Raw genomic sequence first — 62576 nt, 5'->3', positions numbered from 1 at the left:
CCAAATTTAGAAAGGGGTTATTCTTTTTTTAACGGACCAAAAAGGAAATAGGTTTACATAAACGGGAACAAAAGGAGTATATTTTTTGTTTATATATATATTTTGTATGTTATATACAAAAATTATATAATTTTTATACTTTTTTTCGGCTACCGAATGTAAATAGTTTCTGATGCAAGCTAAAAGTGGTAATACCCTTTATTATTGTTGTTGTATTAAGTCTTTGATGTTTACTAGCTTAATAATTCAAATTTTAGCGAAGTAGACCTATTAAAAGGGTAAAACGCTCCCCGTTGAAAGGTTGCGTTACTGGAACTTGAACATAAGAGTCTGAAATTCAGTACAGAGAACTTACTTTCAGCGTAAGTCATCCATTATATATGCTCCTGTCTAAAGTGATGCTATGTTGCTTCACAAATGTGCGGTTTGCTCAACCACACGATAAACATGTTTTAAGCTAACTGCATGTCGAGCGCTTGAGCGAAATTTGTGGTCACTCTTTTCAAAAGAGCTTTAGATTGGATTCAATACTACGTACAATATTTCATCCGAGTAAATTAAAGTATTCAAATTGTTTTATCACATACTTCGATTTACAACACTTCACTAAAGTTTATTGTCCGTCCTATGTTGACACTTGGTAAAAATTGTGTGGGTAGCCACTTTTTAAAGTGGTATTAACTTTTTATCCAGCATTTTTAATGCTTAGCAATAGTAGCCACTAGTCTATAAAATTAATATGAAAAGACAGTGTTACCCTTCTAAGTTTTTATGATCGACGGGATTTTCCTTACTTCTGGGCTTGCTATCGTCTTCATTGTCATGGCTATGATTCGCGTAAGACAAATTTGGCCTCCAAATGAGATTCCTCCGAAGAAAACGTTGCTATTGTTTTACTTTCTCAAGAAGCTATTATGCTTCTGCCATTTCTCTTGTGGCAGAATCGGTGTGCTGATTATTTTTCTTTCTAGTGAGTCTAATGTAATAGGGTTTATTTGCTCTTAGCTCCTTGAATTTATTTTTAGATCTAGAAGTTGTGAAAATAAGAAAAAGAGTGATGAGTAAACAGGAAATGCAATTCCTTCCCAGAAGTTAAGGACATGTAGTCCTGAAGTCCTAAAATTAAATTCAAAAGTTAAGGACATAGTCCTGAACTTAGAGTTTCAAGTTCAAAAGTTAAGGAAATGTAGTCTTGAAGTCCTAAAGTTAAGTTCAATAGTTAAGACACAAGTTCAAAAGTTAAGGACAGGCAGTCCTTAACTTACAGTTACAAGTTCTAAAGTTAAAGACAGGCAGTCCTTAACTTACAGTTACAAGTTCAAAAGTTAAGGACAATAGGTCCTTAACTTTGATTTCCAAGTTCAAAAGTTAAGGACAGGCAGTCCTTAACTTACAGTTACATGTTCAAGAGTTAAGGACAAGCAGTCCTTAACTTACAGTTACAAGTTCAAAAGTTAAGGACAATAGGTCATTAACTTTGACTTACAAGTTCAAAAGTTAAGGACGTTTGGTCTTGAAGTTTGAGTTCCAAGTTCAAAAGTTAAGGACATGTAGCCTTGAAGTCCTGAACTTAGAGTTCCAAGTTCAAAAGTTAAGGACATGTAGTCCTGAAGTCCTGAACTTAGAGTTACAAGTTCAAAAGTTAAGGACATGTAGTCCTGAACTTAGAGTTCCATGTTCAAAAGTTAAAGACATGTAGTCCTGAAGTTAAGTACAAAAGTTAAGGACATGAGCAGAAGGGTATTTTCGTCCGGGCAGTTAAAGTTTATTAAAGCAGTGGCTAAAGACTAAAGACATTTTAAGTAGTGGCTAAACACTAAAGATATTTTAAACGATGGCTTAAAAGTAAATACATGTGTTATTAGTAGCCAACCGTGCACTTCCCCACAAACTTGCCAACAAAACCATGTTTTTTAATCTTGTAGTAATAATTAAAATATTAATAATTCACTATAGCAGGATTTTTATGAAATATAAAAAGCTTGGATTAATACAATTGGTTTTTAGCTATTCCTCAATCTCAGAACAATTGTTTTCTTTTTAATCCCAACTTGATATGATGATCTGTACCTTTATTTATGTGCAATATCTAACTTTTATCTTTCATCCGATGAAAATTGTATAATAACTAATTAAAATAGTAGTCCAATTTGTCCATATGAAATAGAATTTTAACTAACCCATTTGAGAGGAATTTCTAATAAGGTAATTAAGCTTAAATAAAATGGGATCAATGATAAAAAAAATATAATATATAATAAATAGAGAATTTTAGATCGATATATGAACACTTTAATATAAAGACAAGAAATGTCTTGCCATGGGAGTTTTGTCTCCCAATAATTAGGGGGTTTTGGATGAGAACAAAACAAAGGATTACGACAACACCTTGCATATCTTTCTTTAAAGTTTATCTACAAAACATAATTAGTAGTAATAAAAAGTAAATTGTAGAGACATAAATGCTCAACGTGGATAGTATATATTGCAATATGAAGCAGTCATTTTGTGGTCCACTGCATTTGAAAAACAAAGAAAAAGCAACGTGTTTGACTAGAGGTTTCGTTTCTAGGGTTAATTTGCAAATCAAGAAACCTATCTCTCTCATCTCTTTTTCTACTTGTGGTGGGCTTGTGAATGGTGGAAAAAACGAAAAATAAGAGTGAAAAATGCTTTTGGTTGGTCTAAAGCTTTAGTAATCAAAAATAAAGTTACAACTAATTGGTTGCGACCGGCTAGAGTTTTATTGGGATGATTGAGATCGCTTCATTCTTAATCAAAATGTTTCGCGTTCGTACTTTGAGAATGAAGAATTTGTTGGTACATAACACTTTACTTCTTTAATTGGCTTACCCACCTTCCCCCTTCCCCCCCCCCCCCAACACACACAAAAAAAAATTGAATTAGTTGAGCCAATAGATTTAAATTACTAGTCTTAATTAGTCATTTTGATCAACATGACCAAGGGGCTTGCATGTTTTCTTCTTTAATTATTTTTGTTAATACCATCGTTATAATAAATAATTGAGGAATTTCATTCATTTCCTTGTGAAAACTTTGTCAAAAAACTAACTTTTTCTAGTTTTAGCTTTAGGGGTTGGTTGAAGTTTATCTAGCAATTAAAAAATTGGCTTGATTAGGTGTGCAAGTTTGTCATGGATGATGCCATTGTATTTTAGTGGCTCAAAGCATTCATACCCATTACTAATGAGGACCTACAGAATATACCCTCCTAATGTTAAAAAATTAATTAATCAAGCCAATAGAATAAGAAAATTTGGATAAGTGGTGTTTATCATGCTGGATTATTATAGAGTATGACTTGACCTATGAGCCGCCATACCGATAAGCTTGGCCTTTGTGTCCCTTTAAAGCACTCTAATGACTTGATATCAACTTGGACGTTTCCCTTGCACTGAGTGTTATTGTGAGCGTTATCAGCCTATGTGCAAACACATATTGTACATCTATCGATATAATGTAAACACTCATTGCGAGTAGGTCTTTACCCCATATTTCTTCTTAATAACACTATTCTATTTTGGACCTTTGAATAGAGCCCAAAAGATGAGAAGTTGAAACCGATGTCAAAATTTTCAGGACAAAATAGCACGGTATAGCCAGTTTTCGAACTGATTATTCAAAAATAGTCAGCGTTTACGAAGTCAATAAAAAATAGTCACTATTTTGCTGCAACAGAGATCGGTCCAACATTATTATACTGGAGTTCGGTGCACCTGTGTATGAACTCCAGCATATTATGCTGGAGCGATATACTTTGCTGACTCCAATATAATATACTGAAGACGGGAGCACCGATGCTCCAAACTCCAGTATATTATACTGCACAATTATACTTGCTGGAACTCCATCATATTATGCTGGAATTCTAGTGTACTTATGTTGGAACTCCATCATATTATGCTGGAGTTCCAGCATACTTATCCTGGAACTCCAGTATAATATGCTGGAGTTCAAGCATACTTATGTTGGAACTCCAGTATAATGTACTGGCGTATTTTTCGGGTTTTGAACAGTGTTTTCGCTTAAATTTATCTTTACATGAAAAATGGCTAAATTTCGATTACTTTTAAAATTGGGTTATTTTTGAACGACCAATTGTAAATCTGACTATTTTTTAATATCTCCCAATTTTCAGCCTTGACTTCTTGCCTTTGGATGGCCAATTGGGCCTTTCAGATAATGTGCAGTGTTTAATAGTTGGCATTCTTAAGTAAAAGCGAAATTCATGTGCAGAAAAATACTATACAGTCAAACTTTTTTATAATAGCGCTTCACTATAACGATCAACTTTTCTTTATTACTAATTTCTCATGTTATGTTAAAATATAGTATGTTCTTTATAACAGTATTTCGTTATAACAGCCAAAAACTATCGGTTCAAACGAGACTGTTATAAAGAGATCTGATTGTATTATCAAATTAAGTACGCACCCATTGTCACAGTTGTAGATATAAGAATATTAAGAATACATCTTAACGACCAATGAAAGCAATACATCTTAACGACCAATGAAAGCTGGCGGGTAAGACTCACTTAAGCCTCGCTTCTTCTAAAGATTGTTTATTTGGAACTCCTTTCCTCTATTTTATTTTTTTGCTTATAAGTAAGCATTGGTAAGAACACCTCAACTTCTAAAATAGCTAGAATTGGACAAGAATGAATTTCAACTTATTTCTACAAGCACATCCTCCATAACTTTTTGTAAAATGAAAAATAAAAAGCTGGAATTTAAATAAATAAAAAAGAACTAATCGTGAGATACATTTTGAACTTAAAAATAAAAAAATAACTCAACTTGATTAATCTTGAAAATAGGCTATCAGTAATAGCCCTTTTGCAATTAGTTGCCAAGCTGAAATAATATAGTCCTCAATGTTTGTTTCTTCATTACTTTCCCATACAATCCTCTTCCCAATTTCATTGCTTTTTCCATCTCTAAAATTCCATTACCACCATTTCCCTTTCTCTTCAATCCTCTCATCAACACCTTCACAATTCTCTCATCACTTCCTACTGCATCCACAACACTATCAACCACACTTTCCATAATTGGAATCTTGCTTCCCCATTTCCTTATTAACCTTTCTGACTCATAAACTTCAGAATACACTTTCCAAAATGATGCTCTCAAATACCCTTTACCTTTTCCTCTCACCATCCATCTCCTCATACCTTCTTCTAATCTATAAACTACACCTCCCATATCTACTCCTTTCCCAACAAACATCTCAAATTCCATCATTTCTTGCTTTGAACCAACACCATTTTCAAGTTTACACCTTTTGCATTTACAAATAAAGCCCCAATTTTTCGCCTTCTCTTCGCGACTCCTATAGGGCGAAAACACATCAAAATAGGCCAATGTGAGCTCTTCACCTGCTTTTATGTCTCTAGAAGCATGGATCAACATGTGATCGCCAACGTGGGATCGCCTCACGTTGGGATCACAAGAATGGTTTATCAAAGAAGCCAAAAGCCAAAGACCAATGCCATGTACATCACTGTTTTTCCCATCAACTTTTGATGAAACCAACTCCTCAACAAGAGAGTTCACATCAAGTATGTTTAGCAACTTTTTCATGTCAATATTCTTATCATAAAACTTACAATCCTCGGCCTCAGGCCTAAATAAATCAATGTCAGGAACCTCAAAATCATCCTCATTTTCACCAGCTGATAACTTAAAAATCAAATCGCGCGTTCGATTACATTTTTTAGCAGATTTCACAATTTTTTCAATAAAACTTTTCCACATATCTAACTGAGCTTGTTCCTTAGAATCTTGGAAAATGGATTCAGGTACTATAGCCCTTTCAATAGCAACAGCTTTAGTAACTAAAATCAAACTCCCACAATCAACATTCTTTGTTACAAACAATCCACGCCCACTAATTTCAGACTTTTTGATCTCTATTGGACCAATGTATTCTGCTAACTCAGGGGATTTTCCTTGGAATTTATTGAGTACCCAATCTGATATATCAAAAGCACCAGTTCTTGATAAAAATTCAAGCTTTTTACACTTTTCTAAATACCCATTAAGAGTTTCAGAATTTTCAAACTCATTGGGATCAAGACTTGCTTGTTTAAAACAGTCTAAGGCTAATCCATATTGATTTAGACTGAGCAAAATCTTACCTTTACAAAGGAGAGTCTTGAAATGGGTGTTTTCGATTTCGGATGCTTCGTTACAATCTTTTAAAGCTTGAGGAAATTCTTGAAGATTTAAATGGGCTTCGGCGCGATTACAGAGAGCTAAACAGAGGGATTTTTTGAGTTTTGAGAGGTTATTTGAATCAAGATTTTTGTGGGTGTTTGAGATTTGGTTGTGGCAAAGGGAGATGTATTCAGTGTAGGTTTTTATGGAGTCTTTAAATTCTTTTCTGAGTAGAAGTTCTGTGGCTTTGGATCTGAGATTTTGCATTCTCTCTTCTTCTTCCTCCATTTTTTCTGCAACCAACTCTCTGTGTGTGACAGTGTGTGTGTGTTTTGGTTCTCTTGTTGGAACTATTTGAATGAGATGGAAATGTAACGGTCGTATTTACTCACTCACGGGACAGGTGCTAACGGCTACGTTGTTTTTACTTTTTTACCAAACTATTCCTTTTTATGATTAATACAAAAAAGGTCATAGGCCGGGCATCCGAATATATCTAATATAAACAAAGAAGGGAAATGTATAATTTTAACCGTTCCAAAAATAATAGCAAATAAAATATTTAATTTTTGTATATATGTATATTATACACATTTTATATACTTTTTAGCTCGAAAACGTAATTAGTTTCAGCTGACCAGCCAATTGTATTTTTTGTCCAAGAATGAAGAATCATCCTCAGGATTCCAAAGTGATTAAAATTTCTTTAGATCCTAGTTAAAATGAGATTTTAGATTTTATCTAATGACAATGATAACAAGGCTTATACCCTATAGTATATTGTAACCAACTCCACAAATTCACAAATTCCTATTTTAAATTTTTTTTTCTCCTTCTAACTTTTTAATTCTTTCCTCGATTTTAGTTCACCATCAAAGTTATCAGCTAGTTTCACGCCCATTTTATCAGGAAGCCGTTTTAAAGTTATTTTTGGATAAAGCTGAGATAAAGGACGATAAGATATGAACTTAAAGCACCAAAAAGGCCACATCTTCTACTATAGAGAAACATCTTTTGCTTCTTGGATTCTACAAGGGAATGAAAATAAACTGAACCGAGATTAATTAAGTACAACATATATCGACTGAGATTCTGAAAAGTAGCTCACTGGCGAGAGGAACCTGGCTCACTTATAAGCCACATTCCCTCCAACCTATGAGTCTATAGTTTGAGTCACATTAAGAGTAAATGAAAAACCACAAGTTGATACCTCTGTATTGAGAGGAAAAAAGAAAAAAGAAAAAATAAGAACTTGCTAATTCTGAAAAACCATGAGAAAATTAAACGGTAAAACATATGGTTTTAGATAACAATGGTACTCCCTTTCCTTTTGAATCGAAAAGGCAATATATGCAGTTTACATCATATACACCAAATAAACAATGGAACTCCCTTTCTTTTCAAATCAGAAGGGCATCAATTTGGTTTACATCACATACAGCAAATAAGTAAACTGTTAAGGGCAAAATACTCGATGTTTGGTTTAGGCGCACATCACGGACTCGAACTGTCACAGACAAAAGCTTGATATTTATGTGGAGAATGATAGAGGGGCAAACCCATTACCCACCGAATTTCGAACCATATGCCACTGCCCTTATGAAATTTCTTGGTTATATAAAAAAAAATCTAACCAGCGCCAGATGTCAACATCTTCTCTTGGCTGCTTTATCTCTTGACCTCGCGAAGGACTAATAACTATTAACAACACTCTTGCACAATGAGACATTCTAACCCACAGGAACCATCTTAATTTGCAGTTACCCTCAGCTTGGTTAAATAGCACAACAAATGATTGAATGCAAGGAGTTTACACGTAACTTGCACCTGAAACGAGAAGAGAAAAGGAGATCTCCCTGTAGCCAAATGTTGTTATTTCCTTCTTAACTCAGTATTGCATTTCATCGGTGTGAGAAAAGTGGCGATAAGATGTATGCCACCAAGACCACATGGATGGAATTGATCACTTTCTCAAAATGTACACTCCCTCTCTTAGTTCTAACTTCTCCTCAGCAACTAGACCAGATAAGAAGCTTTGCAGTTGTTGCAGCGATTTGTCATAAGGAGGATCAGCAATGCAAAACATCTGCAGCAATAATTTAGTACTACTAATTCTTTGGTATTTCATTGCCTCGTGCCACAACATAGTTTCCAATTACTGATAATTATTCACAAGTTATAAAACTAATAATTACCTTGAGAGTATTATGAATACGGTCCAATGCCATGCTGCCAAAATTGGTAAGCATCCCAGTGATAAATTTCTGCAGCCAATACAAGCACCTTGTTTAGAAAAGAAAGAAAACCACTAGTGTTTTCTTTTCTGTTATTTTGTCCTTAGTTATTTGCGAGATGGTTTCTGTCCTTAGAACAATGAACTACCTAGCGCTGCCCAATTTACAATTTGTTAATAAAATATTAAACACATTTTGGACTTGAACAATAGACATCCAATTGGTGGTAGATTTGATAATGATGAGATAAACAAAGCCACACAAGAGGCTACCATCTCTGTGTCCTGCCTTGCAAAAAGGTTCACATGGAGTTTCCTGTCAACTGATGTTTAAGCTTCTGAAACCCATGGGTAATTATTTTCCATATCACTAAGGGAATTATGCACAATATTTCAAACACCTAGGTACCTCACTAGCAAAGAGAAGATTGCAGGCTTACTTTATCGTGATGTTAATGCAACTTAATAGTTTGAAAACCAGAGCTACCATGATCATAAGAATACACCAAAAACAGCTTTTAAGAAAAGAAAAGCTTTGTGTATTTACATGTTGACCACTGATAAGAGAGTGTATCAGAAACAGATACATACGAGATCCATTTATATGCAAAAGAAAGAAAAAGGAACTCAAATGGTATACCTCATAGACGGTCATCTCTTTTCGCAATTGATCTTCAACAGAGGCCACAGACTGTTCTCCGTCCTCATCACCTGCCAATAGCTCCTCACAGCCTCCATCAATAGTTCCACTTTTACCTGTATCGTTAATGGTTTCCACCAGAGTAAAAACATGATCAGCAGAGTCTGCCCCAGTTGACTCCACCAGAACTCCCTAGTCAACCAAGTGAAAGAAAAAAGATCAAATAAATATTTTCACCAGAGAACCATATACTGATGAAATTAAAGTTGCAGGAACTAACCTTGCTTATCCAAAAATTTATTCTCCTATTCAACACATCAACAGCTACTCCAACTGCAGCTGCAAGGTTCTTAGATGTCCATCTGCAACATGAGGTGTACATACCCTTTACAGCACTGACAAGAAGTTCTCGGAAACAATGCATTAAATGAAACTACAAAGATGTTCCCCAAAGTTACCTTTTCTGATCTTGAAACTGCATAATAATTGAAGCATGCAAAGGAGTAACATTGAACTGCATTGCTCTATCTTCAAACTGGAGCTCCAACTACCAATAAAATAGCAGTAAAAACACAGTCAGTCATTTGGGCATAGCAAAGGATGCAGGGAACAGAGAGCTCAGACCTAGAGATTTAAATCAGCTGTTCGTGTAGACTATTTTGAAAGACAACACAAGTCCCAAATACACTGTACAGTGACTAACCTTTACACTGCCCAGATTTTTCTTCCACATTAGCTTACGTGGTGTCTTAATTTCAGTATACCTTTTAGCATAATCAGTCAGGAGTTGCTCGACAGGCTCTGGTAAGTTGACTGCCTCATCCTACCATCAAATCACCAGACTTTTGTTACTTGACCAGCAAAAACAAATAAAAACAAAACAAAGAAAGCTATGCAAAAGGCAAACAATTGACACTACTAAACGAAGGCCTATCCCAAGGATGATTGGGGTTTGGATGGGGGAGGGACCCACGAGAAAACAACAATCATTTCTCTGTCATCAAAATTTAAAAAGGATGTTCTAAAATCTAATTTCCTTTCTCGGTTTTTTTCTTTTCTCCAAGTGAAGTGCAGAGGGGGTTAATCCCCAGACCTACAAAGGCATCTCTTCATAATTTACATCAACTCATACATAACATCTGCAATCTCCATGAAAGAAAAATAGCTAGTCATCTGTGGACACCATGCTACAGATACAACAGCTTCTTAAATCTTTGTAGGACGTCCAAAGGCAGAGGCAATGACAATAGGAAATCATAAAGGAAAGATTTGTGAACACATCAAGGATATCAAAGGGGACATTCAGAATAAGACCATGAATTGTGAGTGTCAAGGATTCAGAACTTTTTTCATTTATGATTATATTGGAAGAAAGAAACCACAATTAATATCGCAGAAAATAAAAATAAAGCAGTTCAGTTTGAAATATTCTTGCACAGTTAATTTTTTATTTTTTCACATTTAACTTCTGTAGGGTAAAAGATTACTAGCCCAAATTGGCTCAAGATGCTCCACTAGATAACTAAAAGATTTTACCAACATAGCTGGTAAACAAATGATTATATCAGTAAATGGAAGAATAAAAACATACCTGAATAGGAGGCCAGAAATTTGAAGATATGATGGTAGCATTAAGATTGTCCAAAGATACCTCGAGGTCTCTTCGCTCTGTATTTGAATAAAACCAGTAAAAATTGAGACTACATAAAAGAATGGGAAGCTCAAGAACAGGACAAATGAGTTGCAAACATTACCTGGCTGTGGTTGATGCTTGATAGTGGCCTTTATATTTGCATTTGTCCTCTTTGAGTCAATCAAATCATTAAGCATTATTTCACATTTCTGCATGCTGCTTTCTCCAAAATGAATCTGCAAATGATAGTAAAGTCAAGCTGACAATGTAAATGAAGATGAAATCATATAGCAGAAAAGGTGTCTGTTTTCAAATACATCATGTGACAGATTTGAAACGATAGAGCATTGGTTTGACCCGTTACCTTGAGAAGTTCTAGAGTACGTATTTCCGCATCAATGTCATAATCAGATTTGTTCAAAAGCTTTTCAGCGAGCATTACACGATATTCACTAACCAGCTGATCTTTGGAACCAATTATGCCAACTACCATACCAAGTATGTCAACCTTTCTTCGGTATCTGCTTCCCTTGGATGGATCTGCCTCTACAGGGTCAGGCTCCCAGCTTAAAGATTTCGGATCATAAAAGATATATACATAAGATATAAATACAATATAAGTATGTCCTCCAATCATTTCCAAAACAGTAGTGACAAAGATGGCGTACTTTTGTGCATTAATCCATGCTTGCTTGTCGTCGGAGTTAATATCATCATCCACAATAGTGTTTTCTTGACTCTCTTCATCTCTATTCAATTCTTCCAGCAGGCTATCTCCAGAACTGCCAGGTCCGTTGGTATTTCCACCAGTTCCATCAGTAAGCATGGTCACAATGCATTTAATTGTATCTTTTCTCCCCCTTAGGTATTCCCTTATTGGTTCACCAACAGCTTCAAGAAAAATACCTGCAGGATCTATAGTTCGAAGTGCTTTGATTGTTGAAACATACTGGTGCAATATATCATTGGTCGAGGCACCAGCTGTTAGTAATCTATATCTCAATGATGAGATAAAAGAATCTACCAGCTTCGAATGTTGCCCGGTATACTCGAGACACTGTTTCAAGTCTTCAATAGCAGGAGCGCTGTCAAATTCTAACAGTCATCAACTCACAAGTTGGAATATTTGAGATCTCATATGAATAAAGTAGTTACTATGTCAGTAATTGATAAGTCAAGAAAACATGATGAATTGGTACTAGAAAGCCTAAATGATAGAGAAAAAACCAGAGAGTGCTGCAACAAGTTTTACTCGTAAGATGAAAGAAAACAAGGCTCAACATATTAAACTAGTCACAGGGAAGAAACATAGGTAAAAAGTAAAGATCAGACATTATGAACACAAATCCATACTCTATGCCATAACCAAAAAGGGCTCAATAAAATATTAGTCACGGGGAATAAACATAGGTAAAAGTAAAATCAGGACATTATAAATACAACCCGTATCCTATGTATGTTATATTCACTTTCGAAAAATAAGTGAGTGAAGAATATTGCTGTACATAGGTGAAAATTCATCTCGGTCTCTATCATTCAGGTATGCATACAACAAAGAACTTTCTTTAAGTCTAACATTATAAGACATAGCATAAGTCAAACTTGGACACAGGGTCTCATGTTTTGTGCCAAGTCTTCTGTTTCTTCCCAATTCTAAAACTTGGACACAAAGTCTCATGTTTTGCAACAAGTCCCCTTTTTCTTCCCTACTTCGGGCCATAGGAGGCTACATCAATGAACCATTCCCTTTGCTTCATACTCTTGTGCAAGCACGGGGAGTATCCTTAAAAATTAGGTAATTACATAATATTAATTATTGTTCAAATGAGTGCCACAAATTCAAGGATTCTTACTTCCTGGTGCATCACAACGACGAGAGTGCATGTTATTTATTGGAGAAAAAAGAAAGGAAAAGTACTAGTGCATGTTAATTTTTACACTAAAGCTACCGTAGAATCCTTAAGAAGTATAGTAAAAGGCTCCATTGTACAACTTAACTCGAGATGACCCTAAATTAAAAAGTTAGACAAACAACCTTTGCAGAAACGAAGACCATCACCAGTGGTCCATATTAATCTTTTTGTCCAAAAGAAGACAGATTAAGAAAACCTAGACCACAAGAATAGTTGGCAAGAAACAGTAATTTATGGATCTTTTGGATGGAGGGGAAGGGAGAGAAAGGAAAAGAGAAAAAAGGGGTGAGTTTAGTTAATTGGTTTTAGAATGACTTTTTGGGAGAGAAGGAGAGGGATAAGGTTATGCACACAATGTTAAGTTTCAGTTCCATCCAAAAGTGGGCGGAAACAGAGGGAAAGACACTTTCTAGTAGAACTTTTTAATGCCCAAAAAGAGACTAGATGTGTTAACAAGAGAAATACTTTGCTAAGGGTAGCAGAGTCAAATCTCTTCCTCTCTAATCCAAAAACAGAATATTATCACTCTTCTCCTCTATTTTCTTTTACACGGTCTTCATTCTTCTTTTTCTTTCAAATCTTTCATTCCAAATATCTGACTTTTATCACTTACGGACCAGCTACTATATATGCTCATGGGCAGAGAGTGCCCCCCCCCCCCCCCAAAAAAAAAACAAAAAAAAAACAAAAAAAGGGAAAAAAGAAAAGAATGAATAGTAAGTCACCTGTCTGGATAATCTACAATGATTTCAAAAAGTTTGGCTATTCTTAAATCCTGCAAGGTCTCATAAGCATAATACTCTAAGCGCAATTGCCATCTAACAAGCCCCTCAGATGGAATTCCAGTTCCAGAATAGCACAAGGACGGGTGGGATGCTAGGGGCGACTTCAGGCCAGAGGAAGGGTCATTGCAGCTAGTAAAATCACCAAGGTACTCAAGAAGTGCACGCAAGAACTGAAGGGGCACAGCCTGCACAAATTGGTTCCAAATGTTAACAAATCGGATCCAGTAGTCCAAACATTAACGTTATCCATGTTCTTCAAGTTTGAGACAAAAATTCATGAGGAATTGATGTTTTTTTTTAGAGAGAGAGAGAGGCATGGGGAATTGATATTCGAAATCATATAACCTTTCACAAAGTTATTGTGTCATTTTCGCAGTGTCTTCCAAGCTAATCTATACGCAGATCACATGAGTGAAAGCATCATTGACAATAAATTGGTAAAAAGCATAACAAAATCCATTAGATCTATCCGGTATTATCAAAGGCGCGCTTAAGCCCCGAAACGAGGCTCAAAACATGTTGAGTGTTTCGCCTCGCTTAGTGGGCGCTTCAGTGTTGTCATCAAGGCTCTAAGGTATATTTTTCCTTACTAATGAGCACGATCCTAAAGAGGCGACACTAAACGATTGATATTTACTTTATCGCAAATTTTCTTCAATTTCTTTGTCCATATATTTGGTATTCATGCTTATAGATGTTATTCTTGGACTACGCATACAGATTTGTAGTTTTTCTCCATTTGTGCCTTTCTTCATTAAAACCCATGCTTTATTTGCGCTTTACGCTTAAAGCCCCAACAGATCTTAGAGCTTTTTTGCGCTTTTCGCCTTTGATAACACTGGATCTATCTGACTCAAAACGTATGACTATTTGCAGAATATCAATGGAATCGAAACTAGTGCACTAGGCAAGGAAAAGATGTTTCATTACAGGATGCACACTATAGTCGCTCAATATCCTAAGTGAGTCAAATGACCACCACACAAGAAGTCATTGCAAATCTAAGAGTGCTGAAGAAGATAACTTTCAAATGAGCTCGAATTGCAACTCTAAAATAGAACTCTGAAAGGGTCTTTGCACTACTACTTCGAGACGTGAAATTGGGATCATGCAGATGAGACCAACCTGTATCCATGCTTTGATGGACTCCAAAACAGAGCTCCTATAGTCATCACCAGCCAAATCATGTACTTTGTCCTATCACCCGCATTCAAAAGAATAATTGAGTACAAGATTAAATGAATGGAAACTTCATATAATTTAAATCGAAAGATAAATCTAACTTTTTGGTCAAATTAACAAAATCGAGAATGCTGACAAATCACCATAACATGATTAATGTTAACTGAAAATGCTGATAGATCGACTGAATCTTCATCACCAATGACCATATACCTTAAGAAGAAAAAATATGGCAGAAGCGTATGCATCTTCCGCCATAGATGTAAAGCCAATATTTCTTAGATCACGAACAACCATACCAATGTTTTTCACCAACTTATTGTTCCCTGAAAATCTTGCATATTCATGGTTTCTATCACTATCCTTATTACCACATTTGTCGGGCAGTTTGCTTTTCTCATCTAAATCCATTTTATCATCCATGCCTAACTCATCATCATCCTCAGAGTTTGCACCTGCAATTGTACTTAGCTCTTCCAGTCTTCCTTTGAAGTACCAGTGTAGTATCCCTAAAATAATTAGTAAGGGAAAGGACAAGAAAGAATTAGAATGTACACCTCATAGATAATAGCCATAGAAACGTCTTAATGTGAAGCTTCTCTTAATCACTCTTCCTCTTCCAAAAAGTGAACAGGAAGAATAAATATACAAGAATCTCAAACTTCTTCCTTTCCAAAATATATGTGTGTGTGTGTGTTTATTGTAAAGACATCTTCTAACTTGTAGATTCAGAAACCAAAGCAGTAAGATTAGTGACTAAAGAAGTATAATTCTTGTGTTGCAGTTGGCAACCCTGGGCAATAGTATCAACGGAAAAGGGTCAAAACTACCCCTATCATTTGCTAAATGGTTTATAAATACCCTCCGTCCATCTATCCGTCCAAAAAAACACACGACGTTAATTCTATTAACAAAAATACCCCCGCGACCAACAGCAGTATTGGTGGGTCTTTCATTTAATGATGTGGCGATTTTTAACCGGGCCACGTGGCAATCTTTAACCAAAAATAAAATATGGGTCTTATTTTTACCCATTTACCTGGTTCGAACCATTTACACAAATGGGTGGTATCTATCACACCCATTCTCACTCATCTGACCTCCCCTTTCTTCTTCTTCAATCATAAACCCCATCTTTAGGAAATGAACATGCTAAGAACTACTGCAGCAGTGAAGGACACGGGACTTTGGTCTTTAGGCAGGATGCACATATGGTGATGAAGTTAATTCACAAACATACAGAGAACATATTTAGGAAATGAACATGCCAAGAACTTCTTTACTTTTTCAATTCACAAACACACAGAGAACATATTTTTCTTTGCAAAATTTGCCGGTAACAATCTCCCAGAAATTGTGAAACTTTATCCTTGTCTCTTGGATGAACAAAGAAATATATGTCTAAAAAAAATCAAAGAAGATATCGGAAATGATAGACCCTCCATCTTCAGCCATTATCCATGTTTTCTCTCACCATTTGAGTCAAAATCACATAGACAGAGATAGCATAAGCATAAAAAATGGCAGTATTGACAAAAATGGCTTAAATCCAGAAGCTTAAATCCAAACTCAAAATGTAACCACACGCTCGTCTCAACAATCCGAACAAACCCCAGAAACCAATTTGAACAATCGCCCACAGAATCGAAGGAACCCAATTCGTCTTCTTCGTCGATAATCCGTTTGAAAATTTTCAACTCAAAACCCTAGAAAATCACTCAAATCGATCCTAATCCTTCATATTCGGCTTCAAAAATGATGTTTCCAACTAGAATCATGGACATCCAATCGAATTCGAAGCCCTAATTTTCTAATTTCAAACGAAACTTAGCTTCTTCGTTGAACTCGGCACAGACGGGTTTCAATTGTGGCCTTAAATTCAATCAAACTTCTTCGAATTGAAGCTCCAAATAAGTAGTTCAAACTTAGATAATGAATAAATCACAAAATTTAGAACCAAAATCGAATGGAGAACAAGGAATTGAACTTTTAGGAACAAATAGTGAAAAGCAATAGATACGATTTCCTCTTTAGGACACTGATGAACTTTAATTTTGCTAAGCCCAGCACGTAAAAATGGGTAAATGGGTCGGACCAGGTAAATGGATAAAAATAAGACCCATATTTGATTCTTGTTTAAAGATTGCCACGTAGCCCAGTTAAAAATCGCCACATCATTAAATGAAAAATCCACCAATTCTGCCGTTAGTCGCGGGGGTATTTTTGTTAATAGAATTAACGTTGTGTGTTTTTTTGGACGGATAGATGGACGGAGGGTATTTATAAACCATTTAGCAAACGGTAAGGGTAGTTTAGGCCCTTTTCCGTAGTATCAAACATTTGGTACTTTGCTGCATGATTGGTCCAAGAAAAGAACTGATTTAAACAAAAAACAGAGAAAAGAGAATGGTTTAACTTCAAATAGGACAAAACAAACAATCTCAAGACCTCAGAAAGCTACCATATCCATGACGAGACTGTAGTTTACCTTCATTTATTTGACCTGTTCGAGAGGTAATTTGAACTGGTTTTGATATGAAGCAAACAGGTCAATAACAAAAGAGAGTCCCAAATGGGTGTCTTTCCATCAATGAGTACAAATTAATACAACAGCATTTGAGCTTGAATACACTTAGGTTGTTGCCACCATTTTATTCCCAAGATACACGCTTGTGTATTATAAGCTGGTCAAGACTTTTCACGTAAATTGTCAATTTGTACTAAACTACAAAAAACAATGAACAATGAAGTATAGGAACTATATTATGTTCATCAAAAAAAAAATTACACCCTTTTTTCACACTCTTACAATCTCAGTTTAACCATGCCTTGAAGATCATAAAAAAACAAAATGTTCTATAAAGCTGGTCAGTAGCACACTTTATAGCCATTAGCTCAAGTAATACCACCAATTAGCCATTTGAGAAAGCAGTCAAATGAACAGAATTCTACTATCAAGAAAGCAACTACCTTTATCGGCATTGCATAAAAGGAAAAGGAGAAAGAGATTGGGAAGCAGGGAAAACATTTAAAAAGCACAACTAAGCAAAATTCAGCATGTACTATCATTCTATGAAGTAATCCACATACCAGGAAAATGGCGAGGAAAACTAGCCAAAAGAACTGAAGACACAATTAGTTGATATTTTGAGAACAGATAAACTCGAGTAGAATCTGGGTTCACTTGTCCTTGTGACTTGTTTTCTTCATAGGACTGTAAAGCATGAGCCAACAATAGTAGGCACTTCTCCTGATACTGCTTTTCAGATGATATCTCTTCCAAAGCTTTACGTATTACTTGCTGAATCTCTTCTTCTAGAATCTGTATCAATAACAATCAAGTATGTCCATATAAAGTTGCTAAGCCCTAAAACCAAGTCATAGCCTGAGCAAGATTAAAATTGCTAAGATGGCAAATCGAATCAGCAGCAAAAGTGAGAATATAACCATGCACATCCGCTAGCTAGACAAGATATTATTGACAAACAACATGTGTTTTCCATGTAAATTACTTCCCCTAATAAGAAATGCAGTTAACCATAAGGAAGCTAAGATTCATAATTATAAGCCTCTAACACAGACAATGTTTAACAAACTTGTAGCAATGGAAGCAAGAATTGAAGACCAAGAAAACTATGGCATAAAACATCATAGCTAAAACCATAAAGAAGAGCTTACACTACTACTCAAAAAAGGTGTGTAAATGGGGTTGTTAGGTCGTGTAACATACACATTTTCTACGTTAAAGTAAGACAGGATTAGGAACATAATAGAAAACTTTACACTAAGTAACAAAAATCCAAAAATTGTGACAAGCATAGAGAATCCTCATTAACAGTAATCCTGCATTTGCACACACAGACAAGTTCACGGTGAAAATCAAAGTAGTGATCCATTCTTGTAGTTCCATAGTATTGCCTTATCCTTAATATAGAACAGTATATCACATGTCAAAGGGACCGTATGCACATACTGGATCCTTATTAGTTTCAAGTGGAGCAACATTGCTGTAAGGTTCAAAATAACTCCAGAACCTTCTTGCTCCATTTCTCTCGAAAGTTTCCTGTTCCAACACAACATTTTCACTATGAGTTCAATAAATATACCTATTAGAGTCATAGCCACACTGGCTTTAAAAATGCAAAAACTAAGTTACAAATCATAATGTACATGGTGTAGCTGAAAACTGCGAAAATGAAATCATTTCAAAATATTTGAATATTTTCCTTGTAGAAAACATTTCAAATACAGGGTATTCAAATAGTAGAAAATGATTTCATTAACCAAGATACTGTCAGTGAAAACATTCCAATACTTGAATCCCTTGAATTGTGGAAAATGTTTTCTCCAAGGGCGATATCCGAGAAAGAGAAGAAAATCACTCCAGTCACTTTAGTGCGGAATTTGTTTACGATTGTTCTCCTTATGTCCAATATACTATACCTTGTATAATTACCATATATTACCTATTGTTACTTTTTATCAGGATATCACCTACTATTATACCCAATCAAACACAGGAGACAACGATCCAGGTTACAATTTTCCAATGTAAAACATTCTCCTCCAAACAAAACCAAACCAAACCACCCCAATGGAAAAACCTTTACTTATAGGTAATAAAATTGAGTAGCCATGTTTTTTAAGTATTTTAATTTACTTTCGAATTACTCAAAGTCCTATGCTTTCTGGGAGTTGTTTTGCCTTTCAGCAATTTACACATGTATCTTAAAAAAAAAAGAGCTTCTACTACTTTTTATTACGTATAATATTAGCCTGAGTTGAGTTTAAATGGAGTAACACGGTCAGTGAGGAGTCATACAACCGACTCTAACTTATCTGGGACTGAGGTCAACTATTGAAATATGTGTTAAAAAAAAAAAAGACCATATAAGTAAAACTTTTGAAATATGTAAATTTTATTCAAATATTGCTAGGATAGATGAGAATTCACACTATACTTTACTTGTACGTAATGAAATTGAGTAGTTATGTTTTTTCAGCATTTTAATTTATACTTTCAAATTACTTTACGTCCTATGCTTTTCTGGGAGTTAGTAATATAATACTTCTTTTTATATTAAGAGATGAGTTTAAATGGAGTAACATGGTCAGTGATGATTCATAAAGCCGGCTCCAAATATGTAAAATTTATTTAAAAAACATCATGACAGTTAAAATTTGAGCAGACCTGAACGCAGCGAAGGAAGTGTTGTTCAACTAGAGACGTTAGGCCATGTTCGCAGAGATTCTTAACTTGCGTTATGAACTCGGCGCTGAATGACAAATCACCGCTGCCTTTAAGAAGAGCTTCTGAAGTGGAGCAAAAGCCGTTCCAGTTTTCCGATATTTCTGCTATAGAATCGACATTCAGTGAGTCCAATATCCCCAAATTGCACGTCATTGTGCAGCTCTTACAAGGTTTCTCTCTTTCGCCGTCACTGATGATTTAGAAATTTAATTTTCCGGCAGACAAAACCCTAATTGACTAAGTAAGAATAAAATCATGCGCATTAGATTTGTAATTGAGTTAAAAGGTGGGAAAGGGAGACTTGGAGAGATAAGGAGTGGGGCTTTGGGAAGAGATGGTGATCTGCTGCTCTCTTCAATGGTGTGAAGAAGAGGAGAATCCAGCTACTGCATTTACCGCCATTTTCCTGTTTTGAGTACCTGTTGACTGAGCAGCCCATGTTCATACCCGACCCGAATGGATTAAACCACAAAACCTCCCTTGAATAATGTGTATATTAACCACCTGAAAAATATTGATGTGCCCCTTTTAAATGTGCCCCAAAAACTTACGCACATCGGTATTTACGTCAGGCCAATAAAAAAATTGATATTTGCTATTTAATCTAACTATAATTATTCGTGCTCAATCATGGTGTGAATAGTTAATTTTTGACCATATTTTAATTTATTTTCATTTTTTCCGCTCACTTTTTACTTCCACACTTTCTTCATTCACTACTCACTTTCTCCACTCACTACCCACTATCCCCACTTTCCCCACTCATATTTCTCACTCTCCCTACTTCCCCCCTCATGTTCCCCGCTCTCTCCAAAAATATTTTCTCCACCCACTCCTTCATCATTCTCTCTACATATAACACACACACAAAACAAAAGGATGGGGGATCTGAAGAAGAAAGGGAGGGGAAAATGCATAGGAATAAGCAGCTGAAAATTGGCTCTCTTTGATCGGCTTTGCTCCCTCGTAACAACAGCTCAAAAAAATTCTAGGGGAGAACTAGTAAAATCCTTGCTCCAAAATTATCCCAACCTCAGCTGAAAAACAGCCACTCAAAACCAGCAAAACATCTGCGAAAATAAGTCCAAAAAATACAGTCAAGCCCAGCTATAAAACTGTTGAAAAACCAGTCATAAATCTCCATCGAAACAGCCATCAACTTTAGCAAAAAAGAGCTGTATTTTCATTCCAAAAATCAGCCATGAAATAGTCGTTGAGGTTAGTGGCGAAGGTACTGTCCGAGGTTCACGGCTCAAGGTTCAGTCCCTGTTTTCGTTTTCCGATCAGATTCGATTCACCGGAGTTTGTTGTAACCAAGCTCACCTTTAATACAAAAGATTCAATTGTTGAGGTTCAGTTTTCTTCTATATCTTTATCTCTAATATCAAGTGAAATAAAATAGATAAATTGTTCCATGACTTTGATACTATTTTTCGTTATATGCCTGTAGACGTTAATATCATTTTTTTTGTTATTTTTCTTGATATTTGTTGTGCTTTTATTTTAATAGACTATTTCTGAAATTAATGTCTTATTGTGACTAGAATGCTAAGCATGCTTTTGTTCAATTGTTATCATGATTTAGCATGTTATAATTTAGACAATATTTTAATGTAAGTTGATAAATTAATTAATGAAAAGCAAGGTTTTGATTAGATTTGAGCGAATTTAATTTTTGTTGGTTTGGACTTTCAGTTGGATTGTGGATTTTGGCTAATATGTTCATAGGATATTCATTTAAAGTGACCTTACTTGAATTGGTTGGATTTAAATAATTTCAAATTGCCAAGCTCAACACAATATAAACTAGTGAATAAATTTGGTCCGTTTTTCCTTAGTTAATTAGTTTCGCTTCTTCCACAAATAAATTTCATAAATTTGGAATATTCATGAACACCGTAGTTTGCTTTAGGCACGCAATTAAATTATTACAACTACGGGTACGGTTCCCGTGGCGTGGTTGTGATACCTAATTTCAAATTAAGATTAAAAATAGGAGCACCTTTAGTTTGCCTTTTAAAATATATAAACCTTTTCTTAAAATAATTTGAGGCGTGTCATGCCATATAAAACCCCTAAGCTCATGGCCCTCACAAAACTAGCTAGCTTTAATAGACAATTTGAGGTGTGCCATTTTCATTAAGTAACCCATGGCCCTCTTGTAATTAACACTAACTCTTTTAAAATCGGGGTATGCCATCAATTGAATTTACCATGGCCCTCGTAAACTTTGTTATTAATTTGAAATTTCGTAGTTGCTTTAGGCGCGTTCTTTAAATTGATTTTCTCTTATTTATTAAATTCGGGTGTGAATTTCATGTGACCCAATTTCAATTCTTAACAACGTTAAATAGAACGTGTCGTGAACCGCGGGTGCATTTCATGTGGCATGGTTCAAAGCATGTTTTAAATAACGTTGAATCTTCCTGAAATAATTAAAAGCGGATTAATAAGCTAAAAGTGCACCATAGGTTTAAAACGTGTATTAAAATCAGATAATAGGCCAATTATAATAGTTTGAGCGACCGTGCTAGAACAACGGAACTCGAAAATGCCTAACACCTTCTCCCAGGTTAACAGAATTCCTTACTTAGAATTTCTGGTTCGCAGACTTCAAAAGGAAAGTCGAATTTTCTCGATTTGGAATATAAAAATAAATCGGTGACTTGGGACACCAATTAAAATATTCCAAGTGGCGACTCTAAAAATTAAATAAATAATCTCATTTCGAATAATGTCACTTAAATTGGAAAAACTCCCCCCGGCTCGAGCTGTCCGCTCGGGTAAGCCAGGTCTAGAACAATACACCTAAGTTTTTAAACCTAGAATAACACAGCCTCATGCCGGATCCCTAGTAGGAACGTTTGTTTGCATCACGTGCATTTGACTTTGGGGACTCAACACAGGGGTTGGGTCCGTCTAGGATAGGTGTACGCAAATTAAAAAGACCATCCTGATGCATCTTACGTGCTACTTGCGCATCTGTTTGTTTCGGCTTGCATGTTGACCAACTTTTAGAATAGGGAAAGAAAATCAAAAAAAAAAAAAATCAAAAATCAAAAATAGTAGTGAGAGGTAGGTATTTAGAAAATTCTGAAACTCTGCCGAATTTTGAAAAAAAAAGTCATTTCAAAATGAGCCAAAATTTTCAAGTGCCATATTTCCCCTGTTCCGTCAAAACTGACCGAAATACGCGGGTCTGATTCTCACCGGATGTGAGATACGTAGGCAAACCTTATCGGTTCCGACCCCAATTTTTAAAAATCCAAAAATATTTTCCTTTAGTTCCTTCTTTAGAAATCTTTCATTAAAAATTCAAAAAAAAAAAAAGAAGTTTTTTTAAAACTCAAAAAAAAAGAAAAAAAAAAGAAAAATCAATAAAATCAAAATCCAAAATACGAGTTTCCTTTATTTTGAAATATTTATTTTTTCAAAAAAAAATCAAAAAAATCAGGAAAAAAAAAAGAATTAAAAAAAATCTTTTCCTTGTTTAAAAGTCTTTCTTTCGTAAATGTCAAAAAGAATTGTTGAAAAATTGAAGTCCAAAAATATTTTTGCTTTTCTTTAGAAGCACTTTTGTAAATAAATAAAAAGCTCAGAAATTCAAAACATGTTTCTTAAAAAATCCCTCTTTCGAAAATTAAGAGGCAATATCCAAAATCCAAAAATATTTTCTTTCTTCTGTAGAAAAAGAGAAAACAAATGAAAATTCAAACAAAAATATTTTCCTTTTACTTTTGAAATTCCCAAAGTTCCAATCAAAAGAAAGGAATTTTTAGAAGTCTTTCTTTCAAAAATAAAAGAAAATCAAAATCAAAAATCCAAAAAAAAAAAAGTATTTCCTTTCTTCTTTTAGAAGCATTTTTTTTAGAAAAATCCAAAAGAAAGAAAAAATCATTAGAAAAAAAATTCAAAAAATCAAAAATATTTTTCGTTTGCCTTAAAGCTTTCATGGTGTGAGTTTTATAAAAAGTAAAAAAAGGTTAGTTTACTTATTTCATTTCCGATCTTCCCGAACTACGCAAGATCTGATTCATGCGACGTCATGATACGTAGGCAATTCCCATGGATTTGATCATGGCCATAAAATCAGTTGAGTAAAAAATAAATTGAGAAAAAAAGAGTGAAAAAAAAAAATGAAGAAAAAAGAGAGAGAGAGAGACCAAAAAAAAAAGTGTGACAAACAAAAGAGAAAAAGAGAGTGCAAAAAATAAAAGAGCGACAGAAACGAAATGAAAAAAATCAAGAGTGATTAAAGAGAGGCAGAAATAAAAGAGGTGCATACTGAAAGAGTTAGTTAAGGCCAGGATGAAACATGCAATCGTTCAAACACATGATAGAAGCGTTTAACTGTTAGGTGCATTGCATCCCAACGTGCGATTTCCTATATGTTAAATGTTTCAAAACTAACAAGGTTGTTGGGTGTGCAAATTAGCCAGGTTTTGGTGGTTGGTTTTGTTGGTAGTCTAGCATCCCCTCCTTCACAATATCCAAAGGCACAGATGGCCTCTGCAAGCAATCTCCAAATCATCGGTCCTAAGGATAGCCCGACATCGACTATTCTGCAGCTAGAATTAGCAGTTGCTGAAGAGAATAAGATGTTGCGTCTCTGCATATTGAAAATGTGGGATGCCGGTCTAATGGTAGTGAACCGCCAAGTGCAATCTCTGGGTTCCCTGAGTTAATCCCCAAGTCAAGTAATGTTACCAACGCTCATGTGCCCAATCCACTCATCCCATGCGGGCACCCTCCAATACCGTTCAGTGATCCTGGCATGCCTTTTATAGTTTTTCCCCAGGTGCCAGTTTTCTGGGTACCTCCAATATTGTTCTCTACAGCACCAGTCTACACAAGAACACAACCAACTTTACCACGGCCATATGTTGAGCCTCCGATGTTCACCTTTCAGAGCCCACAGTTTCAATAAGAAATAACATATGTGACCCCATACTCTTTCACTCAATCTCAGCAATGTGATCTCTCGGGGAAGCAAGAAAGGGTTGTTAAAAATTCCGAGCAAGAAGAAATGGCTCGGAAGATGAAGAGCCTGGAACAAATCTTGAAAAACATGCAAGGTCTGAGTGGTCAAAAGAGTGTCTCATACTTTGACCTCTGTATGTTTCCCCATGTCCACTTGTCAGTTGGCTTCAAGATGCCAAAATTTGAAAAGTACAACGGGCATAGAGACCCGGTCGCTTATCTGAAACGATATTGTAACCAGTTAAGGGGTGCTGGTGGAAAAGAGGAGCTGCTAATGGCCTATTTTGGGGAAAGCCTCATCGGAATCGTTTCTGAGTGGTATACAAATCAAGAAATTACTCATTGGCATGTGTGGGACGATATGGCTCAAGATTTTATCCGTCAATTTCAATATATTGTGGACATCACTCCCGACATAAACTCCTTGTCTAATTTGAAAAAGAAAACCGCGGAAAGCTTCCGCGAATATGCTATCAAATGGCGTAAGCAAGCTGCCAGGGTAAAGCCTCCAATGGATGAACTTGAAATGGTCACGATCTTTCTACAGGCCCAAGAGGCGAACTACTTCCAGAACATGATGTCCACTATGGGAAAGCCGTTCGCGGAGGCTATTAAAATTGGGGAAATAGTTGAAAACGGTGTAAAAATAGGTCGAATCTTGAGTTATGCTGCTTTTAAGGCCACATCATAGTCTACTTAGAATAGTTCGGAGGGTTTGAAGAAATGAGAGTGAAGAGGTAGCCATGATGGTTTCAAGCTTGAGGGGGCCCGCAGGTCATTCAGCCATTCATATGTGCCTCCTATCGCCCCAACACACCACTATCCCCTTTAAGGTGATGCTTATGTCGTGGCACCGCCTCCTTGTGCGGTGATGAGCGCACAATCTTACACCCAGCCAAAACATTATACACAAAACCGAGCTCCACCTCCCAGAAATGCCCATCCTTACCAAGCTTCATATAATCCTTAACCAAATGTTCCCCAATACAGTTCTCGCCCAAGATAGCCTTTCAGAAAGAATCAGTTTACCCATATTGGTGAATCGTATTCAAGCTTGTTCCAAAAGCTAATCATGTTAAATCTATTGCAGCCAGTGGCCCCAAACCAGCCGAACCCCGAGTCCCCCTTGCACCGAGCTGATGCTATATGTGAATACCACTCTGGAGCAGTGGGACACAGTACAAAGGACTGTTGGATCCTCAAAAGGGCAGTTGAAGATCTGATTGAAGCTGAAAGAATCATTTTTTTGGGATGAAGAAGCTCCTGATGTGACGAACAATCTATTGCATGCCCACAACATCGAGCCAATAGTCGGAATGATTTGTGAAGCTGAGGAATTTGATCCGACACTGAAGGCCATTTCAGCCATTGCCGAGACGGAAGAAAAGCAAAAAAATGGTAGCCAAGCCTGAAAGTTCCCCATCATACGGGAGTCCCGGTAGTCAGTCTTGCTATCCTTTTTGCGTCCGGATTATCTTAGGTTGCGATCCGGATGTTTTACTTTATTGTCTTACTTTCCGATGTAATCCCTTCTATCTTCAAAAATTGAAAAAATCAAAAAAAATCAAATGAAATTAATATTTCATTGTCCAAGAATGTCTCTTTTCTTAATCTCGTCATTTTGCTCATTCTCTTTTTAGTTCTATTAAATGCAGATTTCAATAACATGACATGCTTGCGGACTTCATGCCCGGATCTTAAAACGCTGTCAGACCTCGAAATAATGAATCAAGAATTAGATCGCAATGAAGATTAACTTAAGGAAATAAAATAAAGAGTTGGAACAGCTGAAGAAAAATTGGTTCCAGATTGAAAAGGTCCATACATAGTAACAAGAGTACTGTCGAAAAAGTGCGTTGTACTTGGGACACATTGAAGGAAATGTCTCTGAAATAACTGTCAATACAAATGCAGTAAAAAGGTACTATGTTGTATCCTCTATATAGAATTAATGTTCTCCGGCTGGGATGAAAAAGACTTTCTTTCTCACTATCCAAATACTCAACCCTTTGCAAACCCTTTGAGCCGGTCACTCTTCCTTGATTACCCTTTTTGGAACCTGAAAGTGTTATTGAAAAATGAAATGAAAAATTAAAAAAATGAAAAGAAAAGGAAAAGAAAAATACAGAAAAAGGGGGGAAAAGGGCAAAAAGAAAAAGAAATGAAAAGGAGAGGAAAAGAAAGATACAAGAAAAAGGGGGAAGAAAAGAGAAAAAAAAACGAAAAAGAGAAAAAGAGAAAAAAAAGGAAAGGAAAAGAAAGATAAAACAAAGCAGAAGAAAAACAAAAAAGAATAAAAAACAAAGTTTCCTGAACTACGTTCGACTTGAGTCCGAAAGGATGCCTAGGCAGCCTCTCTCTGGGGTTCAGTCACACCAAAACAAAAATCTAATTTTCCCCGAAAAGTGAAACTGGGGAAGATGTTATAATGGTTCGGCGATGATTCCGCCTGAATGGTTCTAAAGTTGTAATTCGATCCAAGTTCTTTTTACCCAAACATTGCTCAAGTCCTTCCGATCAATCGGTGAAAGGTGTTCAAAATCAGAGAACGCAGTTGTTTGAATTCGATGCAATCAAGATGAGAGAAATAAAATGAGAGAGTCTTATTGGTGAAAACCTACGAGCACCGTAAGGCAATGGTGAGCATAGAAACTGAAAAACGAGAGAGTTTTGTTAGTGAAAACTCGTAAAGAGCACTATAATGCAACAATGAGAAGAGAAATGAGAGAGGTTGATTGGTGAAAACCTACAAAGGGTGCCGTTGATCGAAAAGAAGAAACCCCTCACCACCATTAGTACTGAAAGATTCATGGCAAGGTTTCTTGGTTTTAAAACACGGGTTGCAATGGGTTTATGAGAAGTTGGATAGTTGTTGCAGATCAAGTATCCAGTCCAAGAAACATGTCATGTCTATTGAAGTCTGCATGCGCTCCAGATAAGTCCTTCTTTCCTCCCTGAAAGGGACACTTCTCCTTAAATTCACTTTCTTGTCCTTTGTTTTATTTTCTTTGAATCCTTTTCGGTCTAACTCTGTTCCGAAACTAATACAAAGAAAAGGTGGCAAGATTGGTTTTACAGGGTTCTGCTTAACAAAAGCCAAGTCCAAAGAAAAGTACCCAGCCTCAGCGGGTGCATCAGGTCGATCCCGACTGGCCATGATGGCCGATGCTTTGAAATCAAAGTCATTGAAAATGAAAAGAAATCCAAAGTCAAAAGCACATAGAGGTAGAATAAGGTGAAAAGACCAAAGCCCCACGTGGTTGAACCGTCATCTGGAAAGTTTGGAAATTTTAGTTCCTCGGTTTTAGGAGAGATATCAATCTTCAGAAAAGTCAGCAAACAGTAGAGGTTCTCACCAAAAGAGTTGGGCCGAGATCAAATGATCAAAAACAATCAAGGCAACAAAACCAACCACCGTTTCAAACTAGCAGTTGTTCTTTGTTTGAAAAAATTGAAACAGGTACAATCCAAAGCAACCGTGCAAGAAGCAGGTGCAACCAAAACGGAAAAGAAATGCACAAGTGCTAAAAACAGCTTTGCAGCAATAATCAATCAAAAAGGAAAGTCTCCTCCAAATTCTTTCCTGCATTTTTACTAAAAAAAATGAGAAAATGAAATGAAATGAAAAAAAAAGAGATAAGAAGAAAATTCAAACAAAAATGGTAGTTTATAATCCCCAATCTCAATCATTTACGCTTTTGCCAACGTAGGGTCTCCAAACCCTAGTTGAGATTTTTTAGACATAGGGTCTCCATCCCTAGTCGCATTTTACCAACACAGGGCTCCAATCCCTAGTTGAGATTTTAGACATAGGGCCTCCATTCCCTAGTCGCCTTTTGCCAACATAGGGCTTCAATCCCTAGTTGAAATTTTTAGACATAAGGCCTCCATTCCCTAGTCGCATTTTGCCAACATAGGGCTCTCCAATCCCTAGTTGAGATTTTTTAGACATAGGGTCTCCATCCCCTAGTCGCCTTTTGCCAACATCTCCAATCCCTAGTTGGGATTTTAGACATAGGGCCTTCATTCCCTAGTCTCTTTTTGTCAACATAGGGCTCCAATCCCTAGTTGAGATTTTTAGACATAGGGCCTCCATTCACTAGTTGCCTTTTGCCAACATAGGGCTCCAATCCCTAGTTGAGAATTTTTTAGACATAAGGTCTTCATCCCCTAGTCGCCTTTTGCCAACATAGGGTCTCCAACCCCTAGTTGAGATTTTAGACATAGTGCCTCCATTCCCTAGTCTCTTTTTGCCTACATAGTGCTCCAATCCCTAGTTGAGATTTTTAGATATAGGATCTCCATCCTCTAGTCGCCTTTTGCCAACATAGGGCTCCAATCCCTAGTTGAGATTTTAGACATAGGTCCTCCATTCCCTAGTCGCCTTTTGCCAACATAGAGTCTCCAACCCCTAACTGGGATTTTAGACATAAGGTCTTCATTCCCTAGTCGCCTTTTGCCAACATAGGGTTCCAATCCCTAGTTGAGATTTTTAGACATAGGGCCTCCATTCCCTAGTCGTCTTTTGCCAACATAGGGCTCCAATCCCTAGTTGAGATTTTTTAGACATAGGGTCTCCATCCCTTAGTCGCCTTTTGCTAACATAGGGTCTTCAACCCCTAGTTGAGATTTTAGACATAGGGCCTCCACTCCCTAGTCGTCTTTTGCCAACATAGGGTCTCCACTCCCTAGTTGACTTTTAGTATAGATATAGGGCTCCACTCTCCAATACCTTTCCCAAGGATACACTATCCTGATTTTATTGCTTTCAATAAAGAGGTAGTTTAGATTTTGTTAACTCCCGAAATTTTCCTAGTGAAAATTGGGGCAGAAAAATTTCGTTAGTTTGTTTGCTTTGGTGCCTGAACAAGTTTTCACCGTGAGGAACAAAGTTTTAGATGACCAAAAGAAGAATTCTCAACCCGAACAAAAAGAAAAAGAAAAAAAAAAGTTGAACTCAAAGTGCAGAAGCGGAGAAAAGATGTGGACTGCTCAAGACATAGTCACAAGCTCTGCATGTCCCGTCTTGATCCGAAAAGCTGGAGAAGAATGAACCAGCGGTTGCAGCTAACCAACATCAAGATTCATATCAGAGTCTGCAGGAAGAACCATCCAAGACTCAAGATCAAACTTCAGAAGAATCATAGATAGGAATCTTGTAAATCATAGCTGATAGACTTGTTTAGTTTATTTTTTTTATTTTTGATGTAATAACAGGGTCGCGGACCGGAACCTCAATCGAACCTCATTCGACTCTCGAACTAATCATTCCATCATTCTTCTTGAACTACACGCGACCTGATTCCCTTATGACCCGGGATATATAGGTTGTCCAAAATCAGGACTCGGTTGCACACTTTCCTTTGCTTATTTTTCCTTTTGAAAAAAATAAAAAAATAAAAAAGGATTTGTTCAAAAATTAGTCACATGGCTCACCTTATCTTTGCTTGAAAACTCTTCATGTCTCTAAGCAAAGAGGGGCAACTGTGAGCAACTAATTTTTGACTATATTTGAATTTATTCCCACTTTTTTCACTCACTTCCTACTTTTCTCACTTTCTCCACTCACTACCCACTTTCTCAATTTTCCCCACTCATGTTCCCCACTCTCCCCAAAAATATTTCCTCCACCCACTCCTTCATCATTCTCTCTACATATAACACACACACACACAACAAAAGGAGGGGGGATCTGCACAAGAAAGGGAGGGGAAAATGCATAGGAATGAGCAGCTGAAAATTGGATCTCTTTGATTGGCTTTGCTCCCTCGTAACAACAGCTAAAAAAAATTCTAGGGGAGAACTAGTAAAATTCTTGCTCCAAAATTACCCCAACCTCAGCTGAAAAACAACCACTCAAAACCAGCAAAACACCTGCGAAAATAAGTCCAAAAAACATAGTCAAACCCAACTACAAAACTGTTGAAAAACCAGTCATAAATCTCCATCGAGCCCTCAACTTTAGCGAAAAAGAGTTGTATTTTCATTCCAAAAATCAGCCATGAAATAGTCGCTGAGGTTTGTGGCGAAGATACTGTCCGAGGTTCACGACTCAAGGTTCAGTCCCTATTTTTGTTTTTCGGTCAGATTCGATTCACCGGAGTTTGCTGTAACCAAGCTCACCTTTAATACAAAGGATTCAATTGTTGAGATTCAGTTTTCTTCTATATATTTATCTCTTATATCAAGTGAAATGAAATAGATAAATTGTTCCATGACTTTGATACTATTTTTCGTTGTATGCCTGTAGATGTTAATATCATATTTTTTTTGTTATTTTCCTTGATATTTGTTATGCTTTTATTTTAATGGACTATTTATGAAATTAATGTCTTATTGTGACTGGAATGCTAAGCATGCTTTTGCTCAATTGTTATCATGATTTAGCATGTTATAATTTAGATAATATTTTAATATAAATTGATAAATTAATGGATGAAAAGCTAGGTTTTGGTTAGATTTGAGCGAATTTAGTTTTTGGTGGTTTGGACTTTCGGATGGATTGTGGATTTTGGCTAATATGGTCATAGGATATTTATTTAAAGTGACCCTACTTGAATTGGTTGAGTTTAAATAATTTCAAATTGCCAAGCCCAACACAATATAAACTAGTGAATAAATTTGGTCCGTCTTTCCTTAGTTAATTAGTTTCGCTTCTTCCACAAATAAATTTCATAACTTTGGAATATTCATGAACACCGTAGTTTACTTTAGGCACGCAATTAAATTATTACAACTACGGGTACGGTTCCCGTGGCGTGGTTGTGATACCTAATTTCAAATTAAGATTAAAAATAGGAGCACCTTTAGTTTGCCTTTTAAAATATATAAACCTTTTCTTAAAATAATTTGAGGCGTGTCATGCCAAATGAATCCCTAAGCCCATGGCCTTCACAAAACTAGCTAGCTTTTATAGACAATTTGAGGCGTGCCATTTTCATTAAGTAACCCATGGCCCTCATGTAATTAACACTAACTCTTTTAAAATCGGGGTGTGCCATCAATTGAATTTTCCATGGCCCTCGTAAACTTTTGTTATTAGTTTGAAATTTCGTAGTTGCTTTAGGCGCGTTCTTTAAATTGATTTTCTCTTATTTATTAAATTCGGGTGTGCATTTCATGTGACCCAATTTTAATTCTTAACAACGTTAAATAGAACGTGTCGTGGACCGCGTGTGCATTTCATGTGGCGTGGTTCAAGGCATGTTTTAAATAAAGTTGAATCTTCTTAAAATAATTAAAAGCGGATTAATAAGCTAAAAATGCATCATAGGTTTAAAACGTGTTTTAATATCAGATAATAGGCCAATTATAATAGTTTGAGCGACCGTGCTAGAACCACGGAACTCAGGAATGCCTAACACCTTCTCCCGGGTTAACAGAATTCCTTACTTAGAATTTCTGGTTCGCAGACTTCAAAAAGAAAGTCGAATTTCCTCGATTTGAGATTTAAAAATAAATCGATTACTTGTGACACAAATTAAAATATTCCAAGTGGCGACTCTAAAAAATTAAATAATAATCTCATTTCGAATAATGTCACTTAAATTGGAAAAACTCCCTATATATACCCTCGGGTGTGTAAAAAGGAGGTGTGACACATAGTTAACTTTTATTTTTTTACATGATCTAAAATAATATTTAAATATACTTAGTAATCTAATTGGTTATTCCGTTACGCTCCTAACTTTAAGTAAATCTGAACAAAAATATATTACTGTGAGAGAGCAAATATGAAATCTAAAACGGTGAGGCACGAACTTTCCTTCTTTCTTATAGTCTCATCTTGACCTAACAGTGTAAAATAGTATTTTATGTATAATAATGATTAGTCAATATTGCTAAGACTATTTTCAAGAATTAAAAAATTTCAACTTATGATTTTTACACTTTTTGTCTTTATTCGTATAACTATGTTTGGAAGAAGAAGACAAGATTCTTCATAAATATTTGACGAAGAAATAAGATTAGAACATAAAAAAAGTTAGTGTGGACTATGAATCTCTACACAGCGACCACTACATCACATAAAATTAAACTTATTACTATGATTCTACTAGCCTTTATTTTTAATTTCTTATCAAAATAAAATATCTTGATGACTTAGCAAACCTTCTTGATAAGAAACTTTTTGGTTTAAATATTAGACCAATTGATTTATCAAAAAACTTTGCTGATAAAATTGAAACTGTTTTTGATTATAAAACTGAAACGTGGTTAGAGCTTAATAAGCTCAAGGGTAAATCTACCGTTAAAATGTTCTAGAATCGTAAGGATTGATAAAATTGAGACTGTTTCTGATTATAAAACTGAAACGTGGTCAGAGCTTGTGCTTGAGGAGGGTATATAGCTTTAACAATATTATATATATATAAGCTATAGATATAGATATAGATATATATAAACTATAGATATAGTTCAAATTAAAGTTTACATTTAATACTTCAAATTAAAGTTCAATACCTTCAACATAATACTTCAAATTAATCTAACAAACTAGAACATTAAGCATAATACGTATAATAATTTTAAATAACACAAATTGTCTCAAATCAACTTAAAATCTTAAATACGAATGTCTGGAGAACGCGCAAGACAACTCTTTATATGCCTCCTTAAAGAGCCTGTGCCCTCCTTTCGACGACGAGTGTAGACTCGACCACAGTTCTTGCACTTTATTATGTAAACTTCTTCATTTTCTTCTACCACATTAAAGTGTTACAAAAAAAATGGGTGCAATGTAGAATCACCGGACATGATTTAACTTGAATTAAGAATTTGAGTTTGAGAAATGAGAGATGAGTGAAGACTTGAATACTTCAATTTGAGTTTGAGAAATGAGAGAGATTGATGAATTTGTGAGTAAAAATGAAAGAATGAAGGGGTATTTATCGTTGAGAATTGAGAAAAAGTGTAATTATAAAAAGTATGGGGTTAAAACAAAGTTTGGGGGCCAAATGACTATTTTTTAAAGTGCCCAACGGATAAATTTTGAAGGCCAACGGCTAGATTTAAAAATCTGACCGTTGGTCTTTTTTTTATTTTATTTTTTAAAATTAGCCGTTGGAGCCCGTTAGGCCCGATTGAACCGACCCAGGCCCGCCTGCCGGGGCTAATTGTGTTGAACCGGCCCACCACGGGCTTTTGCACCACTAGAGCCCAGGCCCGCTTGAACCGCCCCGTTTGGCCCGTGGTCCTGGGCCGGTCCCGAGCCAGACCCGAACTACAATACAACCTTATATACGACATAACATACTTATCTAATAATCTCTTTCTTCTGTTTCAAAGTATAACATTCCAAGAAAGGATTTTGGTGGGAAAATTCTAATTTTTTAAAATACATGGTATAAACAGCAGATTCAAGGATAGAGTTTTGACTCTTTTTATGAGCTTGACCCCAATTAATACAATGAGCAGGTTTTGATTTCCAACTGTTGAAATTGGATAATTTAGCCAACTCTAATTGTGTTCAAACATGAAGAAGAGAAAATGCCACCATCTCAGTTAAGGGGGTTCCACCAAAGTACAAGCATACAACAGCCTATGTTACTAAATAATACTATAAATATTGGAGTACTGCTTCAGAAAAGAATGAAAGTACTCAAATGAAAATAATCTTGAACACTTAGGATCTTATCCTATCAATGTGAGACAATTAGATTGAGACCTGGAAAACAATTCCACTTTATCTCCTACTGTCTTCGCTAGTTCGCTTATCCACTTTGAGAAGATGGCCGATCTTTATTTGGTCGTGTTCCAGGTGAACATGGTAGAGAAGCAATTTATGTTACTCGATGACCCAAAATGCTTGGTGGCTCGTCCTCTACAAGTTTTGGAATAATGATTTACAGTATTTGCAACTAAGTCACCTTTGTTTCCTTATGCACATTGACACTTTAGCAGCACTAACCAAATCAAGGGACTACCTGGCATTAAGTATGGTACTTGCCATCTTTGAACATGGTTTCAATCTCTGCTAATAGAACAGTAAAACTATTCCATCGGCTAAGAATGATAGCTTTGCCAGACACGGGCTGTGCGATAGCTGCAACGAAAGAGTTGGTCAGAACTAAAGTAATCATTTTCTTACAGCAAAAGGCTGCTTTAGAGATACATAGACAGAAGAAGCTACCCATTTTTACCATGTAGTAGTCTATATAAAACGTCGACCTCCAAAAGCATTCAAACAAGATTTTATCCACAAGATGATGAACCTGGAAAAACTTATAACACTTCGGAAATGAATATCCTTGACGGTCTCAGAGAATAGTACAGAAAAACAATATGATACAGATCTACTTGGTTCTGAACAATATGAAATACCCTCAATTTGCAGCTTAACCTCAAAAAAGATGCCTCTTCTAGAAAAATATTACACAGCTATCAGCACCCTATGACACAGAACAGAATGGTTAAATTATCTAGCCACCATTTGTGCCCATCAGCAATCAATAACAGCAGCTGTGCATATGTATTCTGCTGCTTAATAACGTCCTTCTCTTCATTCTTCTTGGCTTTTTCTTCATTTTGAGCCTCAATTTTATCTTTATTAGCTCATCAGCATAGCCAGTGTATTCACGAATAAACTATAATAGGTAGGGCCTAAAATACATTCTTAAGCCAAAAACCCAAATAAGCAAACCAAGTCTCCAATCTGGCCAACTGGGGTTAGGCCAGCTAACTCGCGGGGGATTTCTCGGTTATCAAAAAAAAAAAAAAAAAAAACATAAGAAACATTAATGTGTTTTTCATCCCAACAGTTCTTACCACTTAGTTCAACTATATAGTTTCAAATCCCGCAAATTTAGCCTTCCAACACACCATGTTTGTCTCTTACATCTTTAGACAATTAGGATGGCCTCAGAAATATGGTCAGTTGGCAAACTTGACACGTAAGAGTCAGTACTCACAAATATTACTTGATCCATTGAACTTATTTGCATATGTGAGGTATCTAAGCAACCATCAAAAGTACATTGTGCTTCTCATAATTACAGCTATAGCCCCTATAGGATATTCAGATACATTTTGACTTTGTTTGAAGTTGCAGGGGGGAGGCACAAAAAGATACTTATTCCATTTGTGCAGTACAATGCCGGAATTAACATGTAACAACAAAGAAAAACAAATGAGATAAACCAAAGTTTAAGATAAAACTGCTAGCACCACCAAACAAATCACTATAAGAAAAGGAACCGCAGAAACTCATGTTCTGTAAACACAGAGAGAACAGAGAGAAGATATAGTAAGCAGCCTTAGCACATAGGTGATTTAAAGTGCCATAACGTTCTCAATCATAATACAACATGCTTGAAACACCATAGCAGTTTTGGTATTATCCATGAAGTCTATGGACTAAAAGTTCTCGCAGGTAGAAAAAAATAACATCATGTTTTAATATTATTAACTACTGCATGAGTTCGACGGGGAGAACTAATATATAGTATGGGCTTAATACTGGGCAAAACTTGTTTAGTTGAAAGGTCAATTTTCTTGCAGTGTACCAACTTTTTACATCTCTAAAGAAAGTAAGAAACCCGTAGCTTCTCCAGGATAGGAAGAGAGGCCATCAGTGGATAGTCTTCATAATAATGAGCGGGAAACTGAACATGTTCCGAAGGAATTCAACAAATGATAGGTGTCATGTCCTTAGAGCATTCTCTGGGTCTGAACCTACATCTTGGGTATCTGGTTATATAGTTTGATAATTTCATACTTCAGTCCTTTGTTTGCCACGAAAAAGAAAAAAAGCGGACAAGGAAAAAAAGATCTTTCGGATGAAAATAAAGAGATATATAAGTATTACCTGAAGGTTGGTATCTTCACCAGTAATCCCGACACGAGCACAATCCGTCTTTTAAATGATGAAACCTCTTAGCATCTCGCATGATAATTTCCCGACCAACAAGCCTCGAAGCAATCTTCAATGCATTATGGCAATCACCACAGACACGTAGGTTCTTTATTATTCGGATTGGTGATCGTGCAGAGCTACTCATAAGACCTTGAGCAAAAGCAAGTCTCTCGCTGTGAGCCATTAAAGCGTCCTCTTTAGTTTCTTGGTCTACGTCATGTAACACAAACTTAATCTCTGGTATATAACCATCCTCCTTCATTAGCTGCTTTAAACCCCTAAGCAATTCATATATCTTCTCATGGTCGGGATGTGATCTATCTCCTGCTCGATATTCATGGACTCTGCTTCTAGCCTCAAGAAGACTTTGAGCAGATTTTTTCTTTTCTTTGTCCTTAGCAATATCTGATGCTTTTACAGCTAAAAAACCTGCCTTTGACTGTTCATCCAAACGAGATGGATCTAGGAGTTCAACAATCTCAGCACAACGATCCCCAAGCTCCAAGTCCCCATGAATTCTACAGAGATTCATCATGGTTTCCCATACTTCAATACTTGGCTCTATAGGCATTTTTTCAATGAACTCTATCGCTTCATTAAGATATCCTGTACTTCCCAACATATCTACCACTCCCACATAATGCTCCATGGAGTGAACAATACCATAATCTTTAATCATTGATTCTAAGTGCAACATGCCTTCGACTATATCACCTACAACACTACAAGCATGAAAGACACCCAGATACATTTGGCCATCAGGTTTCATCCCGGTTTTCTTGAATTCTGCAAACAATTCTATTGCATCTTCTCCAAGACCATTCTTAGCAAGCCAAGTAATCATCGTGTCCCAAGAAGTCAGATTACGCTGAGGCATTTTTTGAAACACCGAAAAGGCATCATTCATGGAGCCACATTTACCATACATTTCAAGAATCTTATTGTACGTTTTGACGTCAAGATGAGGATGAGATCTCACAAGGTGCTCATGAACTGATTTAGCCTCCTCAAGGGATTTATCCTCACCACAGACATCCATTAATGTTATATATCGAGACAAATCGACTGTGACATGTTGCTGCTCCAACAAATGCAAAACTTCAACTGCCTCCTTCACTTTGCCTTCTTTACAAAAGTTATCGAGCTCGTCAGTTGAGCCTTTTTTAACGCTGCTATCAGCAGAATCAATTGACCGTTCAATAGGTGTTGAACTTCTCATTTCTTGATTGCCTACTATTCCATTCTGAGATTGATAAGAAGCTTGATGTCCAGTACTAGAAGGGTTAAAGCCGCTTACATTTTGCTGATATTGTCCCATCATCTCCCTTGAGTAACCACTCGAATTCGTATGCCTTTCCATATCATATGCACTTGCACTTTGTGGATACATTTCAGAATTTCCTGCTTGAACATTCCTTACATTTCCAGGGTTATAACTGGGATGAGGCACTCCTATGTTTCTCGTGTAATTGGCACTGATACTCTGCTGTGACATTTCACTGTTCCCACCATAATAACCATTTAAACTTTGTTGATAGTGTCCATAAACTCCGGTTTGACTCGGCTGAGCTTCTACGCGTCCCTCAAACCTGGAACTATGCAGCACATTCGATGAATTTTCACCTTTGTAACCAGCATCACTTCTATTATGCTGGACTAAATTATTACTTTGATATTCCTTTCGTGACCCGAAATGATTAGTGCTTGAGGATAAACTCCCATTTGGCCGAACAGTTTGCTGAAAATCTTTTCTTGATGAAAAGTTATCATTTTGACGGTGTGGGTCCTGCTGAAACCCAATGGTATCCTTGGAAAAATAACCTCTAGCACCATTAGCTGATTCTTGAAATTCAGCTTTAGGGTTTAGCCTAGGGTTCAAAGAATTCGTATTATTTGAGTTATGATTGAAAACGCCAACTGGGTTTTGCTCTCTATAGTTATCAAACTCAGATATTTGAGTAGCACTGCTGCGATTTCTAGAAAAAGTTACGAACTTTAATGATTCTAAATGGTGATTTTGTCTGCATACCTTTGTTAGAGTTCTCAGAGATTTGGCAGTGAATGTGGTGGCTCTGCTTCTATACATTTTTGTGTCCACGTGGCGATAATTTGGCGAGCTGAAGGAAGCGATGCGGCAGAACAATGGTGTTTTACAACTGCTTAAACCCTCTCAAAGTCACAGGCTTAGATATGAAGGCAAAAGAAGAAGAAAGTTTGGAGAATGTGTGCTATAACCCTTTTAGTTTTGAAAAGATAATGAAGGACCCTTTAACTTGTGAATCTTAACTTGATGAGATATTGATGAGAAAAAGGTTATTTTGTGTAAAAAGAGAGGTCAAAAGGGCAGTAAATTGGAAGACAATTTTAAAATGTTTAATCTAAGCCAAAAACATATACAACCCATAGAACTTGGCACCATTTTTTATTTTGGTACTCTATTTCTACCTTGTTTTATTTTGACCCTCCAACTCTATTTCATATGTTCCACTTCAACATAAAAGCTGAAACCAGTGCCAAAAATATAGCACGTGTGTATACACAAATCTGAAGTATAATAAATATCCAATTAAATATTATTGCCACCTGATTTTTCATCCATGTCAAACCGGTCAATACTAAAATACCCGAACCCGATCATATTTTTTTAGGGTTTATTTCATCTAAACGGGCCAGGTATAAAATCGGCAGATGGAAGCTTTGGAACTTAGAGAATGAAGACGGGGCAACAGTAGATAAAAAATACGGTCGGGTTCGAGTATTTTAGTATTGACCCATTTGACATGGATGAAAAAATCAAGTGGCAACATTTAATTGGATATTTATTACACCTCAGATTTGTGCATACACATGCGCTATATATTTTTGCATTGATTTCAGCTTTTGTGTTAAAGTAGAATATAAGAAATAGAGTTGGAGGACCAAAATGGAACATATAAAATAGAGTTAGAGGACCAAAATGAAACAAGGGGAAGATAAAGTGCCAAAATAAAAAATGGTGCCAAGTTGAATGGGCTAGCTTGTTGGAACATGTCATTTCGTAATGTATTGTATTATATTTCACTGTAGCATAATATATTGTTTGATGAATACATCATTTGAGTAGATTATATTGTTTGTCGTTGGTTCATGATATCACGCACTAACAATACGAAGAATAAACTTGCAATATTATTAAGAAAAACTATGACATTTAGTAGAATTATTATATAAAGGAGTATAGTAAAGGATCAAATATAATTATTTGATAATGATTGTCACACCTCCTTTTTCCGTCCCCGCGAGGGGTGAAGGAGTTTTTTTCAATTAAAGGACAATCGAAAAGAGATTTGTTTATTTATTTCAGAGTCGCCACTTGGGAATTTTATGGCGTCCCAAGTCACCGGTTTTAATCCCGAATCGAGGAAAATATGACTTTATTTACCAGTCTGCGAACCAGAAATCCGAGTAAGGAATTCTGTTAATCCGGGAGAAGGTGTTAGGCATTCCCGAATTCCGTGGTGCTAGCACGGTCGCTTAACAATTTATACTTGGCCTAATTATCTTGATTTACTAAATACATTTTTTTTAACTTGTTGCATAGTTTTATTACCGCTTTTGGTAAGATTGTTTATAATTATAGACCTATCTTGAAACGAATCACGCGTACGTATATTCGTTTTTTTATATAAATGTAAAGAATCGTGTCACGCATACGTGTACACAATAAGATTGATAGCATATTTTTATTTTTATTATTAAAAAATGAATTTATGGCGAAATTGTGCGTACTTAAAATAAAATTACGAACACTCGTCACTCTTGTATGATTAAATGGTGAACTGCACATCTCGGGTTATATGAAATAAATTAATTTAATAACCTCCGAAAACCCCCTTTTTATTAAGAAAGTTTGCTCGAAGTTGCGCGAACGCATACTCCGAATTGTCTTTAGAAATGTAATCATGTCACGCGAACGTGTCCACAATTACACAAAATATTCTTAATGGCAATATAAATTTTCTACAAATGTTTATTATGTCCGTCTATATTAAATATGAAAGCCATGGGAAATTACTGAATGGAGTGCCTCGAGATTTCCAGAAAAAATCAAGATTTATTAGGTGTTGACCACAGGTTATATGATTTAAATGTGTGAATTATATGCCTCAAAACTATTCAAATTAGAAGAGTTAATGAGATGAAAAATAAATAAATAATGTGCAACTAAAATTACCATTTTATCGTGAATACAATATCCGTAATTCATTTTTTAGTGCTTGATAATTACATGCACAAGTTATTTATTATTTTCCTAGGCTTAGGACTAAGTGTATGTGTTTAAAAAAAAACTTGCCAAGCGAATTACGTGTAAAACTAGGAAAAAAATTAGTTGATAAGCAAACTAGTAGTTTTCAAAGAATTTCCATTATTCTACTCGGAGCGAACTCTACTTTGTATATCTTTGACTTAAAATGCCGCAATCAGTATTCATAAATCCAATCTTCTTCTACACAACTTGTTTTTAGTCCAAAGTTCTAATTATTTGGTTAATTTGCTTACGATGATTGAGTTTGTGATAGATAAAATCAAACCAATTTTTATCTCGGCTTATGCAAGCTATTTACAAATACTAAATCTATACTTTGTAATAACATTGACATTATTTTTATATACTATTTTTATAAGAAAATGAGTAAATCATATTCCTAAAATAAATGGGCCATTTGTTGTTAAGAAAGAAAACTAATCTACAAATTGATTTAATAAAATGACATTACATATACCGCAAATACACATCTGAACCTTCCGGAATATTCCAATATCTTAATCGTAACGAATTATATCAATTCATCTCTCACTTATAGTTATCCCCATTATTAGACCATATTTTATATAAACGAGAATACTTATATCAACTAGAATTAAACAAAATCAGGCTTGACGAAGTTTACTAGCGTGGTTCCCTGATATTTCCATGTTACCAAGCGCTTAGTTAACATGGTCTAAATACAAAGTTTAAATAATAGTCAACTTTCTACCAAGTCCCCTGTCTCGACATTTCGAAGATAACTATAATTAATGAGATTCAGAAATAAATAGAATTATTGCAAAGCTTATACTAACTTCAAAAGAGGCCGATGGACTAATAACTCCCATGTCGAGCATAAGCTATATTAGTTAACTAAAAAAAAATTGAAACTCCAGATTTCATTTCTCTGCAATATTGAAACTTTGCAATAACATGAGTCTAAATATATACCTGGAAATGAGGGTAAAAGAGGTAATATTTAGCAGTAGCAGCATCAAAAACCCAACAGCAGAAAAATAGGAAGGTCAACGAAATTAACAGCAACACACACACAGCAGTTCAGCAGATTGAACAGCCCAAAAAAAAAATCCGTGAAAACCAGACAGAACAGTAACAGGAAACTCAGAAATTCCAGATTCGAACCAAACAATATCACCAAACAAACCCGGACAGATGCAAGGAAACAATATTTCTGATTTTTTAAAACTTAGGAAAGGCAAACTAAAACTCTCAATCTCCAAAATCAACCTTAACACTAACTTCTAATGTAAAATTCTGTTTTTACTTTTCTGATTTTTCTCTCTTTCTTTTTCTCTCTTTTCTCTGTATTTTTCTCTTCTTCAGAAGTCCAGTCCCCTCTCTCTCAAATCTCTTCCTCTCTCTCTCTGTTCCTAACATCCCCTTTTATACAAATTGTTCCCCCTCCATCCAGCCTAATGCCCGGACCCCTTTTCCCCTTTTAAAATCAGAAATTTCCACTCAAAAATCACTAAATCTGAATTTTTCCACTTTTAATTCCACTAAGAAAGCTTTTCCCCTTATTTTCAGCCCCCCATTTTCTTTTGTTCCCCAGTATTCTTTAAACAAATACATTAGTGAACCCCACTATTAGTTGTCTATTATCTTTTCACAAACCCACTTAGAAATGTCTCAAATCAGTCCACTAACAAGTTTTAAATATTCAGCAGCCCTTAATCAAGTATTTATGTAGTTTATTTTCCCCAAACTAACCCTGAAAACTCTCAATAATACTGACCCTAATACAAAAGTCAGAATCCAACACCAAACAGATTTTAAAATCTGTTCAAACTTAATTATCAACACTAGTTTCTGATTAAACAACTATAACCAAATCAGATCAAGTAGCATCAGAATAAGGATCAATGAATCAGGAAATAGCCATATTGAACTAACTAGAATAACAATTGGCATATATACAGGGAATAAACTAACACAAATCCTAAATACAGAACATTGTAAACACATTGAACGGAAATATATGCAGAAAGATGATGAATAATTAAGAGAAAAAGGATCAAACACAACATAAAGGAGATCACTCAGAAACTATTAATAACAGGATGCCAAATGACTCAAACTATACGAACGACCTAATCAACGAAGCTTAATTAATCGATTATATTTTACAATTGACATTTAAACAAATCAGTAACAAAGCAACAAACAACCAGTGTCATTGACGAAGTCACAGACTAACAGGAAATTAATTAATCGACGTAACTTAGGACGCGATTTCACAATTTATAACACATATAATTAAAGCGAATAAAAACAAATGACAGAATCAGACAAAATAAAAAGGTCCATGGGCAGAGTCAATTTTCTAAAAGAATTTAAAAATCAATACAGTAAATAAACAGATACGTCGATAAGGAAAATGAACAAATACGAAGGAAAGAAAAGGAAATACCTCATAATACCCGGACCATACGGACCCAGTCTTTGAAACTCTGATTCGGGCAATTTGAAATCGAAAAGACCTTAGTCGAAGTGTTCTCAACTGAAAACACTTCGATTAAGGTCGATTAGACCTCAACCTTTTATTTAATTTTCGGCAGATTCCATGATTAGGGTTCTTGAGGGTCTGATTTGGGGCTCGATCATTTCTAAGCAGATTCGAACCAAACCAAGTTCAGTTTGGTTACGAGTGAGGTCAGGAGAATAACTGGTGTGATTTTGGGGTATGTTGGGGTAGTTTTAGGTTTTGCTCGAATCTTCAAATGAAGATTCGAGCAGTTCCAGGAAGATTCGTTCTAAGCTACTACCAGATTCATGACGAGGATGGTCAGGAGGAGCTATGGTGTTAATTTGGTAGCCATCGGAAAGGGTTGGGTTTTCAGGCCAACCTTCAATCGAAGATTCGAGACGTTGGGGCCTGATTCGAGAGATATGGGTTATGGATTTGGAATGGGGAGGTTAAGAGGAGTCGAGGGTGTTAAGCTGGGGTCATTTGGACCACCGGAACCGCCGTGAGGCGATTTCCGGTGGGCGGAAGACGGTGGTTGAAGGCGGCGGACATGTCTAATCTTTGAAGGTTCAAAGACGAAGAGGTGAAGGGGGTATGGCTTTGGGGGGTGTGGGGTATGGTTTAGGACTTATATACGGGGTGCGGTAATTGATCCTGGCCGTTGGATGAGGTGGGATCGATGGCTAGGATCTTTCGTTAAGGGGGAAACGGTGCCGTTTGATTAAATGAGACTGGGTCGGTTTCTGGGATGAAGTGGGTCAGGTATAGAGGATTGATCGGGACCGTTGGATTAAAGGGAAAAGACGGCCCTGATTGATTGTAATCATACGACGTCGTTTGGATTAATGAAAGAACTGAACTGGACCGTTAGATCTGACTGATCAATGGTCCAGATTGAAAGCATCCAAACGACGTCGTTTGAGAGACGGCTGAGAGACCTGGTCCTGGACTGGGTTATTACACACATTGGGCCTGCTCTTTTGGTTTAATTGTGAAGCCCAAATCCGATATTTTCTTCAATTTTTTGCACTCCTTTCTTTAGAGAAAAATTCTTAATTAAATAACAACCAAAATTAAACTACACAGATATTAATTAACACTTAACGACAATTAACACACAAATTAAAACATTTAAATAAAATCACACGATGACAACAAATAGAATAAAAATGCATATTTTTGTGATTTTCCCTCTCTTAAAACCAAATTATGGTTTAATTGATTCCTAAAATATATTTTTATTTTATTTTTTTATATAAACCAATGATTAATTAGTTATAAAAATGCAACATTAATCCCTAAACGCACATGTACCTATATTACTATTTTTCTGTATTTTTCTTTAATTAGAATAAAAATAGACATGCACAGATAAAATGCCACGAAAATTCAAAATCGTATACAAAGAAAAATTATTTATGATTTCTTTTGGAGTAGTTCTTGTGAGGCAAAAATCACGTGCTCACAGCTGCCCCTCTTTGTCCGAAAACATGAAGAGTTTTCGTACAAAGATAAAATGAGCGGATATGAGCGATTTTTGCCCGTTTGACTATTCCGTGCGAAGCATTTTTGGAAAGATTTAACCGAACCTTTGCTTCAAAGGTTTCCTACATATCCCTGGCTAAAAGAGAATCAGGTTAATGTAGTTCGGGAAGTTTTGGTAGCTGGGACTACCATGGGACTGCAATGTTACTGCTGTTGCATGCTGCTTTTACTGCTTGTTGACCTCCTTATTTCACCCTGCTTAAAGAAAAACAAAAGGCTAGACTAGACCATGGTATATGAATTACAAAATCTTATCTAGATCATGCTCTTGTGTCTCTTGTTGCTTTGATGTCTTGGTGACTCCTTTGGTATCTTTTGTTTCCGATTTGTCTTGTATTCTCCTTAGACTACCGATCTCGAATTGCTTATTTCCTTTTCGCATTGTTTTTCATCGAGTCTTGTACTTCCTTCCTCTATTTGGTATTCTTGTTGTTTCCCGCTGGGGATTCCGGTTGGATTCCTCTGCCTTATTGTCTCTAAGCGTATTTCTCTTACTATATGGGCAGGCTCCTAACTTCAACTAGCAATGTCGAAAATAAATCACTATTCTGTTCTTCAGGGGGGCTCCTGACCTCGATTACTTCAACTGTCCTTCCTTGTTCTCCAGGTGGACGCCTGATTGCTGATATTTCAACTATTCTTCCTTGTTCTCCAGGTGGACGCCTGATTGCTGATATTTCAACTGTTCTTCCTTGTTCTCCAGGTGGACGCCTGATTGCTGATATTTCAACTGTTCTTCCTTGTTCTCCAGGTGGACGCCTGATTGCTGATACTTCAACTGTTCTTCCTTGTTCTCCAGGTGGACGCATGATTGCTGACATTTCAACTGTTCTTCCTTGTTCTCCAGGTGGACGCCTGATTGCTGATATTTCAACTGTTCTTCCTTGTTCTCCAGGTGGACGCCTGATTGCTGATATTTCAACTTTTCTTCCTTGTTCTCCAGGTGGACGCCTGATTGCAACAAAATAGACAAAAGCAAAGAAAACTTTCTGCCCCAGTTTGGTAGTTGGGGACAACTTATTAAATCATGTTACCAACTATTACTAAAATTTGAAAGTTGCGTCCCATTATCCAAGAGGTCCTGACAACTTTTAACTAACAACAATTTTAAATACAAGCTATGTCTTTTAAAAGCATGACTTTTGCTAGATCTTGTTATCTAAACCAATTTTAAACTATGTCCCATTATCCAGGAGGACTCTGAAAACTTTTCGCAAACTTTTATGCCAACCTACATTCCCTTTGGTGCTTATTTGTCATATATTTATTTACTTATGATTGTTTTAAGGTTTAACCTATGTCCCATTTTTCAGGAGGGTCCTGAAAATTTATACAACCAAACCTGCATGGTACTTGCTTCCCTCACCGGGTGCTTCCTGAAACAAATGTTGTCTTTGCCCTTGTTTCAGATCAAAGAAAATCTTGTCAGTTTAAGGCGTGGTGGTTAGTTGTGGCATTCTTGGCGGGGTCATTTTCTCTTTGCCCTGCTTTACTGCCTTGAAGCGGTCGAAAGGACTGTCTTGTCCTCATAATTGATCCTTAACCGCAGGGTCCCCAGCTGTTGTTTTCACTTCTGACCCTTCCAATCGTAACCATATGTCTTTCAGGACATCATTGAACTATTTCACCGATTTAACTTTTGCTTTCACCCATATCTTATTTCATCATATTACCTCCCGCATATCATGGCCGTACTTTGCATTGTGCTATTTTGAATCTTGGTAGTATACCTTGACATTCTTTCTTATTTGTTGGAACAAAACTCACCTCAAAAGGGCTTTAGATGAGTAAGATTATCAGTGATGAAACACGACGACTTTGAAAATTAAGAATAAAAAAAGAAAATCCAAGTTTGGATGACTGTTGGAGATAGAAATAAGGAACTTATCTGATTGGAGTCACTGGCACCAATGATCAGGGTATGCATTTTGGATTAATCAGTCCAGTCTATTTAACCAACCTCCTTTCCCGTTGTTTTACTTTGTTCTCCAAAATTTCCACAACCCGATTTTACTTTTTGCCAACTTACGAACCTTGTTCGACTTGCAGTGTCCTGAAGGATTTTCACCGACAAACCTCTCTCATTTGTTTATTCCTTAATTCCTTATCGCCTTATGGTGCCTGCGAAGGTTTTCACCGATAAGACTCTCTCATTTTACTTTCTCTCAGCTTTCGTCATCTCATGGTGCCCGTGAGGGTTTTCACCTATAAGACTCTCTCATTTTCATCGCTTTTCCCTGTTTGGATCAGAGTGTTATTCTGATATGAATCTCTTCCATTTGCTCAACTTGGCATTTCTCTAAGATTGATCGAAAGGTCATTTTGGATGTGGTTGGAAAGAAAATGTATCAAAGTTTTAAAAACAATTTGATATGGGTTTAAAATTACAACTCTTGGAATCACATTTTTCATTACAAATACAACCTCTGCCCCCAATTTGTTGCTTGGGGATCTTTTGATATTTTACTTTACCATGTTGTACTATGCACATTATTATGCACATTATTATGCACATTATGCCCCCTATGACCGAGCCGTGAGGCGCCTACGTATCCTCTTTGAGGAATCAGGTCAAACGAAGTTCACACAATATTTCCTTGTTTATATATTTTTTCCTTTTCTCCTTTTTTTTTCTTTGTTATTGATTCCAAAAGAGGAGTACGAAAAAACAAATGTGGCTCAAAAGGGGGAACAAAGGGTACAGTGTTTAGATAGCAGAATAAATTGCCTTCGTCATTCCAATCTTCGAAATAATGCCAAATACAAACATTCAATAATTATACCAGAGAAAAATCATGCGTAATATCTCTTTACTGCATCAGAATTGATAGCCATGTCTATGCATTTTCCTTCAATATCTGTTAAACATAATGCACCATTGGACAATATTCTGGTCACAATGAACGGTCCTTGCCAATTCGGGGCAAACTTGCCCTTTGCCTCAACCTGATGTGGAAGAATACGTTTCAGCACTTGCTGACCCACTTCAAACTTTCGGGGACGCACATTTTTATTGTATGCTCTTGCTATTCTTCTTTGATATAATTGGCCATGACATACTGCCGCCAATCGTTTTTCATCAATCAAGTTCAACTGCTCTAAATGGGTTTTAACCCATTCATCATCATCAATCTTAGCTTCGGCGACGATCCGAAGGGAAGGGATTTTGATTTCTGCAGGAATTACCGCTTCGGTGCCATATACCAACAAGTAAGGAGTTGCTCCTACCGAAGCGCGAACGGTAGTGCGATATCCCAACAACGCAAATGGTAATTTTTCGTGCCATTGTCTTGAACCTTCTACCATTTTTTGAAGTATCTTCTTTATGTTTTTGTTGGCTGCCTCGACTGCTCCATTCGCCTTGGGCCGATATGGGGTAGAATTGTGATGTATAATCTTAAACTGTTGACATACCTCTCTCATTAAGTTACTATTAAGATTAGCACCATTATCTGTGCTGATCACCTTTGGGATTCCGAATCGACAGATGACATTTGAGTGAACAAAATCGACCACAGCTTTCTTGGTCACCGATTTGAATGTTTTGGCCTCAACCCATTTGGTGAAATAATCAATGGCTACCAGAATGAACCTGTGCCCATTGGATGCTGCCGGCTCAATTGGTCCAATAATATCCATGCCCCAAGCGACGAAGGGACATGGTGCCGGCATTGTGTGCAATTCGGATGGTGGAGAATGAATCAAATCTCCGTGTATCTGGCATTGATGACATTTGCGCACAAAACTGATACAATCTCGCTCCATGGTAAGCCAATAGCAACCAGCCCGGAGAATTTTCTTTGCAACACATATCCACTCATGTGGGGTCCGCAAACTCCCGAATGTACTTCAGACATGACAGTCGTAGCTTGTCTAGCATCTATGCATCTTAATAATCCAAGGTCTGGTGTTCTTTTATACAAAACTCCTCCACTTAAGAAGAATCCATTTGCCAACCGTCTAATGGTTCTCTTTTGATCCCCTGTGGCTTGTGCTGGATATATCCCCATTCTGATATACTCCTTGATGTCGTGGAACCATGGTTCACCATCAAATTCTTCTTCAATCATGTTGCAGTAAGCGTGCTGATCGTGGACTTGAATATGCAGTGTATCCACATAAGCTTTGTCCGGATGGTGCAACATTGATGCCAGGGTAGCCAATGCATCGGCAACCTCATTATGGATCCTTGGAATATGCCTGAACTCCACTGATCGAAACCGTTGACAAAGATCATGTAAACATTGTCAGTATGGTATGAGCTTCAAGTCTCGTGTTTCCCATTCTCCTTGAATTTGATGTACCAGAAGATCCGAGTCTCCCAAGACCAAGATTTCCTGGATATCCATGTCTGCAGCTAGCCTTAACCCCAAAATACAAGCTTCATACTCAGCCATATTATTGGTGCAATAAAATCGAAGCTGAGCCGTAACAGCATAGTGATGCCCGGTTTCAGAAATAATCACAGCTCCTATCCCGACTCCTTTCATGTTAGCAACCCCATCAAAGAAAAGTTTCCAGCCAGGTTTTTCAATTTGCTCCATCTCACCGATATGCATCACTTCTTCATCGGGAAAATAAGTTCTCAATAGCTCGTAATCTTCGTCGACCGGGTTTTCAGCTAAATAATCGGCCAATGCTTGGGCTTTCATTGCAGTCCGAGTCACATAGATGATGTCAAATTCTGTGAGCAATATCTGCCACTTTGCAAGTCTCCCTGTTGGCATAGGCTTTTGAAAAATATATTTCAACGGATCCAGACGCGAAATGAGGTAAGTAGTGTAGGATGACAAATAGTGTTTCAATTTCTGAGCTACCCAAGTTAGGGCGCAACATGTCCTTTCCAGATGAGTGTATTTAACCTCATAAGCTGTGAACTTCTTGCTAAGATAATAGATGGCCTGTTCCTTTTTGCCGGTGATGTCATGTTTCCCCAGTACACAACCAAATGAATTTTCCAAGATTGTTAAGTAAAGAATCAAAGGTCTTCCTGGTTCTGGTGGGACCAACACGGGTGGGTTTGACAAGTATCCTTTTATCTTATCAAACGCTTCTTGACACTCATTAGTCCATTTGACCGCAACATCCTTCTTCAGCAATTTAAAAATAGGCTCACAAGTTGTCGTGAGCTGAGCAATGAACCTACTGATATAGTTCAACCTCTCTAACAGACTCATTACTTCAGTCTTGTTCCTCGGAGGTGGCAATTCTTGGATGGCCTTGATCTTTGATGGGTCCAACTCGATGCCTCGTCGGCTGACTATAAATCCCAACAACTTTCCGGATGGAACACCAAATGCGCACTTGGTAGGGTTAAGCTTGAGATTGTACCTGCGAAGTCTCAGGAAGAGTTTCCTCAAATCCCTAACATGGTCGGCCTGATGCTTTGATTTTATGATCACATCGTCCACATATACCTCAATCTCCTTATGTATCATATCATGAAACACTGCAGTCATCGCTCTCATGTAAGTTGCCCCGGCGTTCTTCAAACCAAATGGCATTACCCGGTAGCAATAAGTTCCCTATGGTGTGATGAATGCCGTCTTTTCTGCATCTTCTTCATCCATTAGAATTTGATGATACCCGGCATAACAATACACAAAAGATCCTATCTCATGCTTGGCACAATTGTCGATCAAGATATGGATATTGGGTAACGAGAAGTTATCCTTTGGACTTGCTTTGTTGAGATTGCGATAATCGACGCATACTCTGATCTTGCCGTCTTTCTTTGGCACTAGAACGACATTAGCCAACCAAACAGGGTATTGAGTGACCCGAATGACCTTTGCATCCAACTATTTGGTGATTTCTTCTTTAATTTTCACACTCATGTCAGTTTTGAATTTTCTCAGCTTTTGCTTGACGGGAGGAACCATTGGATCTGTGGGCAATTTGTGGACCACTAAATCAGTGCTCAGACCCGGCGTGTCGTCATACGACCATGCAAAAACATCTTTGAATTCGATGAGTGTTTTAATTAACTCTTCCTGGATCTTTGGTTCGAGGTGGACACTTATTTTAGTTTCTCGGATATTATTTGTGTCTCCTAAATTGACGGCTTCTGTATCGCTCAGGTTGGGCTTGTGCTTTTCTTCAAAGTAAATTAACTCTTTACTAATCTCTTCGAAGGCCTCATCCTCATCATATTCTGATTCGTAATCACAATCTACTTCTTGAATTATTATTTCGGAATCATATTGATTTTTAAGACTGGGCTGAGGATTCCTTATGCATGCCATATCATTAGAGCCAGCGTAAAAAGGACTGTACAGAAAAGAGAAGAAAAACAAAAAGAAAAACTATCAGGAATGATAATGAAAGGGAAACTGTATTTCATTGAATGATGAAAGATAACAAGGTTTGCACACTTCAAACAGACTGCAAGATAAAATTTGGGGTTATAACCCTGGAATAACCCAAACAAACTAAAGGAAAATCAAAATAAACTACCAAGACTCCTTTCGCATGGGGAGAGGAGTGGCTTTCCAATTATAAGCTTTGTCTCTGGCCCAACGAATTGAACCTCTGCGTTGCTAGAACCTTCACCACTTTCCACCATGTTTACATCGTCAAACAACTTTTCAAATCTTTCAATTAGTTCTTCCTCAGGATTAATCATAGATTTAGGAATTGTTGTTATCGGGTGATTTCTGGTACCGGACTTGACAATAGACTTTGACAGATGTGGGACTGGCTTTGGAAGGATCCATGCCTTCTGTTTTAGCTTTCTGGCCTTTCTCACATCTGTGACAGTGGGTATGAATCCCAAACCAAATGTTCCCAAGTTCTCGGGAAGAGATACTGGTTGTATGATGCCTTGCAAAGATGAGCCCAAACCTTTACCGAGTACAAAACCATTCTTCAACATCTCATAGGCTACCATGACTGATGCAGCGGTTATCTTTGGATTTGGAATGTATTTCCCCTCCGGAATTTTCTCTACCAACATTGTGTCAGAAACCTGGTAAACCCATGGTCCTTGGTCATTTTTTATTCCCACAATCGGTACAATGGCATTGTTGTGAGCATCTAAGCTGCCTTCCCCATGCACAACTATTTCTTGTCTATCCCATTCAAACTTGACCACCTGGTGTAGTGTTGATGAGACTGCTTTAGCAACATGGATCCATGGTCGACCCAACAGTAAATTATAGGAAATAGCCATATCCAACACCTGAAACTCCATTGTGAATTCAACTGGCCCTATTGTTAGCTCCAACTCTATGTCGCCAACTGAATCTCTACTTCCACCGTCAAATCCCCGTACGCAAATACTATTCTTGTGGATCCTCTCCTCTTTTATTTTCAACTTGCTCAGAGTGGAGAGAGGGCAGATGTTTGTGCTTGACCCGTTGTCAACCAATACCCGGGTCACTACAGAGTTTTCACATTTCAATGTGAGGTAAAGAGCTCTGTTGTGCTCAGTACCTTCCACGGGTAATTCATCGTCAGAAAATGTGACTCTGTTTGCCTCAAAGATTTGTTGGCTATTTTTTCCAAGTGATTCACGGAGATCTTATCGGGAACGTGTGCCTCATTCAAGATCTTCATTAAAGCTTGACGGTGCTCGTCCGAATGGATCAGTAATGACAATAGTGAAATTTGAGCGGGCGTCTTTTTTAATTGTTCCACGATAGAATAGTCATGCAGCTTCATCTTTCTCAAGAATTCTTTCGCTTCTTCTTCAGTCACGGCTTTCTTCATTGGTGTTGGATTATTTTTAGATTTTCTTAACTCTTCGGGAGTAAAACATCTTCCCGAGCGAGTCAAATCCTGTACTTCACAGATTTCTTCCTTGACTTCTTTTCCTTTGTACATTACCGTTACCCGTTTGTAGTTCCATGGAATAGCCCTGCTGTTGATCACTGGTAACTGGGTTACTGGCTTGATAATAACCCGATCTACGCGGGCTCCTTCCACGACTATGATGGGTTTGCTGGCCACCCCTGGTACAATCACCTTTACCCCTTCTTGCTTCGTGGCAACTTTGCTCGAAGATCCCTTCTTAACTGCCACAGATGGCTCAACACTGTTTTTGTTCTGCTTGGGTACCGACTTCTCATCTGCTAATTGTTCATCTGTCTTGGCTTCATTAGACTGAATCATCATGACGGTTTGTGACGGCTTCTTGGTTTCTCCATCAGCCTGCACTATTTCTATCATATTGGCCTCTTGATGGGCTAGCATCGGATTTCTGTTGATATTGGGAGCTTTGGGAGTTTGAACTTCAATTTTATTAGTATCAATCAACTCCTGTATTAAATTTTTTAAGTGCCAGCACTTTTCTGTATCATGACCTGGGGTACCAGAACAATACTCACAGCTAACAGTGTAGTCTAGATTCTTTGGAGGAGGATTTGGCAACTTGGATTGTATCGGCCTTAGCATATCTAGCTATTTTAGCCTGTGGAACAGACTAGTGTAGGACTCTCCCAATGGAGTAAAGGTTTTCTTCTTCTGCAACCTTTCACTCTTGAGTGCTTGATTAGGCCTGAAACCTGGTCCGGGAATATTTTGATAGGTTCGTGGATATGGGTAGGTACTTGGTAAGACAGGAGCACGCCAATGAGCGTGGCCAGGTGGTTGATTGTATGCTTGCGCATGGTGGACGGAAAAATGAGGTTTCGATGGGTAATAGTAGTGTTGGGGTGAATTGTGGTGATAAGTTGGTTGGTGGGATCGAGGTTGATTGTAGTAATGGGGTGAACCTCTAGATCCGGACCAAGTTCCTGAATCAACCATTGCCGCTTCCTCTCTTTTCTTCTTTCCAATCCCTCCTACGCCGCCTTGAATAGGTTGAGTAGTTGCTTTGATAGCCGAATAGCTCATGATTTTATTCGACTTGAGGCCTTCTTCCACCATACCTCCCATCTTCACTACTTTGTTGAATGATTTTCCTATCGTTGAAACCAAATGGCCATAGTAAGTAGGTTCCAAGGCTTGTAGGAAGTAATCTACCATCTCATTTTCCTTCATTGGGGGATCCACCCTTGCTGCCTGTTTCCTCCACCGGAACCCATATTCTCTAAAGCTTTCACTGTGCTTTTTCTCAAATTTTGTCAAGGATAGTCGATCTGGGATGATTTCCAGATTGTATTGGAAGTGACAAGCAAATGCTTGTGCCAGGTCATCCCATGTGTACCATCTCCCATGGTCTTGGCGGGTATACCATTCCAAAGCTGATCCGCTCAAACTCTGACTGAAGTAAGCCATTAATAATTCGTCTCTTCCTCCAGCTCCCCTCATCTTGCTGCAAAAACCCCTCAAGTGGGCTACTGGATCGCCGTGCCCGTTGTATAGGTCGAACTTGGGCATCTTGAAACCAGCTGGTAATTGCACATTTGGGAACAAACATAGGTACTTGTAGGCCACACTGACCTGCCCTCCTAACCCCCGCATGTTTCAGAACGATTATTCTAAGCTTTTAATCTTCCTGAACATCTCTTCCTGTTCGGTATTTTTGACTGGCTTGTCAGTTTCTGTTGGGAGGTCAAAACGGGGAGTAAATGAATAGATTTCTGAAGCTTTGAAAGTGGGCTCCGAGGGGTAGTATTGGTTGTCCTGGGCCTGGAACATAGGCTCACTAGGAGATTTGTGGAGTGTAGCTGGGGGAGGTGCTACGAAGACAGGAGTTGCTGGTGGAGGAGGGTATGGAACTGGTTTAGGGGGTGGAAATTGTGGTGTATGAGAAGTGGTGCCTCGGTAGTACTGGTAAATGGGGAAACTCGGGGATAGTTCAGTGGTAGGATGATCTTGAGTTTGAGCTAGTGGTGGGGTGGAGGCAGGGTTAGCAGGGTAAGTTGGGAGTGATTGTCCTGTGGACCAAGCCCGATACATCTCGGCCATCTGTTGCTTAAGTTTAAGCATATCTTCTTTCATTTTACTGACGTCCAACTCCTCTATCTCAACACCTGTGTCGACATCCGGGATAGACATGCTTTCGGGTATTGGTCCTTTTGATCTGGTTTGATAATGATAATGTGCCAGTATACTCTAGATAAACTAACTGCTTGAATTCTGGAAATGAGCAAACTTGTTAGTTTTGAGAGTTTAACACATATACAATTACACGTTGAGATGCAATGTTCCTAGGCAATTAACCATTTTCTATCATGTATTTGCTCGGTTGCTTGTGTCATCCCAGCTTTTCTTGATCTTTCTTTTATTGTCACTCACTCTTATCTTTATTTCCCTCCTTTTTATTTTATTCCTTCTTTTGGTTGTGGTCGAATCTTATAGAGATTGCCTACGTATCATGTCCCTGCATGAATCAGACCGTGCGTAGTTCTGGCGGAAGGCAATTATTAACACTTTTGTTTATTCTTGAAACAATACAAAGACGGAAAGGACATTACATTTGGAAAACATTTCAAGAAAATGGTTTAAAAGACTCAACACAAACCCAAATTAAACATGACTTAAAAGAAATAACTCCTAACAGCTGTGAATATGCTCCACTCCCCACTTTTGTTTTCAATCATTGGAACATCTGCTCACGGTGGGGCTTGACCCGACTGACCTCCTAGTGTACGATACATTCTTTCTAACTCCATTGCGAGATGACGGGCAAAAGTAGGTGCATGCTCTAGAAACCTTTCACAATCCATCCCTTGACAGTTCACATAACTTTGAGAGGTGTAAATCGCCAAATCATGGATTTGTGCCCTGAAATCTTGGAGACTTTGGTCTTGGTTTTGCAATTGCTGTTGGCGAGTGGTGGCTATATCTCTTATGCGGTCTTCGCGATCTAAAGCTGACTCCAATTGAGCTCAAAGTCTGGCCTGATCGAGTCTTGCCTGTGCTCTTTCTCTGTCAATGTCTGCGTGCTGATGTTCTCTATTGTACCTTCTCGTTTCTTCCAATTGTGCATAGAGTTGAGCTTCTGAATGTATCCAACGGTCCTTCTCTTTCTTGAATTGAGCCATGTCTTCTTCGAATCTCATTACTTGGCGTTCTTTATTAGATTTGGCCTCCTCGTTTAATTGTATGATTTTTTCCTTAGCTTTGCCTAACGCCTTTTCAGTCTTTGACAAGATGGAGTCATAATCTCATTTTTTCCATTAGATTGGCAATGATTTTTTGATCTTTCCAACTTCTCACTGGTGCTTCAGAGGCTTTCTTCATTTGTTGAAATTGAGCGCGGAGATTTTTATTTTCACAAATCAGACTCTTCTTTTCACCTTCTGCTTCTTGTGCTTGTAAATCTTTCTCCAAATTGAGGTTCCTCAGACTTTCTTCTAAGGCATGAATAGTTGCTTTGTATCCCTTTTCCTTTTCTCCCCAAGCCAATCGTTCTTGGATTTTATCATCAAAAGTTTGAACATGTGGTCTTTTTACGGGCCTTCTAAGATCAGGTTCTGGTGCATCATCCACGCGGGATCTTTTCTCAAACCACCTAGCATATCCTGGATTTATCTCGCCTTTTGCAGGATCTGGAACTTGAGTATCATCTTTCAAGTATCGACACCCATTCCACATCTGCTGAATCAAAGCCTCGGGGAGAGTGGCTTCGGGGTGTAGCTCGATCACTTGCATACTCAAATCCTCATCATCAGGCACCACTTGGTATCTCCCAAGTTGTCTTAGAACTCTCTGTGGCGCATATGGATGGATGCTTCTCAAACCCAACAACAGCAAATAACTATTCAAGGTTGACATGTGTATCACTTCTCTTACCGGGAGCCATCCCAAAGTCCACTCAATTTGACTTGTCGTTAAAGATCTTAAATGAGATATCCAGGCTTCCACCCCTTCTGGAGATTTATAATCTTTTATTCTTTCTTCATAACTCCCGATGAAATTGTCATTGCTTGGACCATACTGCATGAACTTGGGATGATGTCGGAGATGTTCGATCAACCACATTTGCAACAAAATTTTGCACCCTTCGAAGACTTTTGCCCCTGATTTACATAAAGTCAACGCCCGATAAATGTCTGAGAGAATGATTGGGGCAAGGGTGTGACTTTCCTTGGTAGTGAAGACTTGTACGACTCTCACTATGCGAATATCAATTGTCCGCTCTTTGTTTGGGAAGACCATAATTCCCAGAAAAGCCACCATGAAAGCGAAGCGACGGTGAATCTGCCAGGTGTCCTTGTTTTGTTTGTTAGTAAGGCCCTTTTCATGAATTTCAAATCCGTCCGGCTTTCCGAACCTTGAATACAGGAAGTTGAAAGAACAACACCCTTTGACAACGTTGCTCTTTCTGATTTGATTACTGATGTTCAGAAGGCCAAAGAATCGATGTACTGAGGGAGCCTTTGGGAATATAAGATTTTGTTTTCTCAAATCTCCATCAAAACCGGAATATCCAGCTATCTCTTCTAATGTGGGAGTAAGCTCGAAATCAGAGAAGCGAAAGACATTGCGAACATGGTCCCAAAAAGTCACTAACGCCGTAATCAAATCATCGCGTTGTTTAACTTTCATAATATATGTGAGAGTTCCCAAATACTTAATGACCCATTTCTGACCATCTTCTCCTAACTCATGCCACCATATCTGAAGCAAAAATAGAAACTCATCTACGTTTGCGAATGGTGGGTTTTGGATGGTGCTCATTTTGTATCTGCGATTAATTTTAACAAAATCAAGACTCATTTTGAAAACAGACACTCATAATTTTATTTTATTTTATTTTTTTTAAAAAAACGACACTTCCCCTTTTTTCCAAAATTTTAAACTATTTTGGGAATTTTCTAAAACAACCCATTTTCTTTCTCGGCTTTCGGAATGTTTTTCTATCCTTTTCCAATTAAGCTGGTCAACATGCAAATTCGAGGCAAATGAATGCACAAGTAGCAAGTAAGATGCATCAGGATGGTATTTTTATTTCGGGTGCACCTGTCCTAGACAGACTCAACCCCTGTGTTGAGTCTCCAAGGTCAAATGCACATGATGCAAACAAACGTTCCTACTAAGGATCCGGTATGAGGCTGAGTTATTCTAAGTGAAAAACCTGAGGTATACTGTTCTAGACCTGGCTTACCCAAACAGACAGCTTGAGCCGAAATGGGGGCAACGTACCGGGAGCACGAAAGTCTACCCGGCCTAGTTACTTGTCCCAACTTCGTTCTATTTGGTATGACTTCTAACAGAAAGGTGGGCCACGCGCACGTGTGCACCATAAATTCAGAAGACTCAGAAAGAAGAAGGGTTTCGTAGCAGTTTTATACACATAATTCAGATAATATTAAAGCGGTAAAAAGCAACATTTAGCACATTAAGCATAAATATGTAAAATAAAAAAATCAGATAACAAACAAAGCCAACTATAACAGTTATTTTAAACTCGAATTCTTGAACCCTGAACCAGAGATTCTGGGTTCGTTCCCCAGCAGAGTCACCAGAGCTGTCACACCTCCTTTTTCCGTCCCCGCGAGGGGTGAAGGAGTTTTTTCCAATTAAAGGACAATCGAAAAGGGATTTGTTTATTTATTTCAGAGTCGCCACTTGGGAATTTTATGGCGTCCCAAGTCACCGGTTTTAATCCCGAATCGAGGAAAATATGACTTTATTTACCAGTCTGCGAACCAGAAATCTGAGTAAGGAATTCTGTTAATCCGGGAGAAGGTGTTAGGCATTCCCGAATTCCGTGGTGCTAGCACGGTCGCTTAACAATTTATACTTGGCCTAATTATCTTGATTTACTAAATACATTTTTTTTAACTTGTTGCATACTTTTATTACCGCTTTTGGTTAGATTGTTTATAATTATAGACCTATCTTGAAACGAATCATGTGTACGTATATTCATTTTTTTTATATAAATGTAAAGAATCGTGTCACGCATACGTGTACACAATAAGATTGATAGCATATTTTTATTTTTATTATTAAAAAAAATGAATTTATGGCCGAAATTGTGCGTACTTAAAATAAAATTACGAACACTCATCACTCTTGTATGATTAAATGGTGAACTGCACATCTCGGGTTATATGAAATAAATTAATTTAATAACCTCCGAAAAACCCCTTTTTATTAAGAAAGTTTGCTCGAAGTTGCGCGAACGCATACTCCGAATTGTCTTTAGAAATGTAATCATGTCACGCGAACATGTCCACAATTACACAAAATATTCTTAATGGCAATATAAATTTTCTACAAATGTTTATTATGTCCGTCTATATTAAATATGAAAGCCATGGGAAATTACTGAATGGAGTGCCTCGAGATTTCCAGAAAAAATCAAGATTTATTAGGTGTTGACCACAGGTTATATGATTTAAACGTGTGAATTATATGCCTCAAAACTATTCAAATTAGAAGAGTTAATGAGATGAAAAATAAATAAATAATGTGCAACTAAAATTACCATTTTATCGTGAATACAATATCCGTAATTCGTTTATGTATTTTTAGTGCTTGATAATTACATGCACAAGTTATTTATTATTTTCCTAGGCTTAGGACTAAGTGTATGTGTTTAAAAAAAACTTGCCAAGCGAATTACGTGTAAAACTAGGAAAAAAATTAGTTGATAAGCAAACTAGTAGTTTTCGAAGAATTTCCATTATTCTACTCGGAGCGAACTCTACTTTGTATATCTTTGACTTAAAATGCCGCAATCAGTATTCATAAATCCAATCTTCTTCTACATAACTTGTTTTTAGTCCAAAGTTCTAATTATTTGGTTAATTTGCTTACGATGATTGAGTTTGGGATAGATAAAATCAAACCAATTTTTATCTCGGCTTATGCAAGCTATTTATAAATACTAAATCTATACTTTGTAATAACATTGACATTATTTTTATATACTATTTTTATAAGAAAATGAGTAAATCGTATTCCTAAAATAAATGGGCCATTTGTTGTTAAGAAAGAAAACTAATCTACAAATTGATTTAATAAAATGACATTACATATACCGCAAATACACATCTGAACCTTCCGGAATATTCCAATATCTTAATCGTAACGAATTATATCAATTCACCTCTCACTTATAGTTATCCCCATTATTAGATCATATTTTATATAAACGAGAATACTTATATCAACTAGAATTAAACAAAATCAGGCTTGACGAAGTTTACTAGCGTGGTTCCCTGATATTTCCATGTTACCAAGCGCTTAGTTAACATGGTCTAAATACAAAGTTTAAATAATAGTCAACTTTCTACCAAGTCCCCTGTCTCGACAATTCGAAGATAACTATAATTAATGAGATTCAGAAATAAATAGAATTATTGCAAAGCTTATACTAACTTCAAAAGAGGCCGATGGACTAATAGCTCCCATGTCGAGCATAAGCTATATTAGTTAACTAAAAAAATTGAAACTCAATTAATGAATTTAAATGGATATCGGACATATTTGAAACTCCAGATTTCATTTCTCTGCAATATTGAAACTTTACAATAACATGAGTCTAAATATATACCTGGAAATGAGGGTAAAAGAGGTAATATTCAGCAGTAGCAGCAGCAAAAACCCAATAGCAGAAAAATAGGAAGGTCAGCGAAATTAACAGCAGCACACACACAGCAGTTCAGCAGATTGAACAGCCCCAAAAAAAAAATCCGTGAAAACCAGACAGAACAGTAACAGGAAACTCAGAAATTCCAGATTCGAACCAAACAATATCACCAAACAAACCCGGACAGATGCAAGGAAATAGTATTTCTGATTTTTTAAAACTTAGGAAAGGCAAAATAAAACTCTCAATCTCCAAAATCAACCTTAACACTAACTTCTAATGTAAAATTCTGTTTTTACTTTTCTGATTTTTCTCCCTTTCTTTTTCTCTCTTTTCTCTGTATTTTTCTCTTCTTCAAAAGTCCAGTCCCCTCTCTCTCAAATCTCTTCCCCTCTCTCTCTGTTCCTAACATCCCCTTTTATACAAATTGTTCCCCCTCCATCCAGCCTAATGCCCGGACCCCTTTTCCCCTTTTAAAATCAGAAATTTCCACTCAAAAATCACTAAATCTGAATTTTTCCACTTTTAGTTCCACTAAGAAAGCTTTTTCCCTTATTTTCAGCCCCCCATTTTCTTTTGTTCCCCAGTATTCTTTAAACAAATACATTAGTGAACCCAACTATTAGTTGTCTATTATCTTTTCACAAACCCACTTAGGAATGTCTCAAATCAGTCCACTAACAGGTTTTAAATATTCAGCAGCCCTTAATCAAGTATTTATGTAGTTTATTTTCCCTAAACTAACCCTTAAACTACCCCTGAAAACTCTCAATAATACTGACCCTAATACAAAAGTCAGAATCCAACACAAAACAGATTTTAAAATCTGTTCAAACTTAATTATCAACACTAGTTTTTGATTAAACAGCTATAACCAAATCAGATCAAGTAGCATCAGAATAGGGATCAATGAATCAGGAAATAGCCATATTGAACTAACTGGAATAACAATTGGCATATATACAGGGAATAAACTAACACAAATCCTAAATACAGAACATTGTAAACACATTGAACGGAAATATATGCAGAAAGATGATGAATAATTAAGAGAAAAAGGATCAAACACAACATAAAGGAGACCACTCAGAAACTATTAATAACAGGATGCCAAATGACTCAAACTATACGAACGACCTAATCAACGAAGCTTAATTAATCGATTATATTTTACAATTGACATTTAAACAAATCAGTAACAAAGCAACAAACAACCAGTGTCATTGACGAAGTCACAGACTAACAGGAAATTAATTAATCGACGCAACTTAGGACGTTATTTCACAATTTATAGCACATATAATTAAAGCGAATATAAACAAATGACAGAATCAGACAAAATAAAAAGGTCCATGAGCAGAGTCAATTTTCTAAAAGAATTTAAAAATCAATACAGTAAATAAACAGATACGTAGATAAGGAAAATGAACAAATATGAAGGAAAGAAAAGGAAATACCTCTGTGACGATCCGACCGGTCGTTGTGAGCTCCGGCGTGTCATTCAGCAGTTTGAGGCCATGAGCGGCTTCATCTCAGGTATATTGACTTGTGTGTATGGTCAGAATTAAAATTCAGGAAGTTTGGAGTCAAATCTAAATGGAAATTCTCATTTTGAAAGCTTAAAATTGAAGAAATGAACTAGGATTAGAATTTTGAGTAAACGACCTCAAAATTGGGATCTGAAAGTTCCAGCATGTTCGTATGATGATTTCGGACTTGGGCATATATCCGGATTTGGTTTTGGGTAACCCGTGATCATTTCGGCGTATATTGTGAAAGTTAGTACTTTAGAAGAATTTCATATATTTGGGTTGGAAGGCATTTCAGTGTTATAGATGTTCGTTTGGGATTCCGAGTCTGGGAATAGATCCGTATGGTGATTCTGGAGTTGGGAGCGCGATCGGAAGTGAATTCGGATGTCCGGAGGTCATTTTGAAGTCATTTGGCTAAATATAGAAATTTGAAGGTTTTTGAGAAAATTCGACCGGAAGTGGAAATTTTGATATCGGGGTCGGAATGCGGTTCCGAAAGATGGGGCAAGTCCGTAATGTCGAATTTGACTTGTGTGCAAAATTTGAAGTCATTCCGGAATGATTTTGGTAAGGTTTGAGACACTTAGTCTCTTTTAAGGAGGTTTAAGTTGGAAAAGTCAACCGAACATTGACTTAT

The 62576-nt window shown here is 37.0% G+C and overlaps 3 protein-coding genes across 7 annotated transcripts; all 3 read right to left on the bottom strand.

The window, feature by feature from the left end:
* Positions 1–4788: 4788 nt before the first annotated feature.
* LOC104212092 (methyltransferase FGSG_00040) lies at positions 4789–6559 on the bottom strand. The gene has a single exon (XM_009761275.2). The coding sequence runs from the start codon at positions 6468–6470 to the stop codon at positions 4866–4868; it is 1605 nt and encodes a 534-aa protein (XP_009759577.1). The 5' UTR covers positions 6471–6559; the 3' UTR covers positions 4789–4865.
* An 882-nt stretch (positions 6560–7441) lies between these two features.
* LOC104212090 (anaphase-promoting complex subunit 2) lies at positions 7442–20289 on the bottom strand. Its single transcript, XM_009761274.2, has 16 exons — positions 19760–20289; positions 18542–18631; positions 17659–17890; positions 14782–15077; positions 14512–14583; positions 13327–13571; positions 11357–11773; positions 11053–11254; positions 10810–10924; positions 10647–10723; positions 9759–9878; positions 9514–9602; positions 9336–9417; positions 9056–9247; positions 8378–8446; positions 7442–8268 (listed from the first exon to the last, which is right to left on the bottom strand). The coding sequence occupies exons 1-16, from the start codon at positions 19970–19972 to the stop codon at positions 8146–8148; spliced, it is 2634 nt and encodes an 877-aa protein (XP_009759576.1). The 5' UTR covers positions 19973–20289; the 3' UTR covers positions 7442–8145.
* Positions 20290–34157: 13868 nt separating this feature from the next.
* On the bottom strand, positions 34158–38875 carry LOC104223735 (pentatricopeptide repeat-containing protein At4g32450, mitochondrial-like). 5 transcript variants are annotated; one of them, XR_011403061.1, is made up of 3 exons: positions 36606–38875; positions 34942–35022; positions 34158–34844 (listed from the first exon to the last, which is right to left on the bottom strand). XR_011403061.1 is itself a non-coding variant. In XM_009775233.2 (2 exons), the coding sequence occupies exon 1, from the start codon at positions 38737–38739 to the stop codon at positions 36622–36624; it is 2118 nt and encodes a 705-aa protein (XP_009773535.1). In that variant the 5' UTR covers positions 38740–38875; the 3' UTR covers positions 34158–34844; positions 36606–36621. The 5 variants fall into 5 exon arrangements, 3 of the variants coding, with proteins under 3 accessions (XP_009773535.1, XP_009773536.1, XP_070016648.1); XR_710194.2 differs by having other exon boundaries at positions 34942–35013; XM_009775233.2 differs by lacking the exon at positions 34942–35022.
* Between the last annotated feature and the right edge of the window lie 23701 nt (positions 38876–62576).

The sequence above is a fragment of the Nicotiana sylvestris genome, chromosome 10 (genome assembly GCF_000393655.2).
Source record: "Nicotiana sylvestris chromosome 10, ASM39365v2, whole genome shotgun sequence".
In the NCBI taxonomy this organism is placed as follows: domain Eukaryota; kingdom Viridiplantae; phylum Streptophyta; class Magnoliopsida; order Solanales; family Solanaceae; genus Nicotiana; species Nicotiana sylvestris.
This window is presented reverse-complemented; position numbering and strand designations above follow the sequence as displayed.

Excerpts from the sequence above, each read along its gene's own strand:
- LOC104223735 (XM_009775233.2), bottom strand. The coding sequence starts at position 38,739 with ATGTATAGAAGCAGAGCCACCACATTCACTGCCAAATCTCTGAGAACT.
- LOC104212092 (XM_009761275.2), bottom strand. The coding sequence starts at position 6,470 with ATGGAGGAAGAAGAAGAGAGAATGCAAAATCTCAGATCCAAAGCCACA.
- LOC104212090 (XM_009761274.2), bottom strand. The coding sequence starts at position 19,972 with ATGACGTGCAATTTGGGGATATTGGACTCACTGAATGTCGATTCTATA. Across the intron at positions 11,255-11,356 it reads GCATGGATTAATGCACAAAA|CTGGGAGCCTGACCCTGTAG; the intron begins GTACGCCATCTT and ends GAAATCTTTAAG. Across the intron at positions 10,925-11,052 it reads GTACTCTAGAACTTCTCAAG|ATTCATTTTGGAGAAAGCAG; the intron begins GTAACGGGTCAA and ends TATCATTTGCAG.